The sequence below is a fragment of the Mytilus trossulus genome, chromosome 5 (assembly GCF_036588685.1).
Source record: "Mytilus trossulus isolate FHL-02 chromosome 5, PNRI_Mtr1.1.1.hap1, whole genome shotgun sequence".
Taxonomy (NCBI): Eukaryota; Metazoa; Mollusca; class Bivalvia; order Mytilida; family Mytilidae; genus Mytilus; species Mytilus trossulus.
Window position 1 is genome coordinate 62,335,677 of NC_086377.1, and position 53,409 is coordinate 62,389,085.

General features: G+C 31.6%; 1 protein-coding gene across 1 annotated transcript; it reads right to left on the bottom strand.

The window, feature by feature from the left end:
- Positions 1-2,241: 2,241 nt before the first annotated feature.
- Positions 2,242-22,483, bottom strand: LOC134718167 (fibrinogen-like protein 1). Its single transcript, XM_063580656.1, has 7 exons — positions 22,447-22,483; positions 21,206-21,256; positions 20,198-20,280; positions 19,496-19,567; positions 19,072-19,201; positions 3,322-3,489; positions 2,242-2,486 (listed from the first exon to the last, which is right to left on the bottom strand). Exons 1-7 carry the CDS (start codon positions 22,454-22,456, stop codon positions 2,242-2,244), a joined length of 759 nt encoding a protein of 252 aa, XP_063436726.1. The 5' UTR covers positions 22,457-22,483.
- Between the last annotated feature and the right edge of the window lie 30,926 nt (positions 22,484-53,409).

A 53,409-nucleotide genomic window follows, 5' to 3' on the forward strand; every position in this document is an offset into this window, starting at 1 on the left:
ATACTAAACTCAGGGGAAAATCAAATCGGAAAATCCCTTATCACATGGCAAAATCAAATGAAAAAAAACCCAAATGAATGAAAAACAACTGTCACATTCCTGACTTGATACAGGCATTTTCAAAACCTGGTTTTATAGCGCTAAATATCTCACATTGTACTACAGTATCATGAAATTTCGTTATATTTACAATGATGCGTGAACTAAACAGACAAAATAAATAAAACAGTCAATATATGGGTGTATATATATGGGTACAGCAGTCATCATCGTGTTACAATTTTAAAAGAAAAAAATTCTCGTGTCTGATGTCAGAACATTTTTTTGTCGTTCAATATTCATACAAACAACTCTAAAATTTCACATGGGCAATGTAAGCATACAAGCAAGAGTATGTAAGAATTGGTTTCAGAAATTGACCGAGATTTAAGATAGTCCAAAAGTAGTTTAGAATTTAAAAGAACCCATGAATGGTTCATTCCACTTTGTAATGAAATATTTTTGACGTTTGTGGATCCACGGATGTATAATAGAAATATAACATAATAAAATAAAATAAAATAATAACATACTGACAGGATATTTTTAAGTACAGAGTCACGCTAAAGGAACAAAAAAAAAAGAAAAAAAAAGAAGTCGCATATACAAAACACGCCAGCAAAAATGAAGGATAATACAAATACATTGACGGGATGCATAAGATTCCCTGTATTTATTCACAATAAAATGCTAAAATAAAATAACAAAAGTCTGTTGAAAAAATAAGTCCTCCAAACGTAACAAATATGTTGTCATTCAAGAAATCAAGCACCTTGATAATGTCAAGTTCAGAGAATTGTTTGTTTGAATCAATGTAATCCTTTAGGATTTATTCCCCCCTCCCCCTAAGACAAGTATAAACAAATATCAAAGATGTTCAGTAAGTTCGTTCATACTTATTTTTCTTTAAGTCTAGCTGTTGTATTATTTTAATATTTTATAACATAAATGGTATGTTAGTATTGAATATGCAGGTTTGGTATTGCTTTTGTAACGAAAACCTACTACTTGATTGAAAAATAAATGTTAAACGGGTATTGCATATTTAGCATGTGGCGTCTTTGTTAAATTTTGTTCGAGTCACTTCATTTCTAGTTCAAACAATACCGACTGTTTCGAATCTTTTGCTTTGTTCTGTATTTTTAAACACGATATGGAATGATGATCGAACACCTTCCTCGCTAATTGTATTTCTGTGTGTGTTTGAACACTGGTAAATAACTGTTGGTTTTAAATTTTCTTCCTTTTTGTGGTAAATGTTGTTTTAATAATCATCAATATCATTGAGACTCAATACGCTATATTTCGAGATACTTGATACCATCGGTCGTTTTAAGGCGACTTTATCATGGTTTTGTGTACAATAATAACTAGCTTTCCCTTTACATCATGTTCATATCAGTACACTACCTCGACATTATATTGAATTCGAATGTAAAGCACTTATGTGTTCGATAAACTAATAATGCGATAGTACACTTAAGTAGGAATATTTTTACCAATGCTACTTTCAATTTGCAATAAAACAATTTTGAAATTAAGCCTCCCGTTGACGAAATTGGGAATAGACACTAAAAACTATACAACAGTTAATATTATTCTAAGGTGTTGTTTATTAAAGGTTTGACGATTGCACAGATTTTTTTAACTTATTATTTCTAAGTACCTCATACATAGCTATTGGCGTTATATAAATAATAAAAAAAAACCAGTTGACCTATACATTTTGAGAGGAAGTAATAATGTTCTGTTACTCAGATTTAAAACAATAAAAAAACGAACAATTTGATAATTATTTATAGTAGACTAAAAAGCATTACTATCCGACAATAGACGATTATCTGGATAAAATGAAACTGGTAAACTGTATTTGGAGACTATTAATATGCTAGTTAAAAGCGATATATCAACATTATAATGACATACATAAAATACCAAACTTTTACAACAAGAGGGACATTATGGTCATTTACTTGCTTCACATTTTTAATAAGAAAATTTGCGATATATTTTGTTTATAAACCAGGTACTTTTCAACTTATAGTGTATTTTGACTGACATCTAAACCTATTTTAGTTATCATTCCTGTTTTGTTATTATAAATGTGGTACTCACAAATAGATAGTGAATAACCGATTTTTCAATTACCAACACAGAGAGAGACCGGTCAAAATGAAATATATTTAAACAAAAAACCACTTTTCAATAGGTTCTTTTAATCATCATTAAGCTTTTTGATATACCACTACTCCAACGACTCCAATACATTGTCCCGGAAGAACCTGAATAGGCTATGTTCAAATCCGAGTAATAACTGCTGCTGTACCACCATGCGCTCTTAAGGATAACTGCAAGGTTACCATTATATTTGTCATTGTCTCTGTCTTTTGTTGTAAATGGCTTACCATTTGCACCGAGGCTATCATTAGGATAATCTATGGAATTTTCTACAATTGATTTAAACTACCACTTCAATCTCATAAAAAGATATATTGATATTTTGGATAAAGACACGACAAAAGCAACAAATGAAGGATAATAAAAAAAAATGTAATATTGTACTAAAAGCTTAATGCATTATATCTTTTCACGTAAAGTGAAAGACTTAAATTCTATTTTTTTTTAAACCATGTTGATATCCATAATGTTATTATTTTTGAAGCTCTGAACGTTAGGCAAACAGTATGTACATTGTTAGACAGATTTATGCTAGCAAACACTACATAATATTTTTTGTTTTGTTCTTATATTTGAATGTTGGTATTTCGCAGAAAATAAAACATAAGAACTCGTATTCTTTGAGCACGATGATGACATGATATATCAATGAGAAGTTTATTTTTTAATAATTTTCTGTTTATGATATTGCAAATACTTGAACCACTACCAGAAGTCAAAGACACGTGAAGATATAGTCGTAGCTAACTCAAATTTTCAAAGTGTTTGATAAATGTTTTGTATGCATTCGATTTTGTCTAACTTGAATATAGTAAAACAAACAAAAATTAAAAAAAATATTAAAACAAAATATTAGATATAACAGGAAAGCTATAAAGTTTATGAAATGTTATTCTCTTCAAACAATAAGCAAATGTTGAAATGAAGTAATACAGTGACCGACATAAAAATAGACTTAGATGATTGGTACTTCATAAAAACTTTACACTTTCATGAAGGCAAATACTTAGCTTTAACTTTGATGAATAGTTTTGTATAACATGTAAATGAAGGGAGATAAAATTAAATGAAGCAGGTCGACTTAGTTTATATATCTGGACTTACGCCCTGGATCTCCACTATACCCAGTAACTGTTAAAACATACAAAGAATGTTCATTACTGACGTTAAATGTGGTATAATTGGCTTTGTGGCTTTGTCCATCTGGTAATTCCATATATATACTTATCTTGTGGTTACTGTTTGTAGATATCAAATGAATATTATCATTTCCTAAAAAATAGCGAAAAATAAATTATGTAAGGACATTTTCTATACAACAAATACAGGCTTAGCAAACTAGGCTGTAACTTCGTGAATTATTAAGTATTTGATTATTGTTTCAGTGAAAATTTATCTATGATGAGTTTATTCACAATCACTAGGTTGATACCACTGCTGGTGGAGTTTTTTTTACTTGAGAATATCAACAGCCCGGTAGTCAGCACTTCTGTGTTGTCAATTTCGTAATTTATTTTTCACCTCATTTATTTAACTTTAGTCTTTTGTAGACGAAACGCGAGTATCGAACAAATCCATGGCGTTAAGGGCACACGATAGAGATACAGGTTAGGGTAATGACGTTGCTAACAGAAATTGTTATTTTCGCGACATCGAACTATGACTTATAGAGAAAAGATTATTTTTTTCGACTTTTTATCATTCAAACTTATCTAACTTAAAAACGAGATCAAAGACCCCTCTTTCTTAAAATGGCATTTGGTGTCTTTACGTAAGAAGACTATGTGTGCCAATTTTCATACAGACGTAAACAGTGCAGCTTTTTAAAATTAAAAAAATATACAGCCAAAAATGACGTTTTATTTCTACATTCTTGAACATTTGATAGCTATTTATTTGAAAAATAAATTGAACAAATGTAAAGGACATTTATATAAAACATAATATACAAATAGTTAACAAAAGACAGCTTGTGTTTATCTTTTAAAACAAAAAAGGTATGTATTTTTGTCGAAAGGAAAAATACGTCCGAAAATCCGAATTTTGAGCACATAGATAAAATTTGGACCTCATTTTACTCAACAAGTAGTACATGCAGGTATATTTTGTATCACATATTTGATTTAATCAGGCAAAACATATCCTTTTTTTGTTCATTCATTAATGAAAGAGAAAAAAAGGATATTATAAAGCGAATTTAGCTAGCTTAATTCAATTTTGTCAAAAAAAAAGATAAAAAAAATAACATGAATAATAACTTGACTAAATTCAAGCCGTATTCATATGACCTTTAATGTAAGCCTTGTAATGTTAGCGCTAGAGATGAATAACGCACACATTAGGCGTCTTTAGTTACAGAAAGGAAAGAGAATGTTAACATTGGAATTGAAATAAGGATTATATTTTTCATTCAAATTTGATAATTTGAGTCGAATCGGTGAAAACATGAACTTGACAGCTAATGACACTTTAATGTTTCTTCAATAAGAAAAAGTATTATATATGTCGTGTACGTGTTATTATTTTGTACAGGTTATTACTTGTACAAACATTTTGTACAAGTAATTACTTGTATGATGCCATCATACAGGTTATTACTTGTACATATACAAATGTACAAGTAATTACTTGTCCAATTTTTATTGAGAAAAAGATAATAACTTGTACAAATCATTATTCTACCTTGGCCTATTTCCTGACTACAATAAAACTTTCCTTTTAAACAAATAATTATTATAAGTGCATCAGTATAAACTTGAAACATTTCAATTTTTTTTTTGATAAATATGGTAGCCAATTTGTACAGATGAGTAGGGTATTAAAGGAAAAAAAGGGAAAATATCAAATAAAATCTTCTAATTATTCAGATTCACTTGTGAAAGATAAAGAGATAAAAGTTATGTAAAGGAAGCCAAGTTAAGTCCAAAAATGACAGCACTTTAAAAATAATTCTAAAGATGGCATGATGTTATGAATGTAGCAGGAATTAAATTAATAAACTCATTTGCAAAGGAGGCGAAATTATTTATTATTGTAAAGTTGATCAACTTTACCCTCCGATGAGAACAGCACACTCTGGAGGCATACAAATAATAATTATAAGGAGTTAAAAAACCACAAATTGCCAATATAAACAGAGAAATTATCCGGATTTTCACTCATATGTGTGAATATTTTGAAAAGGTCGCTCCTTCTATCATTACTACAGTCTTTAATGCTTGTAGTCAAGTCAAAGTGAAAAATGTTACTGTTAGGTAGACCATGTTGATTATCACTCTTGTACTATCAGAATCACTGTACCAAATTCAGTGGACTGCGCCCATAAAAGGCAGAAGTGGATTACCAACTCACTGAGTTTGTTTTTTAATTTTTGGAGCTCCACATATCCTTAATTGAAGGGAATTCCTTTTTTGGCTAGAAAGTTAATTTGTGTATGATAAACCACTTCCACCTCAACATGTTCGTACAAATACAGAACGCTTACTTAAAGAGTATGAGGATTACATGAACACAGTAGAACAACTGACACTGGTCTGAATGATGAAGAATTGTGTAATTCCATAAAACAAAAAAAAACAAGTAAATAAATAATTATTATTAAAACTCAACTGTCAGAGAACAATTGAATATTTCTCTTCATTGAAAAATAATAAATCAAAATTTTTGGAAGAAGAGTTTCATTTTATTTATTCCTTTCAATGACTTTGTCACTTTGCGCTAGTAGTCCGTATTTTAGTGGCACCTAGTGTTTCAGCCGAATATGCTCAAAGTATCATGCTTGCAGAAAAAAAAGTAAATTCACAAAAATACTGGACTTAGAGGAAAATCAATTCGGAAAGTCCATAATCACATTGCAAAATCAAATAACAAAACGCATTAAAAACGAATGGACAAGATCTGTCATATTCCTGACTTGGTACTGGCATTTTCAAATGTAGAAAATGGTGGATTAAACCTGGTTCTATAGTGTTAACCCTCTCACTTTAAAATGACAGTCTCATCAAATTCCGTTTATTTACAACGATGCGTTAAATAGTCAAAAGCTGAAGTCATTTATAATTTACTTAAAAATCAGATAGAAGGAAGATACAAATAAAACTAAAAGATAACGAGTTGTACAAGTTATTATCTTTTTCTCGACAAAAACTGTACAGTTAATTACTCGTACAATTATATTTGTACAAGTAATAACTTGTATGATGGCATCATACAAGTAATTACTCTTACAAAGTAATAACCTGTACAAAAAAATAAAATGTACACGACATATACATAAAACGTATTTGAAAAAGCCGAGATAACGTTAATTTCAATAAATTCTCACGAAAAAACCAGAGCCGTGACTCACAGTTTGCATTTGAAAATGCAATTGATCCAGACTTTATTTATTTAAATTTAGGAAAAATCTATTGTCAACGATTTAGACAACCCCAACTACTTGAATATATAATTTAACACTTTGTGTTGACTCCGAATTTTCAATAGACATTAAACAAGTGTTTACTTTCGTGTTTACTTCCACTCTAACGTAAAAACGGTGCGTCTTCTAACTTTATGAACATATTTACTCGTCATCATTTAAATCTATATTCAATGTAGCCGCAAAATAAATCAGCATTATTTTTGTGTCAGTTGGACTGTATAATACAAATACTACCAGTATTGGAACATAATAACTTCATTACATTGTCCGCATCAATTAAGAGTACCCGCATGTCCTCCTTGAATTCAAAATATTGAATGGCAGTAGATTTTACACCCAGAGTGCCTCATATATCAAACTATTTGACCACATCAACCAAAAACCGACCATATTTGCTTTTTATCATGTTAACTAAATGATTGCATAGTAAATCAGGAATAATTTTATGCCAAAAAGAACGAAATGATACAAATGACAACAATATTGGAGCACAGTGACACCAACATTTTGTTCACATTATTTTAGTACCAGCATGTCCTCTTTTTATCCAAAGAATTGAATCGTAAACACATTTCAGTATTTTGATTTCGCAGTCTGACTCGCAAAACAAAATAATTTGTCCGCATCAACAAAACTAACCATATTTGCATATTATTATACAAATATATATGGCCTCATCGTAAATCAAAAACATCTCCATGTCAGGACTGATTATATATATAAAGATGACAACAATAGTTGAACACAATGACTACAAAAGTTTATCCACATGAATTTAGATTGCCATCATTTCCTCTTTGTATCCCTGATAATGAACGCTATTTAAGTAAGTAGTTTGTGATTGTTTGTATTTTAAACTCAACCATTTAACGGAATCATCCAAAATTCAAATGACTGATTCATATACTCTTTGATGAAAAGTATTAAAAGTTCTCTTCTTGGAAAGGTATGCAGACTGTCAATATAATATGTAAGTTGATTGATTTTGTTTGTAGCCTAACGTCCAGGGCCAAATATTTAAAGAAGGAGAACAAAGCAACGTATACTGCGAAGTTTATATCCCATCATATAAAAAAAAAATCCGATGTGTTGCATAAACTTTCTATACGCCTCGATATTTATACATGTAACTTTTGAAAAGAAAATATAGACATACTACTGTTGCCTTTATATAGACAATCAGCTACTCACTTAAGTTATTTGAACTGGTTTTTGTAATAAATAAAAGTTAATATTTCGAATTATAACATGAATAAAGGTTTGACTTGTTCAGTTTGACAGTTAACAATACGACGTTTGATGATCAAACTACTGATACTTCTAATTTAGTCAATTATAAATACACTGTCTTCAATAAATTTCGACTGGAATAAAAAAAACCGACATAGACTTGCTCTTCATACATGACCGGTAAAAACTAACTAAAATTAAACAAGATGTGAACAATTGAAATTCAAAGTATGACCTTTCACAACGAGCAAAAACCTTAACGAATGCTAGGTAAAAAAATGTAAACGATAACAAAATGAATGCCTTCGGCCTGATTGTTACTACAACTTTGAACAAAATATAAATATGACAGAAGGAAACCATCTACAACAACTAGTTTTGGGAACTCTTGACAGGAGATAAAGAAATATAAAAAAAAAGATATGATATGATTACCAATGAGACAACTCTCCACAAAAGACCAAATGTAAACAAAATAAACAGCTATAGGTCACCTTAAGACCTTCAACAACGATCAAATCCCATGCCGAATAGTCATTAACATGTTTGTTTGAGCTCAACAAAACACTCCTCACCTTCATCCAATCAAACCCTCCTCCTTGCCTTCTTTAACAACACAACAATTTAACACCTCAACTAATAACATAAAGACACAAATAATTGCACAACTAATACTCGCAGCTTTTAAACGCTAGTTAAATACCGCATGTTCAACTAATAGATAAACCATGTACACTTAGATAAAAATATCAGTCGTACTGATAAAAAAAGTTCCCAAAACATAAGTTCACACTTTAATATTTGATAAAGCAGAACTTTAAAAGTGTGCAGTGAACCTTGTGCTCACAACAGATGTTGTCATAACTAATGTATACATCAGACATTATAAAGGCATTTGGAAGATACCAAGAAGTAGTTTACAGTTCAATTTAATGATCATGAAGGGTTGGAAATCGCATAGAAGTTAACATAGGAATAGGCAGAAAATGTAAGTATTTTTTGGCAACATTCTTTAATCCTTCTTTGCATAAAATTCAAAAAGTTTTCTTGTTGTCGTAAATGGTTAAATCCTCAACAAAATTTCGATAATTTTGTTGGAACGAATAAAGGTTCTAAATCAAATGGGACTTTGATCCTCTTTTTAGCATCAACCCAGAAGAGCCGTGTAAGCTGTCGGTATGCTGTTGCAACAACCGCACGCAAACTTTCCCATTTCAATTTTCTTATCTAAAATATTTTACCCAATTCATACGTGACAGGATTGTAATTCTAGTAACCGATGTTACATGTACCAATGAACTGAATATAAGTTAAAAATTCCACAATACTATATTTATTTTGTGTGTCCATTTGTTCATTGTTGTTAAAGCAAACCAAAACTGCAAAAACTTCGAATATTAGACAGATTTTGTTTTAAGTGCCATAATTATTTGTCGATTTCAAAGTCATTGCTTAGTATCTATTTCAGACGACATGGACTTCACACCCTATTGACCCTGCTGTCTTTCATAATTATATTTATATACATTGTAAATAAAAAACAATAAAATAACAGGCAACTGGTATTTTTGCATTTAAAATTATTTTTGTTTCGTTCACTCATTTTTCAATCATTTTGAAATAAATTTAAGGCATATTTTATTTTTATTCATGAAATATATCTAAATATAGAAAAGTAGGAACATCGTTCACTCCCTCTCCCTTAGTTTTTTATAAAAAATCCTTGACAACAAACTTTATTTTGGGATTATAAAATGCAAAACTTATTTGTTTTTATTTCTGTTAGTGTTATTTTGTTTCCATTCTCTGCCCTTCCATAAAATAGTGAAATATTTTTGAGTGTTCTTTCGAACTTTCGAAATAAAAAATGACAACCGTTCAGGCAAAAATTTTATGTTGAAAAAATCGTAAAGACACAGCAAGTGATACTTCATAGCTATATGATACAGTTTTCTTTTAAAGTATAACTATTTAATCTGACGGGAAATTACCTTCCACTCTTGGAAAATCGTTTTTGAACATCTGCATCATATTATCTGTTATCAACAATTTTAGAATTTCAAAAACTATTCCAAGCTTAAAACTTTTACTGTGAACTTCCTATCCCTTGACCCCCTCCCCCCAAAAAAGTTTAATTAACGCTCCTGAGGACACATGATTCTTACGCAGAAACAAGGAGTTCCACTTGGTTAAAACAAAATATTTACAGTTTCGTGCAAATTTGTCATAGAAACAATATTCAAGATGCTCAGGTTACACTGAAACTATTATCTAAACTCATCTTAAAAGAGTTCAGGTGCACCTGGTTGTTTGCCTTGATCAACTTCATATGTGCCTGATTTTTACAGAAAATAGTTAATCCCGACTTATTTTAGCGCCTGTCAAAAGTTTGAGCCTCTTGTTTTTGTTTGTCTTGTATGTTTTCTTCAAATTTTAGTTCATTTATATGTTATGAAGTTGAATGTGACGTCCATTTTCATTGAACTATATTACATTTATGTAAGGGCCGACTGAAGCCCGCCTCTGGGTGTGATATTGCTCCTTTGTGGTCAGGTTGTTGTTTCTGACATATCACCGTGTCCATTTTCAATTTTATTAAAAAGAAGTCCTTTGTTCTATAATTATGCTATAGTAAAAGTAATCAGATTCACAACAATGTCAATTTTAAGAAAACAGATAACAGTTTACTAGTCATTTACAGTTAAGCATCAATGATCTCGAATATTTACCACTGTTAACTTTAATATAAAGGCACAGAACCAAGACATAGGAGCACAGAACTAGGATTGTTTGTCTAATCACCAGCACATCGTTAGGACAGTTTCGATTGGCGAACTTGCACGACTTTTGCAACAAAAACAATTCTAATATTCTTTGCATGGTACTAATGACATATCAGAGAACAATTAGTCGTCAAAACGATTCAGGACTGAATCACCAGCACAGAACGTTCTCTCGTGGACAACTTTACCCACCGTGTTTTACTCGGGTAGACATAAAATATTTCCATTTTGACTGCATTAATGTAAGTATAGTAAACGCGAGAAGTGAAGTTAACTAACGAAATATGCGCACGCGGCATTTAGTTGCGTTTATTTATATATCTATTACTTGGTCTGCATCCAACTGTATCTGTAATGAGTTTATTATACATTAAAATTGTGCTTATGTTCATCAATTCATATTGTTATACATATTTCAATTTTCAGTATCGTAATATAACTGACCAGCTGAATATTAACAATGATTATTTAATTATTGAATTTGTTTGGGTGTTATCGAATAATGCAAGTATTCTAATACTTAGGAAGCTCATGTGTCAATTGAAACTTTGTTTCGAGGTAAAAGTGGGTTGTTTATGGTCCATTGCTTAATTGATTACAGTTGTTGTGGATAATCACTGTATTTCGAATATTTCTAAATAAAAGCAAATAAAATAGTTCAAATACCTAACCAATATTCCCCATTAGCAATACCAAATCCATGTTTGTATTCATTCCATGTTCGATAAAAATCCACAGAACCATTAACTCTTCTCTGTATAACCTTTGAAAAGAAGGTTTATCTTCTTTTTAACAAATACAAAAACAGAACGTTATATTGAATAATGACAAACAATTCAAATGTATCGCACATTAAAAATCCGGTTTTGCTTAGTTTTATCCAAAATAAAACTGGATTTAACAGTAAAAGGTACAATGATAACAATTAAAAATGAATTGTTTATATTAAAAGATTGGTTATATAATCTATAATTGTTTTCGAAGACCGTGATACATAATTATCATTGCAAGTTTAAGAGAAGATATATATATATACATAGTTTATATTTATTTAAGAGATTTTTTATATAATATTTTCGATTTATAAATTAATTCCAAGGGAAATAAATACATTGTAGTCATATATATTTTTTCTAAATCTGACTCGATTTATACTTTAACCTAGCGATTTATTTTGTTTTTGTTCATTAACGTGTGGTTAGGTGAATCATTGGTCAAAATCAAGCATGACTGAAATGTTCTAGCTCCCTTTTAATTTGTAATGACATGTCAAGAAAAACTGCGACCATGACTGATTGCGTCACATGATGAGATACATGAGATAGATGGTTTCAATGGTTTCCTATGAGATATGGACGGAAGTAGCAACTGCTCAGGGTTAAACATATATCAGGGTTCTTTTAAACGTCAACTTTGTTTTTAGTTTTTCCATTATAATGACTTATTTGTATAAGCCTGTATTTCAACGTTGCTTGTACTTTTAAACGTTGTGTATCTAGGAAAAGTACACAACATTTACTTTATCGCAAACTTACAGTCCATTTTTCTTTTAGGCGTACTACACAGTATACTTTAACTGGTCGATTAGTACCGTTCGGGTATATTGTGTAAACACCATCCGTTGATATATCCAGGTCAACACATTCCCGGCCCTCTGTAAATTACAACCAAGCCATTTTTGTAATGTAGTATATTGAAATAACCATTGAATTTATTACGGTTGTTTAAAATAGTAGTAGATGGCACAATACAATGCTCGATGTGCATATTTTATTACATTTTTATTTATTTTGTCCTAAATATACAAGCAATGCATAAGGTTTGCCATAAATCATATGTCACGTCATATAAATGTATTCATATTTTTATTAATTAGATAAATGAAGATGTGGTGTGAGTGTCAATGAGACAACTCTCCATCCAAATAACAATTTAAAAAAGTAAACCATTATATGTCAATGTACGGCCTTCAACATAATACATGTTCATACATCACGATCACGAACGCAATCGATTGAACATGTTGAACAAAAATCATCTTCTAAATTAACTGTGTTATCGTGTTAAAGTCTTTTTTGTAGTTATTGTTGAAATACTCACTTAAACAATGATAACCAGACCAATAATCTGAGATTGCAGCACAGACACATTTCTGATCATTGCACCGAAAATGAGTTTCACATTCCCCTGATGAAGTACATGTAGAATTGAAAGCTTTTCCTATAATTATATGATTAAATTATTCATGACAACATATCACTGCAAATTAATTTTGCAAAGTGGGCAACTGTCTCGGTACAGAAGAATGCTGATACAGTGTGATTTTCAGAATAGTTAATAGTTAATTTCAAAATTGATTTAAAAAACCTGATAAAAATGCTTAAAAATAAACATATAATAGTGATGTATTATGAAAAGGGTTCTCTTGTTTAACTGCTCGAGTTTTTATATTTTCTAGCAAATGGATACAATTTCATTAGATTATATTTTGCTATTCAGATTTGCTTTTCTTTGTTGCATCATATATTTTGTTTATATGGTTATTATACTTCTCACACGATTTAATTGTCTTCTGTCTTCCATTTCATGTAATTTTTGGAATTTATGTTAATGTAAAATTTGAAATGATTTTTTTAAAACTGACCGATAATCTTGCTTCTTATATTTTGGAACATTTGCAAGCGATGTCAGAAATTAGATTTATGTAAGCAACTGTGAAAAAATGCTATATCTATGGTCTACATACTTTGTGTGCATGCTGAACCCGTCCAGTATTCAAACGCTTGATCACATTTACACTTTCCATGTATACAAATCAAGCTTTTTAGACACTCAGAGGAAGCGTTGCAAGTGATGTTTATGCTTTTCCCTGTGATAATTGAATTAGTATATACATTTTCATAAGTGTGAAGTCGCAAAAATAAACACATATAAACATTCTAAAATGCTTTAAAAATTGTAATGTTTATATTTAAAACTGAATAAGCTGATACATACAGGGCATTTTACTTCCGAATGGCCATTTTTAATGTCACTTTTACGTCATATATTTGCTGAACTTCGCATCTTTAACATAAAAGTAAATTTAAAAATATATATTTTAATAGTTAAGACACATGATACTGTTAACGTGTTTTTAATTAGCCCGAAGATGTCATCTTAACAGAAGTCCGTCCATAAACATAGAAATTATTAATGACATCACCCTTATTAAACTAAAAAAAATATAATTTAAATTTCCATCTTCCTCAGGGAAAAATAACCTAAAATGAATGATTGGCTACCCTATTTAGTTCCTTTTGGTGGCATTACTCCTGAAGTCTTTTCATATTCATATGTCCTTGCCTTAAAAAGTGGACTTTCAAAGTTAATGTAACACTACCTACTCTAGAGAAGGTGTTATTCGGATACTTTAATATAAGATATTTTAATACAATTACTTAAACAAGATCTATAGGAGTTGCTGTTTCTTACTTTGAATACAAGCTGTGCTTTTCCAATACTGACTACCAGGACAACTACATATGTTTTGTGTGCATTGCAACATATGTGAGCATTGTTTGTTTTCAGTACATACCTCGCTATTTGATTTTTCTGAAAAAGTACAGAAGTTTATCATCTCTGTTAATAAGGTTAGTATATCAATACATTTGACTATATTTTTTCAAATATGTTTTCTTCCCATGTGTTTATAACTTCTTTCATTCATCCCTTATTTAGCGAAATTGTTTTGGGCGTACAGTATAAAATGGACCCTTTACTGATTACCCTTATCTCTCACAATTTGTTAGACATATTGTGTTTCTTAAACAGGATAACCTATAATAAAAAAAGTAAGCAGTACAAATACAGAATAGAAAGTCCGTAGTAAATATGAACATCAATTAAAGGAAAGCAAATATTGTTCAAGTATCTTTTATATATAAGAATTAGGCACAGGTGAGATACGAAAACCATATTTTCTGTTTCGATATTCTTCGTCGTTGTATTATAATTCATTTGTATTCTGGAAAATGACATTTAGTTCTGTTGATACGGTATGCAATGTCAATTGACTATGATTTCGGGCTAAACATTAAGGTTACCACTCGGAAAAGAGGTTAAAGGCCCAAGGACATACGTTATAGTTTTGAACACTCAGTAATTTTTTTCATGTTCAAATATGTTATATGAACTATACCTGCATGTACTACTTTTGAAATTAATGGCATAAAATTTTTAAATATTTACTCAACATTTCGATTATTTGGATTTATCTATCTATTGAACAGACAAATCTAACTTTTTTGTTTCAAATGATCATCTCAAGCGGATTGTTGTAAAAAACATTTGGAATCTTTTTTCAGATTTATTTGTTTAACAATCCTTCGAAAATAATCATTGTCTATTACAGTCATGTTCATGATTTTAGGAAAAATATCTATTTTTTGCTGTATATGTTTTTAATTTTTAGAAAACTCATTGGTGATATGTTCATACAATTTGTACAAATATTCTTTGTACAAAATCAAGCCAAATATCGTTTTCAAAAAGAGTGGTCCCATGTTCTCGTTTTCAGGCCAATGATTAAAGCAGTCGAAAATGCATCTTTTTCCTTTCATGGTCATGTGTCACATTATGAAATCGAAATAATATTTCTCTTGGTAAGCAACAGCTTTACTTTCTCTGTATCTCTATTGCACGTACCTAATACTTAGTTAACAAATTCTGAAAAAAAAACATATATCTTCAGACGTCTGAAAAAGTTGTTGCAATGTTTTTAGATATCATTAGGGTGTCTCACCCAACAACCATTAGTCAGGGATACCGTATAGGATTACAATATGTAATGTAAACTACGACAATCATATTTTTTTTTATCTCTGTGATACGAACCTTAAGTAGATATAGATTTAGGAAGATGTGGTTTGAGTGCCAATGAGACAACTCTCCATCTAAATGACAAATTATAAAAGTAAACCATTATAGGTCAACTTACGGCTTTCATTACGGAGACTTGGCTCACACCGAACAACAAACTATCAAGGGCCCCAAAATTACTAGTGTAAAACCATTCAAACGGGAAAACCAACGGTCTAATCTATATAAAAGACACGTATAAATTACATAAACAAACGACAACTACTGTACATCAGATTCCTGACTTAGGACAGTCAGGTGAAAATATTTGCAGCGGGATTAAACGTTTAAATGGTACCAAACCTTCTCCTTTTTTCAGAAACAATTGTATAACATCACAACATAGAAAAACACACTATAAAATATCAATTGGAATGCTTAACTCAACCAATACATGAACTCACTTTTTATGCAGGCAATATTATCCCAATAATACTGGTTTGAAACACATTGACATCGTCCAGTTGAGCAAACGAGGTTACTGCCACATTCATTCGTCGATGAGCATGACGCATTTATTGTCTTTTCTATATTAAAAGAAGTGATGAAATGTATATTAATTGAAATCTATCAATACTGTTTTGATCTACTTTTTTAGCGAGTTCTTATTTCCGCGTATTTTGTATTGTCGATAAGTATAAATTTAGTGATAAGGGTTTATGTGTTTAAAAAAATAAAACAAAATATTCAATAAATAACAAACGATGAAAAAATTAAAAAGGTGAAAAATAATATTCAAAGATCATTCAATCATCAATTTGAAAGCAGTAAAATTTAACTCCGACTATTATTTTTTTTTTTTATCTTTTCACCTTTTGTAAAAAAAAAATTGCAACTATAACTGGTGTTATTTTAACAGTTGCACAGTTATAAAAAACAGTAATATTCATTCATTTGTTTATATTCATAAAATCTGTACTTGAATTCTCTTATAGCTATGTTCGCGATAACATAACTACAGCGAAATTTGTGAAAAAAAGTACACCGCGAAAATGATTACATATACAGTAATTAAAAATTCCAGACATTATTATTGTTAAACTGTATCATGCACGTGTTATATTGAATACTATAATAATCAAAGTTTAGAATCTAATCAATTATGTTAGTGTAGTAAAAAGTAAAAAAAGGTTGAAATAGGAAAATGAAGCGAATCTTGTATTGATTCTTGTTACCCATGAACGTGCTTTGTGTATGCATTTGTATAGAGTACTTACGCTCCTGGTGTCCACATTGTAGGTCAAAGTTACAAAGCTCAGTACCACCACAGCATTTTTCACATGTTAAATGTCTTCCATCAGATGATCGGCGCCCAAATATATTTGTGTTTGAACCATGCAGACATAACTACGAAAATGTAGAAAGCAGTTTTGTTATAATTCATGCATGAGGACATGAGGATTTAATTAACAAAATGTCATGACAAAAAAGTAAGAAATGAACACACAAAGTACATTTATGATATTTACTATTGTCATTCAGAACACACGTTCTTGATATAATTAATTGGTTGATTGTTATTTGCTTTATGTCCAGTGGTTATTATAACATAATAAAAAAACAAATGACATGCGGTATCTATCCATGACACAAAATCAATAGATGGAACGCAAAAAGCACACTAGAAGTCAAGGATCATCGCTTGCATTGCATGTTATTACAGTACAATAGGTAGGTCCAGTCATTGGGGTTGCCCTGGAAATTTTGACTGCCACTGGAAATTGGTGGTATATTGGATTCCTTTCGACATGCAGACTACTGATAACTCAAAAGTTGCTGAAAGAGTTGTTATCGTCAAACGAATATTTCACTCTATCTCGTCACGAAATGTAATTAACGTTCCTATTTTAATCTGACGTGGCCGCCTTTTTATCCCCACACTGACCACATTTATATTTTCCAGTAATAATAGTGGTGTAATTTCAATTGCTTTTTCCCGTTGTAATGTCGTGCAATTCGAACAAATACAAGAATAAGATAATGATACATGTCGAAAAAAAGAAAGAGCAAACAATTTTGACATAAAAAAAATCAAGAGGCAATGGTTAAGAAACAAGCTTGATGACATGAACGTATCTGAACACGCATCTTAAAATAAGATTCAAGGTATTGTTTTGATGATATTCATTTTTATTGTAGTATTTGAAATTCGTTTGTTAGATTTAGTTTGATCGTTTAGAAAAAATAAATGTTTTTTTGGAATATTCAGTTTGTAAAGGTTCTTATTACTATGATTTTTATAATTTCGCAAGTACAAACACTTGAAAGAATAAACTGAGCTTTTCATATGTTTTATAAAAGTTAAAATATTTTAATACAATAAACTTAAGCATACCGTTGAGTGTTTGCACCCGAGGTCATACTTCACGTGCTGTGTTTCAGTCAAGTACTTATGAATGAAACAAACCTGCAAAACAGTGGAATGCTGAAGTTATACTGTAGTCACCATTATATATGAAAATGAACAGAAGAGTAAATGGTAAATGCTACTATATATATCAACTGGTAAACTGACATGTTACAGTAATCATCTACGATTGAGAGGTTTAGCTAGCTATAAACCAGGTTTAATCCACCATTTTTTACGTAAGAAAATACCTGTTCCAAATCAGGAATATGACAGTTGTTATCCAGTTAAGTATTTTTGTGATTTTACTTTTTTGTATATTTAAATTGCTTTTATTTTATGTCTCTCGTTTTAATATTTCTTACTTATAAAGCGTTTGAATGAAGACTAAATGGATGAATATGATGTGCATCCTTGTCAAAAATATATGTTAAAATGTGTTGATGTTGTTATGAGTGTAGATCTTAAACTAGATATACCTCGTCCTTCGCACATGTCATTGAACTATTACAGGATTTCGGATTGTCGACATTATCACAGGATAGACAATTTTGTCCTGGAACTAAAGAAATACCACATTAATTATTTAATGAACAACACAGATCAAAAACTTCCTTTTTGTGTAAAACTGCAAAATTTTCGCCCCTGTTAGTTGAATTGACATTTTCCCAAATTGTGCAGATGTAAACTTTGTTGCAAATAAAGAAATATTAAGCGTGGCACAATTGTCAGTGTTAAATTTTCATTGACCAAACCCTTAACATTTAATTGCAAATGAAATATCTTGTACCGAAATAATCAACTTTCATTCATTTTGTCTTGTTTACAAACTTTAGTAACCAGGTCATTAAATGTGTTGATAATATTTAAAAAGAATTAAAAAAGAGAAAAAGAAACCATCGATATATAGATATATTCAAGATATATGTCTGTGACTAAGAATTTTTTGGTATTTAGGATTTTCCAAACAATAAATTTGTGGTGTCCTATTTCAAAATGAAACTGGAAGTGAGGTGCTATGTTTTTGTAGTTATAAACTATTAATACAAATTTCTATTTCCATCGACATTTGTATGCACTAGATTAACATGATTAAAACGATTAAAACGATCAATGCATCTGGATTGTTGGTTATGACAAACGATGAATAATGCTGTAATTTTGCTATATACTTGTTATTATGTTTTGACATGAAAGATCATAATTGCAGACGTTAGAATCATTGCAGCATTTCTGGCATACGATATGGGCGTGTTCGTTTCTTTTTCCTAAAATGTGACCCGTAACATCCTTTTGGCAAAGCTGAAAAAAAAATGTTCAATTTAAAGAAACAATAAAATATCGAGAAAGATCGAAAGATTTAATGAAAATATTCAAAATCATTAATATAAAAGCAAAAACATAAACGTTGATTATTGTTCTTATTATATTATTATATCTGATTTGCTATTTGGGTCTTATTTGATGTCAATACTGTTATAGTTTTAAGTGTAAGCATATTTCAGTCATATTGTATGTTTGTGTCTATACAAACAGGAAAAAAGAAAGTGTATTGTGCAATAGTTTAAGATTTATCTGATTTAAAAAAAATCATACCTCTTGAAATGTACAACCAACATCGTATTTAGTTTCATTTCCATGCGTGAAGTATTTCTGAACAAAACAAATCTAATAATAAAATAAAACAGTTAGTTAAAAGAATTACAAAGGCATGTCATTTTAAAAACAAAACGAAACATAACATTTAGAACGGCTTTTTATAAAGTACCTGATATACCTGCTCAACTGAAGTATTTATTGTACTCTCTGTAAATAAGGGCAACAATGGTATACCGCTGATATTAGATATGCTTCTACACAAAACGACTGTAATGAGTTTCTTTTTTTTTAGAGGAGGTATGATATAAAGTCATTTTTGGCACAAGAAATCCCTAAATAGTAAAATTATTCAGTTTTCACGAAAGTTTTTCATTATAGGTCATTCCATTGATATTATATTATCATTTGTGTTGATGACACTGTAGTTTTATTATAATTTCAAAATAGACATGTTTCATCTTAAAACGTGCCTTACGCTACTGGTCCGAAACAAAATAGACATGAACCAATGATAAGCCTACAAAATAATTTTTACATGATAAGTCTTAAAAAATGAACTCGGCTCGAAACAGGAGTAAAAGCTTGTCAAAAGTCGCATTACACCTATTTATTATCCTCGTACAATACAGCTGATGTATGAAATACACTCATCATAGATCATGAAGACACTTAAAAATGTTATTGTTTAAAATGTGTTACCTCATCTTTGTCACATGTGATTGCATGTTGACATTTTTCATCTTGCCTCATTCCGCTGCACGAAAAACATATCCGTTCGCTGTCTAATGAACAAGAAAATATTTTTAACTGGACACTAAATATAGGTCTATCAATGAAATTTAACATGTAGAGAGGGACAACTGCTTTGTCAATAACTTTTCCTAGCAAATAGGTTGCAGAAAGACAGTTAAACAGTTAAACATGTTAAACGAAAGTGGAAGTTATTTTGTTTTTATAACAACCTCATTTGATGTTGTTATTTTGAGATTCTTTCAATCCTAAAGAGTTTAGATATGCCAAATTATTTGGTCACAGTGAAGGAATGAAAAAAAAGATTATCAGAACAACCGGAGTTGTGATTATCAATCAGCTGTTTTCTACTCTTCGGTCCAATCGTTGTCTCCTTGACATATTCCCCATTTCCATTCTCAATTTCATTCAGCTGACATGCTGTATAATAATTTATTTGATTTGACAAAATACCTTGTTTAACTTTTGCTTCAGATTTGTACTGCACATTTGTTTTGTATGTATGAAATGAAATCGAAAAGCGCATACAAAACTAATGTTTAAGAAAGATGACGCCAACAAAAAGGCACAAAACAATAACAAAACAGAACATGACAGAAAAGAACAAGGACAAGCAGAAAATAGAAATACAAACAAACAAACAGAAAACAAAAACAATAACATATTATACACTCGCCAAAAAATAACTGAAATGTACCTCTCAATGAAATGAATTTTTTAAACCGTCATGTTTTATTTGCATGACATAGACAGACTCATAGATAAATTGCGTTGGTGATGTCATCTATTATATTACCAGGACTTTTAACTATCCATATTTGAAGACCTGTACAAGGTCACAACAACTTTGCTCCATTTTTGTTTATAAACAAATATTGAAAAGTCAGGTGTACATTTCATTCTGGCGTTATATTCAGATTTTATTCGAAAATAATTTTAATTATATATTATATTTACTTATACTGTTCACTAGAATCGACAGCAACATCAAACCACTAAACATCATCCCTCATGTTGTAAAAATTAATGTTATATATAAATAATTTATAGTCAATGTTAGACAATTCATTCTTGTCTCACTTTGTTGTAATAGTGTTACCTACAGGTATGTAGTTCAAGCGTAATTTAAATGCTAGATGTGATATATTACGTTTTATCACATATGATATCTTAAGATAATGGATACGTAACATTGATGTATGTGAAACATAGAATTCATGAGAAACAAAGTAAACTGTTTGTAAAGATTTATAAGGATAAAGAATGTAAATCGACGCTTCACTAAGAAACTTATGGTAAGTGTCAGTTTTAAATACTTGTTGTTGTCACGGTTTTAAGGCCTTAGAAAACAGCTAAGTAGCTTTTTTTTCTATTTCCAACACCGAGATGTGTGTATAGCAAGAGTCTCTTGAACTTCGGCAAATATGGTCTGTTTTATTTTACTCTAGACGATTCCAACAATGTTTCTGTTTTGTTACCTTGATTTGTAGTTTTGAATTGATAAATGAAACTTTACATCGGTAATCTATTGTTGACCTCATGTATCTTTTTACAGTATTTATGTTTCGTACATAAATGACAGTGCATCATTAGCCTCAAAATGCCGGTTGGTATAAATATATACATTTGTGTGTATGTTTATTGACTGCATATGTTTTAAATTGTAATATATTGTATTTCATGTATATGTACCAAGTTGTACTTAAAATAAAAATATCTATTTATCTATATATGACCTTAGAAGATTAATTATCAGATGATATATATCTTGACCTATAAAAGTTTACTTTTATAAGTTGTGACTTGGATAAAGGATTGTCTCATTGGCACTCATTTAACATCTTCCTAAATCTATATAAGAATGATGTGTAGTTTTAATCAAGCTGAATCGCGACTTAAGCCAATAGTTTTTCTCACAAACATATTTCGAATCAGCTAACGAGATCTGCATTTTTTTTCTTCAAAATAAGTGATACCTGTTAACGAGATTGACGTTCCGTTTTATACTACAAAAGAGAGTTTAATGTTACCTGATTTTGGTACATCGTCGAAGTTAAACATATGTTTGGTTTTATTTTTCTCGTCTTCTTATCTCTTATAGTATAATGATAAAACAAAATTCACAGACAGTGATAATCATGATGTATGCACAGGATACATTGTTCTTATATTTATATGTGAAAACAAATAAAACTTACACGCTCGCATTCTGTGTTGATACTTGTCCACACAAGACGTGAACTGATTATCAAGTTATCCTAGTAATGCACTTAATGAAACCTACTTGTAATAAATGAATAAAGTAGATAAAGATAAGACATGCCAAAATCGTAAATAGGTTATATACAATGACGTCATAATAAAACATCGATGTGTGTGTTAATGTTCTCATATCGAGGTTTTGCTTCTCTAACATTGTCTAATCGACAGCCTTTTAACGTAAACTTTCCGCAATTCCATCACAACTTTAAGGGAAGGCATAATCCTTACCTCAGGAGGTTATTCAAATTAAATAATAATTTTACAAATAGTTGTATCTTTTTAATCTGTCTTTTGTTGAAACAAATTATATCTCAATGTACTTCGGCTATCTTTGACGTGGTGTTTGGCTCAATATCGTTCATCCACATGCCATTTATTTATAACCACATCAATAACAATGTAAACAAAATCAACAATACTTTTTTAATATCATGGTTAAACAGTAAGATATATCACTTATATTTCTTGAGGCCCTCATCAAAGAAAGCATAAACAAATTGTTGAAAAACGACAATACAAACATACACATGACATGCATTAGAATAAAAGTCAGGTGCAATGATCAATGTTCAATAACACTGCTTAAAATAATATGAAAAAATATAAATGATAAAATCCCTAACTTGTTTTAATGAGTTGATATCAATAGAAAATCTTGTAATTTTATTTTGATCAAAACTAACATTTGGGGTATTTTGATATAGTCAAATCTATAATGATGGTCCACAATACATTAATCATTTCTTGATCGATTCATATATTATTCTGTCAGTCCTTTTTTTTCGATTTCAGTTTGACTGTCACTCTGGTATCTTTCGTCCCTCTTTAAGGACGTCGGTAATATGTCCAAATCACAACTACGAAGGCCGAGTCGATGTATTTGGCATCATAACACCGTGATATGCAATTTTATTAAATGCTGAGCAGAGTGATACAGACATTGGGACGACCGACAATTAATATAACAATAACACTAATAGTGACACATATAACAGCATTAACCAATACTAATTTCAAATGTGATGAACTTTAATTATATTAAATATGACAAGATAGATCGAAAAGATGAACTTCTTCAACCAAAATATTAATATGCAAAAGAGTTGCGTCCCTGCTGAATGGAAGACTGGAAGTTTCAGTTCTAGAAGTCCCAGTGAATATTTGCAAACACAGATTTAAGATTTACAGTGAAAACAAAACTTAAAATCTGCAGCACATCTTGTCATGTAATTTTTGGTTAAATTTAACTTTTATAAAAGTGTAGTTAGTTCGTTGTCTAACGTTAGGTCGACACCTTTATCTATACATTTATTTTCCTTAATGAAAAAGGTTGTGTTTTACGTCCGGGGATTGCTGAAACTTCTGGAAATATATCGCACAGTCATTATTTTGATTCATCATTCATTCAAAACTTTGCTGCACTTGCTGTGTCCGTTTATACCATATGGTGGAAAACGGATATGTAATGTTACGTCCCTGGTTAACTGAAGACTTCAGGATTTAGCTCTAGTGTTCCCAGTGGTGTTGTATTTTGCAAATACACATTTAGAATATACAGTTAAAACAAAACTTTCAATCTATAGCCCATTATGACATGTACTTGTGTGCTTACTTAATCATATTGACTGCTTAGTGTAATGCAATAAAGTCGTTAGATACATTGTGAAAGTCGCATTTTTAAAACTTCGATTTGTTAGGTGTTGCCTCTCATACAATTTTTACAATTTATCTAACGATAAAGTCTGTATACGTTCAAATTGAAAAAAATGATGATACACACCACGATAAAAAAAATAGAATTACTTACAAATTTAGGCGATACATTTCCCCCTCAAAGACACAGTACTTATAGTTTGCTTTCATAAAAATGACAGGGACTATATTTGTAGACAACCAATTTACGAGTGACCAAACATATTGTTTCTTAATGAAAAAATTATAGTTGATTTCTTGTTTTTTTTTCTATTAAGTCCGTTGATCTTCCCTCCAGCATTTATTCACTTTATCAATATACAAAATTTATAGAATAACACATAAACTGCATGGTTTGAAATATATAGTGTACAACAAAAACAATTCAAAATGTGGGATAATGTCAATGGAACATCAACCTATCAACAAAAATAAACAAACGACATGTGCACGCTACAAGGGGAAAATGAGATGCATTTTTTCTTCAATGATACAGCATCCACGCGACATAAGATATATATGAACAAGCTATGCACTTGGCTGTTTTTCTTTTGATTTAATTTTAGTTTCCACTTATAGAAACTGTTCGTAATGAAAAGGTCAAAAATTATGAACGTGGCATTAAACACCAAAATATCAATAAAATTAATATAATCAATCATTTTATATTTCAGACGTTTTTTTCATCAACTTACGGTTCTGTAAACAATAATCTATTAACTAGAACCTTGTTTTGACTAAAGCATTGTTATGCAACACATGCACGTTACTATCTTTTAGTTTTATGACTGATACATTTGTCGATGGAAAGGAAGCAGCTACATAAAATTGAAATTCTTGTTGAACACCTTGAAGATTCTATAAACTGGAATTTCAAATTGACTAAAACCGTGTTTTGTAACATATACATGTTACTATCTTATTGTATTAGGATTGATATATTTGTCGCTGCACATGAAGCAGCAGCTACATCATTTAAATTATTCATGAAGTTATTCTGGAATAGATACATTTATTGAGAAATATATTTAAAATAAATATCTTTTTAAATCAAGTACATGACAAAGAAGTATAACAAGACTTAAATGCAGAATTGGAAGGGTAAAGCATGAAAGGAAAGGCCTACGTTTTAAGGTCTGTGGCCTTGGGACCATCACAATTTTAGTGTGGTGACCTTTTTTAAAACTTTTTATAAAGTTTAACTCGTTAAAAAGTATAATAAGTTCGTTGTGTTACTGTAGGCCGATTCTTTTATCTATGTTTTCTTTTTAATGAGAAAGGTTGTGTTTTCTGTCCAAGGATTGCCAACATTTCTCGGAATGTATTACATAGTCATTATTGTGATGCAGCATCCAGTAGCTTGGTAGACGTGTCGTTTGGAAGCATCAATTTGCTGCGCTGGCTGTGTCTGTTCAGATCCTATGTGGGAAAATGACGAAAAAAGATTTGTTCATTTTACACTTATTTTATTGAAAAGGCAGTTTGTCAAAATTACAGATCGCAGATTCCATAGGCTCGTAATGTGTTTCGTATTACCATTTATATCTTCTAACAAAAGAGGCATGTTTTCTTTTTACTATCTGAAACTTATTTCTTTTTTGATGGTTTATCCGTACTTTGGAGTAAACTTGATTTGCAGTTTCCAATCCACGATGATTTGCTCTGTTCATGTAGTTCTGAGGATTCTGGCATTGATGTAGACAGCGATATATGTTCTCTTAATGTTTCCAGTATTTAAACTTATTGTATATTAATTTCTGATAAAGTGAATAACAACCGATGGATGCCTCCCATAACAGAAATATTTGTAGTTATCTTATTAGCATGTTATGTACATGTTTATCTGCACTTTGCAATATATCATTGTATACCTTTTCTGGACTATTACCAGTGAAGAAGGTCTTTTGATAAGAATGATGTTTCAACAATTTTTTTTAACATTATTTTGAATAACTTTTAACATCCGTTATCATTATTTTGCGTGTCCGTTCACTTCATTAAATAGCATATAGCATTATATACGACAATGACTGTTGACCTTATAAGTGACTACTTAATAAACTCATCATAGATACCAGGACTTATTTTTGTAAATAGCCTTAGTATTTCAAAAATTACAAATTTTGTAAACAGTTAATTTATGAATTTAACCATATCAATTATAATTCATGTCAGCACAAAAGTGCTGGCTACTGGGCTGGTGATACCCTCGGGGAAATAAATCTCCACCAGTAGTGGCATCGACCCAGTGGTTGTAAATAAACTCATCATAGATACCAGGATTAAAAATTGGTATTTGCGTCAGATGCGAGTTTCGTCTACAAGACGACTCATCAGCGACGCTCGAATAAAAAAAGGTCAAGTGCTTTTGTTCATAGTAATTTGTTGTATGACCTGTCAATAACGACATAATCTTTTTAAAGTCTTTTGAGGTATGGAGCTGGTTTCTGAGTAACTATTAATAGTTCTTTGTTAATTTATGTTTCATTGTAATTTTGCTTCTTGTCCATTCGTTTTTGATGCGTTTTGTTATTTGATTTTGCCATGTGATTATGGACTTTCCTAATTGATTTTCCTCTGAGTTCAGTATTTTTGTGATTTTACTATTTTCTTTTGTTACCTATTCTGACATCGGACTCGGACCTCTTTTAAACTAAGATTTTCTTTGCGAATTGCTGTGTGCTTGTTTTTCAAAATTGGCTTTTAAATGTTCACTTATAAAGGGTTATATCTGGTCTCTCTAGTGTTAGTATATATCAGCTTTGATAAGTGTTTACTATGATAAATTTTCATTTCTGTTTCACGTACTATGAACAACAAAATAATTTATGTTGGAAAAAAACCCAGATGTAACGGAGGCTTAGTAAAGTATTTAATCAATACAATTGTTACTTTTACAATGTAACAGCTGGAGTGAATCAGGTGATGTATTACCACGCTCCTTAAAATCTGATGAAGTTTTTATGGAATAGATGAAATAGTTTATTTTCAGTCTGACTTATTATTGCTCTACATGTGGCAACTGTCATGTTGGCGATGTTAGTATATACACGGTGATAAGATTTATTCGAAAGTCATATTATGAAAACAAATCGTGTCGTGATTTTGATTAAGACAACTATATCATATTCGTCATAAACTGTGAAACAGATATTCTACAACCGACAACTATCTTGTGATGGAGTCCGTAAACGTTTCAATGGATGTCAGCTTCACCACTTACAACTCCCGGTTTACAAGTATGAACAGTGAATTATAAACACATGTTCCTTTATTTAACATTCAGGCTTATTCATTAAGTACTGTTTAGTAAACTCGTTTGAACAAACTGCAATTTTGTTCATAAGCTTTTCAGAAAATTTAGAACTGAGAATTGAAATGGGAATATGTCAAATAGACAATAAATCGACCAAAAATTAGATAGCATCAGGAGACACCAATGGGGTTTCACATCAGCGAGAAAATCCCTCAAGTGTACTTGTTCAGTCAAAATGAATATTTGACTAAACTCCAAAAACATACCAATTAAATAAAATTGAAAAAACATACAATGGGCTAGAGGTATAGGGGGAGGGTTGAGAACTCACAAACATGTTTAACCCCGCCGCATTTTTGCGCCTGTCCTAATTCAGGAGCCTCTGGCCTTTGTTAGTCTTGTATTATTTTAATTTTAGTTTCTTGTGTACAATTTGGAAATTAGTATGGTGTTCATTATCACTGAACTAGTATATATTTGTTTAGGGGCCAGCTGAAGGACGCCTGTGGGTGCGGGAATTTCTCGCTGCATTGAAGACCTGATGGTGACCTTCTGCTGTTGTTTTTCTTCTACAGTGGGGTTATTGTCTCTTTGACAAATTCCCCATTTCCATTCTCAATTTTAATAATACGTTTGTGAAAAGTATGTTTCATTTTATGTATCGAAATGTGTCACAAGCGATTATTTCAATCACTACTGGAAAGCCTCTGATAGCCTGAGTGAGCATAAAATCGTACCCGTTGACAAACAAGTTACATGTACAACTAACAAACGTTTAACGGCCGGCGAAACTGTTATGAAAGTCATTCTAAATTTAACAAACCTTTTAATATGTTACGATTGTAGTAGGTTTACTTGAATATTTCCCTTTAGCTCGGAATGAACGTTTGTTAATAATAAGACGTGTAGAAACCTCTATAAATGTGGCTTAGAGTTGTCGAGTGTGACACAATTTGACATATAAATATGAATTTCAATGGTTTTTCATTGCGTTTTTCATTGCGTTTTTCATTGCGTCATTGTCCTTAATCACAGATTAACATTCACGTTATCAAATTATTCTTAATTCCAAACGGATAAAAGTGATTTCATTTAACATCAAACTGATACTTTTTTAGATAGAATAAAAACGCATTTTGAGAATTTCTAAATTTTAATGCAGAGAGCAATAACACCAAAAACAAGAATGTAAGCATACAATATAATTACATATATGTAAATAGTACAAATATAATCAAACTTAAAGAAAAGAGTCGTTCTTTACAGGCTCAGACTAAGCACAATTTGTATAGTGATAGAAGAGTCTCTGGAATAATAAATAGTTCAAATCTTGTCATTTGTCCTAAGATATTCATATTGTTCACCAACATTTAAGCCGTTTTGCAATCCTAATAATACCTTTAACTAATTTTTCACGGAGTTGCTTGCTCATTACAAGGTAAACTATAAAGTTCAGAGAGAACCCAAACATAAGACTGATGGCCGTATATTGTCTCACTGCAGAGTCAATAGCAACATAAGTCTCCCTGTATGATGAGTCAAACATATATAGTGTATACGTGACACAGTGGACAATAAACGCTGACTCAGAAAACAAAAATATTAAGCAAATGGACACAACCGTAACTGCTGAGATACGGTTTCTTGTCTGAACAGCAGGACTATCGGTCCACGGGAGATTTCGTCTAAGGCATGTTAATTTGCATATTATATAAACAGTACATAGCGACACTACCAAACAGGATACTAAGTAACAAATGTTGATAATAGTGAAATGGTAGCTGTGCGTTTCATTCGAATAACTGTGCGTTTCATTCGAATAAGTTGAACAACATCTGCCGTTGAAATTCCTAAAACTGAGAAGTGTTTCAAAGATTGGTGGTAAATTTATACAAACGCTACTGAAAAAGGCAATAATACAACATATTATGCTGACTCTGTTATTCAAACGTCGTTTGCTCCACATTGGTAAAAGAAGAGCTGCAGTTTTCTGGAGACATAACAATGATGTTATGGCAACTGATGTTAAATGAAAAACCGACGTTATCTCTTCAAAAAAAGTATAAATTAAACATTCTGGAAAGTAAAAAAGTGGAAGAGTCAATTCTTCAGGGCTGTTCATTTGTATTTCATGGATGGTACAAAATGGAACAGTCATCGACAGCACGGTAGCAATATCCGACAAAGCCAAAAATGAAAGCAGAATGGTGACAGGTGTTCGGTTCTCTTTTTTTTGCAGAAATATAAATAAAGCAAAGCCATTTACGATAGCAATTTCAACTGCCATTCCGATTTGTACACATGCAATTGTAGAACCTGGAACATGTATAAATCTATCATATAACTGAATCTTACGGTTGCATGCAAAGTGAACATCTAAACAATTATTTTCTTTAGAAAAGTCAATTATATTATCAATACTGAGATCGAATAAATTATCCGACAATCCAAAGCCATTCAAATAAACGTATTGATAGAAATCTTCCCGACATGATTGTTGTTTCAATATGACATAAATTAGTATAGTGTCTGCTTTATACGGAAATAAAAATCCAATGCACTTGCTATTTTGATATTTAAGTAGTTTGATACGTTGGTCGTTGAAGAAAGCATATTCCAAGCAAGTAGAATCATTTGCTAGAAAATTGTAAATATCCGCGCTTGATACTACGTTATTTTTTGATTCAATAAATTTGTTTAAAAGTTCCTTGCAGTTTTTAATATCATTAGCAAAGAATATACGCACATGGGAAAAGTAGGGAATAACGCCATTGACTAAACTGATATTGTATGTTAAGAAGGGGTTGCATAATAACTTTTGCATAACTGGTCCGTTTAGGTCTTGTTGTTGAAATTGCTCGACGTCTTGGCTATATCTACAATATCTCTCAAGTCCTAAAATTATAAAACAACGTAAGCACAGAATGCTAATAATCATTATTGTAAAAAGTGTACTTCTGGAATGATGTTGGTCCTTTTTTTCATTTTTTAGCTTTTATTTGGTTTATTTCAGCAATCAGATTTCTGATATTCATCGCAATAAACGTTAATCTATCCGTGTTGCTCTTATTGTGTCGTTTGGTACTTTTTACTTTTCAGGATTTTTTTCGTTTAAATTAACAAATTGTCTATACAAGAAATTACAAGTTTTGATGATTCAGTATGGGTGTAATATAAATCTGTAGTACTCTGAAACAATAAATATAAAGTTTTTACGTGATCCATATTAAACAAAATTATAGAAGTAAGTTCGTTTGAGCCTTTTCTTGAAAAATCTTTAATAACAATACATTTCATAAAATTTTAAATACAACACTAATCTTCTAAAATACTTCAGATCGAAACAGAAACGTAGCTATTATTCTTTATTTTCTAATTTCAGTTTTACACAGAAGTTTCACAATGTCAAATTGATTCTAAAGCATAAAGATAAGTTTATAAAATCATTATTTTTTTTTCATTTTTGATAAATGACAGTTAGGAGGTTCACATAACCACCAAATAGGCTTCAAAATACGATATTTGCTAACAACACATATTGAAGATAGATACTTTAGTGAAATACCTTTTCTGCCAATACTTACTTGTTTCCATCTCAGGGTCTTGACTTATATATGGCTCTGTGTTAACACCATTATCATACACAGGTTTTCTTGGCCTATCTGGATATACATCATAATCATACTTGGCGATTCTGGTCCCCTTGGGATATACAATATGGCCATAATTGTATATTGTGGTCCCGTCTAAATTCACATCATAACCATGCTTGGCGGTGCTGGTCCCCTTGGGGTATACACTATGGTCATAGTTGTATCTTGTGGTTCTCTCTAGATTTACATCAAAACCATGCTTGGTGGTGCTTGTTCCCTTGGAGTATACACTATGGTCATAGTTATATCTTGTGGTTCCCTCTAGATTTACATCAAAACCATGCTTGGTGGTGCTGGTTCCCTTGGGGTATACACTATGGTCATGGTTGTATATTGTGGTCTCCTCTAGATTTACACCAAAACCATACTTGGCGATTCTGGTCCCCTTGGGGTTTTCACTATCGTCATAATTGTATCTGGTGGTCCATTCTTGTGACACACTATCGTCAACTATTGATTTTATGGTTTGCACTGGATACACACCGTAACCAGATATGAATCTTTTGTTTCTTTTTACATGTTTACCAAGGACATCTGACTTATTTGCTGCGATTCACCCTAAAACACACAAAGGTCATATCTGTATACAGTTATATAAAAATTAGGAACTTTAAATCTATTATAAATAAAAGTAAGTTCTCCTGGAGCATGTGTCAGTATTTGAGGTACATTGTAAATATTTGTTTTAGAACACATATCTGGAAGTAAAATAACAGGACGTTGGTAGCTGAACAAAGGTAAGAAAATATCTATATACTGATGAAAGATTGGCATCAACGTTTTTTTCCCAGCTGAAGCACGCATCCGTCAAGTGTGCACAACTTTTGATCTAGGAAAATATCAATAGAAGACTATTATGTCTAATTTGTTTTAATTGTCACAAATCTAAACACTCACTCTTTTGGTCCTGTGGATGAACAACTTCAGTCAGCGAATGGTTAAACATATATGCTGCTGTTCCCTCAATATGTTCTGTAGATACCACGTGGTCAGAGTGTGGTGTTGTAGTCTGCCATAGATATAGACCATTGTTATACGTTTTTGCTGCACTTTGACCTGAATGTACGACGTGGTAAGAAAAGAATGGTGTAGTCAGCTCTGGATATAAACCAACGTTATACCTATTTGCTGCTCTTTGTCCTGAATATACCATATGGTCAGATTTGGATGTTATCGTCTCCTCTGGATATAAACCATCGTCATACGTGTTTGGTTTTGTTTGGTCTGAAGATACATGAACACTAATGTTAGTTATATTTTCAAAACATTAAACTGTACAAAATGTAAAAATTGTTAAGAAAAAAACTACACGACTTCTATACAGGCTGAACAGGCAATATTTTGCCATTAGGCACTGTTATATTTAAATTTCTATATATGGATATAAACTAGTATTTTGTTGGGACCCTTTATAGCTTGCTGTTCGGTGTGAGCCAAGGCTCCGTGTTTGAGGCCTTACCTTGACCGATAATGGTTTACCTTTATAAATTGTTACTTGGATGGAGAGATGTCATATTGGGATTCATGCCATATCTTCCTATATTTATATGTTTGGCAGAATTGACTTTAAATTTTATAACAAACCATTACATTGATTAAAATGTTATCAGATCAGATGATGTGTCCAACTGCCAATGGATTATCTCCATGTATTAATAAATGCCAATAAAACTATAAAATACCTTTTACAGAGAAAAAAATATTTGTAGCAGGTTTTCCAATAAAAATCTCAGGAGAAAGTAACACAGAGACCATTTGGTCGCATTAAAAATACATAATGAAACATTGTCATTGTATCTAGTATTTTAAAGATTTTACATTTGCTGCTAACACTTACAATCAGTCTGTAGTAAAGGGGTTTTAGACATCATTATCTCAGGACCGAAGCTTACTTTACTGATAGATGGATTAAGTTTGTTTATGATAATTAACAGTTGACAAAAACGTAAAAATACAAATAAGCTGTTGGTGTAATTTGACACATGCACCAATCTTTATTCTTTTGTCAAGTAACTTAATTCAAAACATCGGTCTTTAGTTAAGCTACCATATTTAGTGACCTAGTAAAAGAGGGATGAAAGATGGGACAGTCAAACTCATAGATAAAAAAAAATGACAACGCCATGACTAAAAATGAAAAGGACAAACAGACACACAATAGTATACATGACACAGTATAGAAAACTAAAGAATAAACAACACAAACCCCACCGAAAACTTGAGACCTTTTGAATCAGGTTCACTATTTTATCAACAAAAAATATAGAAAAAAGTTTACAATGGGTCATTTTCTACGTCAGGTTTCAATTACAAGAGCTTAAAAGAAATACAAATATTTTTTTTAAGATTCATTTTTGTTAAACTCAAGCTTTGCAAATAATGACACAACTCATCCAAGTCAGACTTGAAAAAGTGAACACTTATAGGTCAAATGACGGTCCTGAACACCGATCCTTGGCTCACACAGCAAAAACAGCAATCTATAAAGAGCACAGAAAACGAATGGTGTAAAACAATGCTAACGGGTAAACTCACTGCCTAATCCACAAATGTATATAAAAAAAAACGAAAAACGAGAAACGAGAAACAGTTATGAACCAAATCAACAAACGATAACCACTTATCATCTGGTTCCTGACAGAGGACAATTACAAATAAAAGCAGTAGATTCAAACATTTTGATAGCTACTAACGTTCACCCTTACCTGAAACAATGTTGTAACATCAAAATATTGAGAGACACACTATATAATATCAATTGATATGGCTTAACTCAATCAAAAGACATATGCGCAATTGAACATGCACTGAGCGATACAATTTGATACATGACACAATCTAAATAGTTACTAACGGTACCCGGATTATCATTTAGTACGCCAGACTCGCATTTCGTCTACATAAGACTCATCAGTGAAGGTCATGTCAAAATATTTATAAAGCCAAACAAGTACAAAGTTAAAGCGCATTGAGGTTTCAAATTCACACAAAATCAATAATATAAGTGGTACGATGTAACTCCATTCAACAGACAACCATAACCTTGAACAAAATGCCGCCAAATAAACAAAATGTACACAGGTAAATGGAAATAATTTTGTTGTAAGGTATATAGTAACGGAAAACGGAAATATACTTTTATAGAACAAGACCAGAAGTCAAAATATATGGTCAAACAAAACACTTGGTATATAATAAAGATAAAGAGACAAGATATACCACTAAGTAAGACTAACAAGGTAGCACTACTGAGCTATTTACATCTATTAAAATTGAGAAAGGAAATGTTGAATATGTCAAAGCGACAACCACCCGACTATAGAGCAGACAACAGCCGAATGCAACTAATGGGTCTTCAATGTAGCGAGAATTCCCGCACCCGTAGGTGTCCTTCCACTGGTCCCTAAAAATATGCATAACAGTACAGTGATAATGGACGACAAACTAAACTCCGAATTATACACAAGAAACTAAAATTTAAAATCATACAAGACTAACAATAGCCAGAGGCTCCTGACTTGGGACAGGCGCAAAATTGCGGCGGGGTTAAACATGTTTATTAGATCTCTCAACCCTCCCAATATACATCTAGCCAATGTAGAAAAGTAAAAGAATAACAATACGCACATTAAAATTCAGTTCAAGAGTAGTCCGAGTCCGATTTCAAAAGATGTAACAAAAGAAAATAGATAAAATGACAATAATACTTAAATAACAACAGACTACTAGCAGTTAACTGACATGCCAGCTCCAGACCTCAATTAAACTGATTGAAAGATTATGTCTTTATCATATGAATATCGGGCACAATCCCTCCCGCTAGGGGTTTAGTACCATACTATCATAAAATATATGAGAAGAACATAACCCGTGTCATGCCAACAGCTGTTTTTTTAGAAATAAATGTGTTTAGTTCCGATGCAAAGACCCTATCAGTGAATCAATATTAAAGCCAAAATATGCAATCTTTAATGACCTGACAACAGTATCGTAACTTTATCCCCTTTTAATAAGTCTATTTAAAGGTTTTGTTAGTTTCTGAGGAGAATACTGACATTTTTGTGCTTTATAAAGAATATTTCTATAAAAAATTGGATGTGAAATACCTGAACGTATAAGATGTCTGCATGTTGAGTTATATTTACGAATTATTTCCTTATACCGGTGATAAAATTTAGTAAAAGTTTTGACTAGTTTGTGATATCGAAAACCCTGGTGTAATAATTTTTCAGTAATACATAAATTTCTCTCGCTAAAATCTAATACGTTGTTACATACACGAGCGAATCGTACAAGTTGAGATATATAAACACCATAAGATGGTGACAAGGGAACGTCACCATCTAAAAATGGATAATTAACGATAGGAAATGAAAAATCATCTCTTTTATCATAAATTTTTGTATTAAGCTTCCCGTTTATTATATAGAAATCAAGATCGAGGAAAGGACAGTGGTCATTGTTATCATTAGCTTTATTCAAAGTAAGTTCTACAGGATAAATTTCTTTAGTATACATACTGAAGTCGTCATTATTGAGAGCCAATATGTCATCCAAATTGACATAGTTCTTTTGTTAATTGCTACTAAAAAATTATCTAAAAGAGTTTGAACATATGTACTCGCATTCCGACTTTTTAAATGCCCAGTTAATTAGGGTGTGATTTTTTTCTTAATAAGAATATGCGGCAAAGTGGTTTAAAAGGTAGAAAAATCAAAACTTTGAACGGATTCAAAATCACCAATATATGCATGCAATTTATCAAGTACTTCCAACGAGTTTTTGACACTCCAAAAGTAATTAATCCCACTATTTTCAAATGCCTTAATTGAACAATTCATATCAGGTTTTTTATTGTACCAAGTGTACTAGTAAGTAAAACAGACAATTTAGTAGTTGAACAATGGCTAGAAGATGAAATAAATCTATATTTGTAAGGTTTTTGGTGCAGCTTCGGAAGCCAGTACATAGTTTTGACTTTCATTGTGTTTGGTTCTGCTTGTAAAGAAGTAGCTAAAAGTTTATGTTTGTAACAGATGTCGTTTTCTGAAAATGAAGTCAGTTGGAATGTTGGTGAATTCGTAATTTCCTTTTGCAGAACCTCTATATAAAATTTACGTCAAACAATAATGATATCATTAGCAGCTTTATCAGACGGGACAAAAACAAATTCCTTGTCTAGTTATGTTAGTCTGTTAGCTGTGAGACTAGCCAGTTTCATTGAAAATTGCAACACCTGAACAGAATGTGTTCTATGATTAAGATGAAACATCTAAATAAGAATTTTGTGAACATATGTTTTTAATTTTCTTTATACTACTGATGGATATATTTAATTAAGTTGACCTTCATTTAACGTTATCTTGACAAAAGCTTGTGAAAGAGCAAAACTTAATAAAAGAAACAAAGACCAGTATTGCAACAGAAATTGATATGATGTATCTATAAGCTATACTTACATTATAAACAAAAATAGCTATCGGCATTACAGTTAACAGAAAAAAAATTAAAAAGATATACTAGTAAATGGAAAAAATTAGTCATGCAAGATTAATAAAACAACTATAATAATAAAATACTCACGCGTTTTCTTCTCAGAATATATGTCTTTAACCATCTCTGATATTATATTATTGTCATACTTATGAGTTGGTGTCCCCTCTGGATTAACATCATAGTCCAACTTGTATGCCGTGGTATCCTCTGATCGAAAACCTTTTCTATACTTTGATGCTGGGGTCTGCTCTGGATAAACAAAGTCATCATACCTGCGTGCAGAGTTCCCAAAACCTAAATCTCTACAGCTACATGCTAAAATCATCATAACAAGAACTGAACACATCTTCTCCATGACTAACGATGTTATGGATAACTGATATTTTAGAATCTATATGCTATATGACAGAATTAACATTTATGTCATTTTTGTCATTACATGGTTTTGATCTTATCAAATCACAACGTATTTTTTTTTAAATGTCAACAAATTTTACTGAAACTATTACAAACACTGAACCCATCTTCTCCATGACTAACGAAGTTCTGGACAACTGATATTTCAGCAAGGCTGTATGACAGAAGTAACATTTTTGTCAGTTCTGTCATTAAATAATTATGACCTTATCAAGAAAAAGAAACATCACAAAAATACTGAACTCAGAAGAAAATCAAATCGGGAAGTCCCTAATCACATGGCAAAATCAAATGATCAATCACATGACAAATCACATACTTTTGTTATAATGTCAACAAATTGTATTGATACTTTTACAAACACTAAGTTGACATTTATATAAAAGAGGGACGAAAGATACCAAAGGGACAGTCAAACTCATAAATCTATATATGTTTCATCTGTTTTCCTCAGCAAAAAAAAATGAAGAATTTAGGATTTGGATATGTATTTTCTCAGATGTAATGCATAGATGATGCGCACAATGCCTATGGCGTCATTCATCAGAATTGTTTACTTCGTCATGACGTTTGTATCATAACCCTGCAATTGAATAAAAAATAAAAAAAGCCGCTAACTCGTTTCTACTTCTATATGAGTGGAATTTCCCCTTGACCAAGGCAGGTTTTACCTCAACAGACACTGCACAGTTAGTTTGCAGTTCCAACTCCATAGCCTGTAAGTTTATATGATGAAATGAGAATTCATACATTTTATATCTAAGAATATTAGTCTGTTTATTTGGAAGGCTCCTATATCAGCTAAATGTACAAAAAACATGATGTAGCATTTAAACATGATTTCACATGGATAAATATAATGTCCAGTAATTAAAATACTTAACAATTTTATGAAACTATATAGACAACACATTATCATATTATCAATGACTTGTGCAGATTGACTTGAAAAATATGAACCATGTGTTAGAGTTGAAGAACAGTATTTTACAAAATATGATGAACATTGCCATATTTCAGATACCGAGTAAGATGATTTATTTAATTTTTATAATTTTATCAACTATTTATTTGCATTCAGGAATCGCAGATCAAATTTATTCGTTCATAGTTAGTTAATTTACGTTTTTTAATTGCGTTAAGCCTTCCAATTGATTTTGTATCGTGTTTTTTCTATGTTGTGATGTTATACTATTGTTTCAGAAAAAGGAAGAAGGCTTGGTACATTAAAACGTTTAATGCCGCTGCAAATGTTTGCACCTGTCCTAAGTCAGGAATCTGATGTACAGTAGTTGTCGTTTATTGATGTAATTTTTACGTGTTTCTCGTATCGCGTTTTTTTTTATATAGATTAGACCGTTGGTTTTCCCGTTTGAATGTTTTACACTAGTAATTTTGGAGCCCTGTATATCTTGTTGTTCGATGTGAGTCAATGCTCCTTGTTGAAGGCCGTACATTGACCTATAGGGATTTACTTTTAAAAATTGTTATTTGGATGGAGAGTTGTTTTAATGGCACTCATACCATATCTTTCTGTACCTGTAGACAACACCATGGCTTAAAGTCATAAGAAACCTCAAATTAAAAAAAAATACGCATATGTTTTTTATAACTAAATGGATGGTTTTCATTATACAACTTATGTACATATACTTTTTTCTGACGAAAAATCTTTAATTTGTCCACATGTAAAAGAAGTTTACTTATTTTCAATTGCTTGCTTCTAGGGAGCAATTCGCCGACATATTTCAGTATGCATAGTGACCCGAGCGTAACCCTCCTCGTAAAAATCCGGTGACCACAATACGCATGGATCTGTCATTGAAATAAACAAATATCTGATTATACATGTTAAACACGTGCTCAATACCCATGCTTTTTGTGATTTGTTTACTATAACATGTATAAAGTGACAATCGGTAAAACTCGGTATCAAAACACGGCATTTAATGAGCAGCCATATTTGATATTAATCATAAAAAACAGAGAGAAAAAAAAAGACGATAATATGATATATTTGCGAAAATAATGATAAAATCGTGCACAGAGAACTAAGTTTATGATGTATACATGCATTGGGTTCAAGAATTGGACAAACATTGTTTTTCCACCACTCAGTCGTTTCAGGCAAATAGGCAAATAATAAAACTTACAAACCTGCTCGTGCATTTTTCATTGTTATTCATCGCAAATTAATTATCTAAGAAACCTTGCACGATCTCATTTCACAAAGGATTTCTATTGTCTACTTATTGTATGTCGAACTTATATACCCGGTGTAGGTCCTATATATATAAATCTTTATTCTGTCAAACCTTTGCAGTTACAATGGTATACAGGCACTACATGACATCAATAATACAGACATAAATACATGAATATACAGAGCTAAATATATACACTTTTTACAATTATGCTGATAGTATTTAGCTAGGAGGGCACACATGGGAATTTATAAATCTAATAAAAGTACACAGCTTTCTCATTTTAGATTTTATATTTACATTCATAATTTTTTTTAAAGATAATTATATTTGGACGATTTACATATTTTTTATCAATACATTCGTATCATTTTACTGACATCTCTGTGCACATCATAATATAATGATACTCATCTCCAAGATCTTTAGAGTTACATATTTTACAATTTCGTCTATCTCTCTGAATATTTGTCCATCTCCCTATCTCAATGGGTCCATCTCCTTATCTGTATGGTTGATGGTTCTAAATTTGCATAAGGTATACATATCACGAAATTCTAAAATATCAAAATAGTTCTCAACCCCAAAAGTATCCTTACAAATTCGATAATTTTATGTCTTCGAACATGCTTGCACATTTGATAACCATGTTTGTTGAAACTGATTTTGGAGTGATGCTCTGATTGTATTCTTTAGCCAAATGTCACAAATACATGTTTGAGATAACCACACAAAAGATAATCCTGTTTCATTAAAAATAGATTCAACATGGTTTAACCATCTAAACTTTACATCATTTTCATTAGACAGTTTAAACAGTGGTTTATAAATGGTCGCTGATAATTTAGTCGGTTTACCACATACTAATTTCAGCCAAAATGATACCATACGGACTTTAATATCTAAATTAATGAGATATCGGCCAAGTTCACAATATATTACAAAATTTGGGGTAAAAGACTTTAGGTGCAGAAAAGCTTACAGAATTTTAATTGAACTCTCTCCAAAATGTCGTTATTCCCAAACCCCCAAATTTCACAACCGTACAATAAGACCGGTTTTACTAATTTGTCTAATAAATCTAATTGACAACTAATAGATAACCCATGTTTTCTCACCTCTTTGATTACCTAATACATTTCCTTTGTAGCTTTTTCTACAGTGTTTAAATGTCCGATATTTCGTGAAAAATAGATCCCAAGATAGTTGAATTCTTGAACGATATCTATAACAGAGTTATCATATGTAAAACTGAAATGTCTCCCATTACTAAAAATTATAATTTTTGTTTTTTTCTACATTAACTTTCATTTTCCAGACATCACAATATGAGTGGAATTTATCTAGCAATAATTGAAGATTTTTGGCCGATTCCGCCAATTACACAGTATCATCTGCATAGAGGATTGCGAACAGTTTAACATAAATATCTAATTTTTCCTCTAGTGCATCTTCAATAGTGTTCAAACCAATCAGGTTGTCGTTGATAAAAAGGTTTTCCAAATCATTTAAGAAAAGTGAAACAGAAAAGGAGATAAGTTTTCCCCTTGTCGTAGGCAAATATTGCAAAACAAATAATCTGATTTATCCTGCAATTGGGTGTTCTACTTTACAGATACAGCCCTACAGATATCGCTATGCTGTATCTGTATACTATACAGATATCGTTTCAAAGCTCCACCCACTGCCGGACTAAGTATTGTTTGAACCTGCGGGACCTCAGGATGTGTATTGCTATCGCATTCCAATGACGTAGCGATTGCGAATTAACGATTACTTTTATAATCTTTTATACGTTCTGTTTGTTTTCAAGCATTTTTTTAGAGCAATAAGAATCACACCAATTGTCTTAAAACATACACGCATGGAGAGCAGTCTTTTCTATCGATTTCAAAACTTGAATGTGTTTGATTGTGTTGTCAATTTCAGCATACACGTTTAGTGAATGTCAAGTCTGAAGCGTAGGACAACTCGTACACTTCTGTTTCAAATTTGACAATGCTTTTTTGTTTTGTTTTTACTGTTGAAATTAAATGTTATGTTAAAATAGATAATTATTCACCTTGGGCGATGTATTATTGTTGACCATTCGAGATTCTTTTTATGCGAACTCGCGCGTCTTCAGCTGAATGTGTGATTACTGTATCGTATTACTACACGGGCCTCAAGGGGTTTCAAATCGAAAGTAAATGCAAAACATGTGTTTTTGTGTCTTTCAAAACACAAATAATATACAGAATTAATTGCAGGATAAAGACAATAACTGTTTAGTGTCTTTAAATATCAGCTGTATTTGTACTCGGCTCGAAACAGGTGTAATAGCTCGCTAAAAGCTCGCATACACCTTGTTTCCTAGCCTCGTACAAATACAGCTGATATTTAAAGACACTAAACAGTTATTGTCTATATATTGCCATTATAAGATAAACATGACTCAATATTATCATACATCTTATGAATTATGTTATACATATGACCATTTATGTTATTCAATAACATTTTATGACATAAATCGTCTCTTCTGGCTGTGTCAAACGCTTTTTCAAAATCTACAAATGCACAAAAAAAAATTTCTTTTTTAATTTCAAAATTTTAAAGAAAGAGTGCAGTATAAATATGCAATCGACTGTTGAATAGCCACTTCTATATTCAAACTGATTTTTATTTATAAATAAAGTTTCATCGGAAAAATTTGATAATCTATAACATAAAATCGAAGTGAATAATTTCCCAACACAACTGACAATTGTGATTGGTCTTTAGATTTTGGATCAGATTTGTTTCCCTTATTCTTATAAAATGGTTTGATCGTGCCAATTACCCAAGATTCTGGTATAATCCCAGTTCTAAAAACTAAGTCAAACAATTCAACATATACATCAATTAAAAAATCACTAGACGATTTAATATATTCATTTATAATCATATCGTCGCCACAGGCTTTATTTCTTTTTAGTTTCTTAATACAATTCATAATCTCGTCCTTTGTAATTGGACAATTAAGTGTACCATTTAAATCATCTAAAGCATATTGGTCTACATTTGGTAAATCAATAGGACCGGGGGTGCATGAATTTAGATATCTGAAAAAATTAAGTAAATTATCAAAATTAATGTCCGGTTGTTTCGTGTCTTCCCGCATCAAAACCAAATACATGAATTTGGGATAGAAAAGTACCGTGACATGTATATTTGTAATGTGAATTCATACTCAAATATAAGAGAAAACAAACGACACAACGGAAACACAACGTTAAAATGTTACACACACAGAAACGAACTATGATATAACAATAACCATTTTCCTGACTTAGTACAGGACAAAGTGGGTTGAACCTGGTTTTGTGGCATGCCAAACCACTAACCAAATTAGACTCACCACGGGGTTGACCATCAGTAACCAAATTAGACTCATCACGGGGTTAATACATACATTAGCAACACGACGTATACAACACTAGGAGCAGTCTTCAACAAAGAACAATGCCCATACCTTTTAAAGTTAGTTATAACAGGCCACGAGATCACAAATGTAAAACAATTGAAAAGAGAAAATGTACAAAAAATGAACGAAAAAATATTGAACAAAGCAACAAACTACAACCACTTAATTGCAGGCTCATGAAAGACTTCTAACAAACAACTTAACATTGCATTTCTCAGACGTTTTCAAATGACACCTTTTTTATTTGCATACTTACGTTATTGGTCGGCAATCTATAAAAGCTCTGTTGAATTTATCGTTTTCAGTTCTGTTGAAAGTGGTTTACACTATGCAAAAATACACCTTAAGTTTTGTTTTCTTAATAAAACGTCAATGCCTAATCATAACGGCTTACATTATTTTAAGAATCAACACTTTACTATAACTAGCAATACCAACAATATATAACAATAGAAAGATCACATATAGTAATGTCTGTATAAAAAACAAATATATAATGAAATATAATGAAACAAATCCTTTCTCACATACTCAAATCCTTGGAAAATTTGTATAGGGAAAGAACAGTCTAAAATGAAAGTCTTTTTCTGAAGTGTTGTAAGTTGTGTATTGAATACAGTTTTGCTTATACTGTGACTACACTCATCAATATAATACTGTACTTTTTACGGTAATCAAGGTTATAAAAATTTATAACATCTAATAAAACTGATCAAACTAAGATTACACAAACACAAAACTCAATCATTTTGTCCATGTAAAAAAGAAGATGTGGTATGATTGCCAATAAGACAACTATCCACAAAAGACTAAAATGAAACAAACATTAACAACTATAGGTCACCGTACGACCTTCAACAATGAGCAAAGCTAATACTGCATAGTCAGCTATAGATCTAGAAAGGCCCCGATAAGACAATGTAAAACAATTCAAACGAGAAAACTAACGGCCTTATTTATGTAAAAAAAATGAACGAAAAACAAATATGTAACACATAAACAAACGACAACCACTGAATTACAAAGAATTATTATTGTAAAGAGATCTCCATTGTTGTAAATATTCCACATATCAAAAACAAATAATGACATATGTATCTAAAATTGAATTAAATGGCATTTTAACAATAAATTAGCTATTCGATTGAACAAAATATATAAATGGTAAATAACTGTAAGCGTTTTGCATAAATTGAGGTATTTTGTAATGACAGTGCATGCTTCAAGAAGGTTTATGGTTGTGAAAATGTACCATCAACAAGAAAACTAATTCTTCCTGCAATTATAACATCTGTGTCAGCTCTCTCTCTCTCTCTCTCTCTCTCTCTCTCTCTCTCTCTCTCTCTACAATAGTTCCTACTTTTTTTTGTAACTTTCAAAATATGTAGTAGAATATTTAGGTATATTTGGTATCAAATGAAAGCTGAAGTACTGGTGATCATTGTAGAACACTTTTGGACTTTTAATTTTGAATATTAAAAAAAACTGCTCCAAATTTTAAAAAGAGGGTACATTTTGTCTATTTGTCAGATCTGAAGTACCTGTTTTGGTACATCTGAAGTTCCGGGAACCAGTTCTTTCTTATATGCCATTGAAGGTATGTTGATTTGTTCAGTACAAGACACCACAAAGTGTCGCTTTGAAATGCAATGATTACCACTTTATTTGAACTTAAAATAAAAGAGGTGTACCTACTTGAAACGGAGGAATTTAACATAGAAAGCAATGGGACCATGAATTAGTGGTGTACTTGCTTATACAACTATAACCAATTTATCACGTAATTGCTTGCTCATTACAATGTAAACTATGAAGCTGAAAGAAGAGCATCCGAAAATAAGAATGAAATCCGTATACTGTCTCACTGCAGAGAACCTATTGCTATAAATTTTCTCGTATGATAGGTTAAACATTTTGAGTATAAACGTAAAGAGGTGATGGTTAGCACCGACTCCGATAACAGAAGTATGATGCAAATGGTCACAACCGTAACTGATGAGATACGATTTCATTTCTGAACAATATGACTTTTGGTTCATGATAGATCTCAGGCATGTTTATTTGCATATAATATTAAAAAAAAAAAGTACATATAACCACTTAAGATAAAAACTTATTTAAGATTTTTCTGAGAGGTGAGACATTAGACAAAAATATCTCCCTTGGGAAAGTTCATACAGAAGTTTAAGTTGTCAGATGCTTTGTATCCTTTAGAAATCTTGTTGTACATGCTTTGATGCAGTATCGGTTGGACCGTTGTTACGGCCAGAAATCGCCTTTAAATTGTAGCCAACAAAAGACACAAATCAATAGTAAAATTTAACAATATTTATTATACAAAAGTTTACAAAAGGTATTACACAAATATTACTGTCAACTTAACTGTCAAATATGAGTCCAATCTTTTATCTTTATCTGTATCCGGAAATCTTTCGGAATCCAATCTGAATATTATGTTCACTATACTAAGGTCACAATCCAGTATCATGTTGTTTGTAGAATAAAAGTGTCAATCCAAATGATGTGAATACTAATGTCTATCAATGTCTAAGTCTAAGTTTAATAATGAGAGTTTAACTTTAGTGTCTGTATATATAGTGTTGTCATGGAAAATTCTAGAACACTCTATAATGGAACATTGTGGAAAATCCTGGAAAGTAACAACGGAAGTTTCTGGAATAACGTAGAAGTATAAATTACGCATCTTTTATAAGGATCATTCTAGAAAGTTCCAATCATTCTGTGATTGTTCCAGTGATTCCTAAACTGCACAGTTATAAGATTATTTGGTAAACAACTATCAGGCCATACAACACAAATTAGGCCAACATAAATAAACATAATAATTACAATATCATAACACCTCCCCCTTAAAAGAAGTTTTAGTGTAACAAAAACTTATCATGAAATATATGAACAAAAATACATAATGAATACAAAGTGATTTAATAAGCTCTAGATAAAGCATCAGCTATTACATTATCTTTACCCTTAATATGTTTTACAATTACATCATATTCCTGTAACAATAAACTCCACCTAGTCAACCTCTGATTCTTGTTTCTCATTTTATGCATGAAGGTGAGAGGATTATGATCAGTATAAACAAGAATATGTTATACAGTGGGATTCAAATATACATCAAAATGTTGAAGTGCTGACAACATTGCAAAACACTCTTTTTCAATAGTTGAATAATTTTTCTGATGTTTATCTAATTTCTTAGAAAAATATGATATTGGTTTTTCAACATTATCATCTGTCTCTTGATCATGTTGATATAAAACAGCTCCTATTCCTACATCGCTTGCATCAACGGCAAGTTTAAATTGTTTTTCAACGTCTGGAGTAATCAGAACTGGACTATTAATTAAAAGTGATTTGCTATTTTCAAAAGCTTTTTGACAATTTTCGCTCCAGATAAATTTAGAATCTTTCCGTAAAAGATGAGTCAATGGTTGAACAACAGTAGCAAAATTTGAACAAAATTTTCTGTAAAATCCAATCATGCCTAAATATCTCATAAGTTGTTTTCTATTTGTAGGAGGTGGAAATTTGGGAATAGCTTCCACTTTAGCCATAATAGGTTTTACTTGACCTTGGCCAACTGTATGCCCTAAATAATCAACAGTGGCCTGACAAAATTCACTTTTACCAAGATTAACAGTCAAATTTGATTTTGACAATCTATCAAAAGTATCACACAAATGTGTTAAATGCTGTTCCCAGCTATCACTACATACAATAAGATCATCAATATAAGCATAACAACAGTCTAAATCTTTTATAACATTATTGATCATTCTTTGAAATGTAGCTGGAGCACTTTTCATGCCAAATGGCATTACAGTATATTCAAATAAGCCATCTGGTGTAACAAAAGCTGATATTTCACGAGCTCTCTGTGTCAATGGAACTTGCCAATAACCTTTCAATAAATCAAATTTGCTCACAAATTTTGCTTGACCAATATTGTCAATACAATCGTCTATCCTTGGAATCGGATAGGAATCAGATTTTGAGACTGAATTTACTTTTCTGAAATCAGTCACGAAATGAAAAGTTTTATCTGGTTTTGGCACAAGGAGACAAGGAGAGCTCCATTCACTGTTACTCGGCTCAATAATATCATTGTCAAGCATATATTTAATTTCTTCTCTCATAACTTCAAGTTTGAGTGGATTGAGCCTGTAAGGATGTTGCTTAATTGGAGAAGCATCTCCGACATCAACATCATGACAAACAGCAGTGGTTTTGTTTGGCACATCTGGAAAAAGATTTTTAAAAGAAAATACCAAAGTTTTTATTTCTTCTCGACGATCAAAAGACAGATGTGCAAGTTTTGAATCTATATTTGACAAAATTTCTGAATTTTTCAATCTAACTGTCTCTTCCATAGTTTTACAACTAAAAGTTGGTTCAATTACATCTGGTTTGTCATGATTGTTCTCAAATTTAACCATGCCTAAAGTGGCAACTGGTTTACTATCACATAGTACATTAGTACGCTCAAAATATGGTTTTAACATATTAATATGACACACTCTATTTTGTTTGCGCCGACCTGGAGTTTTTACAATATAATTCAAATCATTAATTTTACTCTCTATTGTATAAGGACCACAATATTTAGCCTGTAAAGGATGTCCAGGGACAGGCAGAAATAAAAGTACCTTATCACCAGGCTCAAAAACTCTGTCTCTGGCATCTTTATCATACCATATTTTCATCTAGTTCTGTACATTTTTTAAGTTTTTCTGAGCAATTTGACAAGCAGTATACAATTTTTCTTTAAATCTAGATACATAGTCTAAAAGATTCAAGTCAGTATGTTCAGTAAGCCACTTTTCCTTAATCAATTTTAACGGTCCCCTTACAGTATGACCAAATACCAACTCAAAGGGACTAAATCCAAGGGATTCTTGAACAGCCTCTCGAACCGCAAAAAGTAGAAAGTGAACTCCATCATCCCAGTCTCTGTCAAATTGAAGACAAAAAGTTATAATCATGTTCTTCAATGTTTGATGAAAACGTTCTAAGGCACCTTGAGATTCTGGATGATAAGCACTTGATCTGTACTGAGCAATCCCTAACTGGTATACGACTTGCTGAAATAAACCTGACATGAAATTTTATCCCTGGTCGGACTGTATAGACTAAGGAAGTCCTAATAATGTGAAAAATTTTATCAAAGCTTTGACGATAGTAGGTGTCTTGATATTTCTGAGCGGAATAGCTTCAGGAAAGCGGGTAGATGTACACATGATTGTCAATAAATATGCATTTCCAGTCTTGGACTTTGGGAAAGGTCCAACACGGTCAATTAGAACTCTGTTGAAAGCTTAAGGTTCGTCAAAGGCTGGAATAGGCAGAAGTGGTGCTGGTGGTATTTTCTGGTTAGATTTACCAACAGCCTGGCATATATGACATGATTTGCAGTATTCTGCAACATCATTTCTAAGTTTAGGCCAGTAAAAATGCTGCAAGATCTTAAGGCAAGTCTTCCTTATACCTAAGTGTCCAGCCAAGGGGGTGTCATTGGGCAAGACCAATAATTTCTTGTCTATAAACTTTAGGCACCACCACTTGGTATAGCACTCTCCATTCCTCCTCTGGGGTAGCATCAGGAGGCCTCCACTTCCTCATTAAAATACTGTCCTGATGGTAATAGCATTCGGCCACTTTGTCTGCTTCCTTCTGTGGTTGAGCCCTCTGGCTGAGCTGAAGAACCTCAGGGTCTTTATGTTGTTCTTCGAGTAAATTCTTTCGGTCTAATGAATGGCTGTTTACATCTGGCCATGGCATAATAACATTTTTGTTAACACTAGGTGGTTTTATAATGGCCTTTTCTGAGTTACCAGGATCTTCAATATCAGCTATAAAAGTGTCAGAAAGGTCCATGTAATCAAACTTGTCTTCTTGCAAATTCTCATTTTGTTGTTTTCTAGCCATCGCCCTAATAACAACACAAGCTGGATACAATTCAGCATCATCTTCAGGTGATTTAAAATCCACCACCGGTTCACTGGTAACAATTGGTTCAGCAACCACTTTGTTCCTAGCTAGATCATTTCCTAGCAATAAGGTAACACCCTCAACAGGGAGATTAGGACGAACACCTACAACAACTGGTCCTGTTATTAAATCTGACTTCAGATAAATACGATGGAGAGGAACATCTATACAACCTAACTCTACACCTTGTAACCAAACGGAGGCACCAACCGAAGTATTCTCGGACAAAGGCAACACACCTTCTAACAATAAAGTCTGAGAAGCTCCAGTGTCCCGTAAAATCTTAATAGGCTGAAGAGTGGTATCATCAACAATAGAAACAAACCCATCAGACATAAAGGGTTTGTATTCTTCATGTAATCACAAAAACTGGACTTAAAAGCCTGACGCGCAGGGCATTCCAATGTACTGGTAATATAAGGTGTCGTACAAGCACTGGTCTTCGGGTTATTATCTCGTTCATTCTTCTTTTGGAGTCTTAAACAATCAGCCATCTGGTGACCAGTCTTCTTAGAATAAACACAAATCAGTGACTTCTTCTCAAAAGTATCAAATTTTGGACTAGACATAGTATAACTGGACTGACTCTTATTCTGTGCAGCAGGCTTGATATCAGTACGCTCAGTGCTTTGATTTTTGTAATTTCCACTGGAAGTATTAACATTTTGACCCTTGAAACTTCTTTTATGTGAAAGAGTATAATTATCTGAAATAACAGCTGCATCATGTATCGACTCAACAGTTTTGTCGTCTAAATGTGTTTTTAATTCTAAATGAACTCTTCTAATAAAATCAACTCTTCTAATAAAATCAATTGTCTTAGGTTATAAAAATTGGTATCTGTTTTCTTTGACGTAAGCCATTTATCAAATAGATCTTCTTTTTCCCGAGCAAATTCCACATTTGTTTGTGAATCAAACTTTTTATAAGATCTAAATTTCTGTCTATATGCTTCTGGTACTAGCTCATAAGCTTTCAAAACTTCCTGTTTTACCATGTCATAATCGGAACTCTGATGGAAGTGCAGAGTATATTTCAGCGGCCTCACCCTCAAAAACACTTTGCAGCATCGTAGTCCAATATGGCTTTGGCCATTTCAAATTATTAGCAATTTTCTCAAACTGTGGAAAATATTTATCGACTGTTTTTTCACAAAATTTCGGAACCAAACGTATATTTTTTGCTGCATCAAAATAATCTGATTTCGAGTAAATTTTCGTGTTGCTTTCTTCTTTGACCATTTCAATTTTCAGTTTTTTACATCTCTAGCCTTTCTCTCGTTTCCAGTTCTTTTAATTTTAATTCATCTTATTTTATTTTTTCCCTCTCGTTCATTTCCAATTCTTTTAATTTAAATTCATCTTCTTTTTCTTTTATCTCCATTTCTAACCTTTCCTTCATTTCCAATTGTGCTTGCAATTGTTTTAATTTAAACTCATGTTCTAATTCAAGCTGCTTTAATTTAAAGGTGTCAACATTTTCGACCTTAAGATCAAGAGCCTCTTCTCCTAAAATTTCTGCGTCAACTAATTTGTCTATAACCAAATTTTTTATAATTTGTTTTCTCATAGATACTTTAAAAACTAATTTCAGTTGTTTAGCAAGCAACACTAATTCCTCTTTCTTTAAAAAATCAAAACTCTCCAATTCTGGCGTTTTCAAAAATTTACCAGAATCAAATGCCATTTTGTAGAATTTTGTTGGCCAGTTTTATAAAAATATTAAACAAATTTTGAATAAAACATTTTTTAAGATCCCAGGACGAGCCCCCAATTTCTGTTACGGCCAGTAATCGCCTTTAAATTGTTAGCCAACAAAAGACACAAATCAATAGTAAAATTTAACAATATTTATTATACAAAAGTTTACAAAAGGTATTACACAAATATTACTGTCAACTTAACTGTCAAATATGAGTCCAATCTTTTATCTTTATCTGTATCCGGAAATCTTTCGGAATCCAATCTGAATACTATGTTCACTATACTAAGGTCACAATCCAGTATCATGTTGTTTGTAGAATAAAAGTGTCAATCCAAATGCTGTGAATACTAATGTCTATCAATGTCAATGTCCAAGTTAAATAATGAGAGTTTAACTTTAGTGTCTGTATATATAGTGTTGTCATGGAAAATTCTAGAACACTCTATAATGGAACATTGTGGAAAATCCTGGAAAGTTACAACGGAAGTTTCTGGAATAACGTAGAAGTTTAAATTACGCATCTTTTATAAGGATCATTCTAGAAAGTTCCAATCATTCTGTGATTGTTCCAGTGATTCCTAAACTGCACAGTAATAAGATTATTTGGTAAACAACTATCAGGCCATACAACACAAATTAGGCCAACATAAATAAACATAATAATTACAATATCATAACACCGTTATAATACATAAACATGGCGAGAAATAAAGTTGAAGCACTTATAAGTTGTTATGGTGAGTTTAACTCTAAAATTATCATCTCAAAAGAGTCAAAAATTTAAATTAAAGGTCATTCTTAGAATATGAGGCTGCGGCTTGAAATGAATCAATTCACACTCTAGCGATTATCAGTCAGGCGCACCCTTTTGTTATGGATTTTTCAGTCGACGCAAACGTACATTTAATATGATGACTCATTATGACTCATGTGTTTATATACTAGGGTCAAGGTCACTGGACATCTATGGTCTCATAGTTATAGTTTGTTAGTTTAAAAATACTTATTCAAGGTTAACCCCTACCATCAAAGAGAATATCGTCAACAATGCACTGTCATCAGAAAATACCCACTATAGCGTGTCATCCTCCGGAAATAACTACCTGCAAGCTATATTAACGAGAGAACCAAGGCGGACATCTTAGATACGCAAGTTACATATAGCTTTATTCGGAATATAATAGTTATCAACGGTACCAGGATTATAATTTAGTACGCCAGATGCGCGTTTCGTCTTCATAAGACTCATAAGTGCCGCTCTTATGAAAATATTTAAAAAGCCAAAAAAGTACAAAGTTGAAGAGCATTCAGGATCCAAAATTCCAAAAAAGTATGCCTGGGACGAGAAATGTTTAGACTTCTATTAAGATAGCAATTGGTAAGGTCGTGGTAAGTATTGCAAGTACATATAGAAACTAAAGTCTTACTGTACTCTTAGTTAGTTTTTTCCTTATATGGAAGTTTTTGTTAAATATCATGAAAAGACCACAAAAAGACTTTTTAATGGCTTTTTAAAGATACTTTTAAATGCCGACCAATAATGATATTCTTATTTAATAGTTATTTTAAAAAGCATTTAATGGAAATTGATTTTAAGTAATATTTTTATAATATTTCAATTAATTTCTCTCAAATTAGTATATGCATTATATTGAAAACATTGATTCTAATGTTTAAGTTTTAGTATAAATACAACAAAAATCGATGGGAAATGATGCTGTAAAGGATATTCAGATATTGTAACAAAAACATGTAAAAGGAAGTTATATTTGCAATAAAAAATGTTCGATACTCGCTTTAAAAATTGATAAGAGTATAAATGATAAAGATAAAAAACATTTTTCGGGAAATGATTCTTACTAGAATTTTCATAATGTAACATGGTCATTTTTTTCTTGTTTTAAATACTATGAATAAATAACAAGGAAATTATTAGATTTATAAAAAAAAAATAGCGTTTAAAACTATTTGTATTAAAATTACGAAAAGAAAAGTATCATGGGTTAGTGTGAACAACGTTTCAATACATTATAGGATTAAACCAAAGAAGGCCAAATATGAGGGGGTCTGAGGCGTACGAAATCCCGGGCTTGAAATTATAACATCTCGAATCTTACAAAAAATATTCCCGACATCACGAAATTCGAGAAAAAAAATCCGAATCCCGTAAAGGTCAATCCCGAAATCCCGAGCTTAAACACACCCGATCTCGACATCCCGAAAAAGGTTCTGCCCTTCTCAAATATCTGATAAATTAAAAACAAAACAAAACAAAAAAAAACAGCAGCGATCATCCAAACAATTAAAGGAATGAAACAGAACATATTCGTATTGAACAGCATAAACTGTTATCCACAGACGAAAATGACGAGGAATTTACAGCCGGTTTCATTGAGTGTGAAGCCAAAGGTTATATATTTGATTAGCTTGCTTGTTAGTTGAACCGTGAAGTCATTGTTATTACATGTAAACTATCCTCCTTTAAGAGTAGACTAGTTCAGCAGATAACAAAACTAACTATCTGTTTGCTTGAATAGGCTACATCAAACAAAAGGAGGTTAGTTTACATGTACATTGTACTAACAATGACTTCACGGTTCAGCTAATAAGCTTTCTCACTAAAGATATTACCTTTGGCTTCATACTCAATGAAACCAGCTGTAACAGCTTAATGTCACCACCTTCCAACTCAACCAGCAGCGCAAAATTATGTGATAAATTATATCATTCTTATAAAAAAGAACAAATGGTATGATTACCAATTAGACAACTATCCACGAAAGACCAAAATACACAAACATTAACAACTATAGGTTACTGTACGGCCTTCAACAATGAGCAAAGCCCATATCGCATAGTCAGCTATGAAAGGCCCCAATAAGACAATGTAAAACAATTCAAACGAGAAAACTAACGGCCTTATTTATGTAAAAGTATGAACGAAAAACAAATATGTAACACATAAACAACGACAACCACTGAATTACAGGCTCCTGACAGGCACATACATAAATAAT

Coding starts and splice junctions, on each gene's coding strand:
- LOC134718167 (XM_063580656.1), bottom strand. Junction 19,202..19,495: donor TTGGTTGTACATTTCAAGAG/GTATGATTTTTT, acceptor TTTTTTTTTCAG/CTTTGCCAAAAGGATGTTAC. Junction 3,490..19,071: donor ATGTCAAAACATAATAACAA/GTATATAGCAAA, acceptor GCTATTTTTTAG/GAAATGATAATATTCATTTG.